General features: G+C 38.0%; 1 protein-coding gene across 1 annotated transcript; it reads right to left on the bottom strand.

Moving 5' to 3' along the window:
- Positions 1 to 11,914: 11,914 nt before the first annotated feature.
- On the bottom strand, positions 11,915 to 71,030 carry EFHC2 (EF-hand domain containing 2; the record flags this gene model as incomplete). Its single annotated transcript, XM_081326301.1, has 15 exons — positions 11,915 to 12,048; positions 14,320 to 14,425; positions 20,380 to 20,472; positions 21,557 to 21,754; positions 26,572 to 26,705; positions 28,649 to 28,845; positions 32,388 to 32,530; positions 33,924 to 34,089; positions 49,643 to 49,781; positions 50,042 to 50,152; positions 50,958 to 51,209; positions 59,167 to 59,390; positions 66,404 to 66,554; positions 69,452 to 69,640; positions 70,989 to 71,030. 15 exons carry the CDS (start codon positions 71,028 to 71,030, stop codon positions 11,953 to 11,955), a joined length of 2,241 nt encoding a protein of 746 aa, XP_081182427.1. The 3' UTR covers positions 11,915 to 11,952.
- Positions 71,031 to 72,089: the final 1,059 nt, after the last annotated feature.

The following is a 72,089-nucleotide window of genomic DNA, read 5'->3' as shown; positions in this document are numbered from 1 at the left end:
AGCGAGGACCAATCAGCGGTGTTTAATTTGGCGCCGCGTCAGGCAGGGACCAATCCGCGTCGTCTTCTGTTGACAGCTCCGGCTTCCGCGTGGCTTGGTGTTTTGACAGCCGCGAGCTGTCAGTGGTCGCGCCTGCGCTGTGCGGTGGACGCTTTGACAGCTCAGGCTTCCTCGTAGTCCGGAGTTTGACAGCCGCGAGCTGTCAGTGGTGGCGCCTGCGCTGTGCGGGGAACTTTGACAGCTGTCAAAGTTCCCGCGTGTTTTCCTGTCAGGAGGCTTTTAGTTTAACACTTTATACACTGCCGTATTATTTGACTGTTAACATATATACATATCTATTTAAGGATTGTTTACATATATAACACACTAGATGTTGCAAAATCTATAAAAATAAAAATATCAACATCTGGTGGAAGCAACAGTTAAGAAGTCCTCATAGATTCCTGGGGTCATAAAAATTTAGCAGCAAAGATGCCATGCTTCTTCACTGCCATTTTCACCCAAGAATATTTCATTGCTTGACTATTCATGGCAAAGAATGCTACAATTAGCTCACTCTTCAAGTTGATGAATTTGGGCCTGTTAATCTCTCTCACCCCAGCTTACATGACCGACTGGTTGTTGTGGGGAAAAAAATAAGAGGGAGCACTGTGTATATCACCTTAAGCTCTGTGAAAGACAGGATCAATCAGTCAATGGGATGTACAAATCCTTTCCTGTTTTCTTCATTATTCTACTTTTCTCAGTCAAGGAGGATTTATTTTATTTCCATATTAGATTTCTTAATGTACAAATATGTATAATTATTTCTGTAAATGCATCCCACATTTGGTTGCAGAATTTTGCATGGTGATATCAACCCCACTAGGTAGACCAGCCCATGAAATCAACTCCATTTGTTATAATTATAGAAACTTGCAAGTCTGATTTTGCTACATCTTCTCCTTCTTCCTGAAATTCAATGAGTTAGAGAGGCATCTGCCTGAGCTGCTTTTGAATGTTTGTTCATTGTTCTGCATGATATAATTTGCATATCTCATCAATATAACTCCATCTTCCTCACTCTCTACAAATATAAGTATTGTAATCATTTTTAATACATTTTCATTTCCTTTTATTCCCCTTAATATTTATCTTTTGGCACTTTTTTAATGCATTGCAGAAGTTGAAAAAGTATAACTTTCAAAGACAACCACATTTTGGTCTTGTAAAATTCTTGAAAGTGAGAAATTAAAATAATCTGAAGAAAATAAATGTTTCCCCTCATGCATAGCAAAAAGCACTTCCAGACATGAGCATTGTTCCAAAGACCAAGTCAGTTGTAATGTCTTGCAGATAAACTAATTATTACCCATCATGTTAGTCACTGCTGAGCAGTGCATGCCTATTCCATGAGCCATTATTCCAATCAAATCCATCCTTTTGATGTCCTCAGTATAAGCAAGAGGACCTTCAAAAAAAAAATACCACTATCTTCTCCAGAGAATTTGAGAACCAGACACCACCGTTTTCACTTTCAACTGCAGCTGTGGCAATAGTATTGGCAGCAGGGATTCTTTTTCTTTCTTTACTGTTCAGCTACTAATCATCTGTCTATAAGTTGGACATTAATTTTTGAAAGTGGGAATACAAATTTGGTAAAAATGAACAATGAAAGATTTTTCAATCTGTCAGACACTCAAATATGCCCAACTCAAATCTTCTAAAATTTACAATGTTCTAAATGAGTACTTTTCACCACAAGGGCAACATTAAAGTAACTAGACACCATACTGAATTTTTTTAGATATGCATCTAGTGAAGTCGGCAAGATGTTAATGTATTATCGATGGGGCTACATTCTGCACAAAGGCAGAGATCTTTGGGAGGAGTGTTTTCTTAAAGTTTGTTAAACTTAATTTTATGAAGGAGAATATTTGTAGCTCAGGGTTGAAATTAACTCTTAACTTCTTAATTAATTAATTAAGAGTTATCTATTAACTCTTTAGGAGGACTCAGCAAATGAAGCTTACAATTTCAGTTTCCTACCATGCCAAGGTAGCAAATACACCAACGTTGTAGTGTAAACATAACATTAAGTGAGGGGTCCTTGGTGCTCTCTGAGCTTGCTTGTTTTCTTGCAGATGTTTCATTACCCTAACTAGGTAACATGATGTTACCTTATGCTTCATTTGCTGAGTCCTCCTAAAGAATTAATAGATAATTGATGCTGGGGCCAACTTTTCTTTTGCAATTTGCCATTTAATTATCATGCCAGTGCAGAGTTCTGATAATACTTACAGTATACAGTCTTGAATAGAGAGATTTCTTCAGGTTGTACAATATGAATAGAGTTCATGTTTGTAAGGATCCCTTCAAAGAATTCAGTGGTTTCCACAAGAAATTAGATCGAGATGAAATGAAAGCCATTATGCATATTTTCTAAGGAATAAATCCAACTGAAAACTGTAGGACATAGGACTCAGTTACATGCTTAGAATTGAGCTTTATGGATATTAGGAAATCCTGTTTGCCAGGAAGGAGGTTTATTTTTTTCTCCGATAGAAGCCAGCTTTAATAAAGCAAGTCTATTCTCTCCCTAGAGACAAGCAAATAGCTGAGAAATGCCATAAATTTCATAAATCCAACTTAAGGGCACAAAACATGATCTGCATTATAACAAGGTTTCTGTCATGTGCTTCCTTTGGAAAAAAAAGTGCTTAATGGGAGTGAAATAAAACTTTTATCTCTGACTAAATAAAGTGTATGGGGAAACGTTTGAATAAATGTTTTCAGCTGGTTTTAATTTGCCCAGAAGGGAAAAGTGCATATTTCCCAACATAAACATGATTCGAAAAAAAAAGTAGTTGAGAAAGAACATACTAATTACTGTTTTATTTTGACTTATTCTTTACACATAAGTAAGGAAGGGTTTCTCCTACTTTTTTCTCCTCTCAATATTTTCCTCTAGGTTGGAAAAAGTTTTGCTTCAAGTAAAATTCTAAACTCTGGAGGTGGGGAAGCCTTAAAATTAGCTACTTTTATGCCTGTTCACAAAACCTCTTGCCAACATAAGTGCCGATCGGTTTAGAAAGATTCTTTGGAAGTGGAACATTTCCAGAATCAAGTTTTTCCTCAAGAAATCAGATGATCAAACATTCTTGTTCCAGCACTGGCAAAATTAATTGGAGACGAATCCACCAATTCATTTGATATTTGAGTGCATATCATCTTATCATGGATTTGCTAACTGCATAGAATTTATTTATGTATGTATGTATTTCAGCCTGAAAAATACCCAGAACAGCTTAAGGATGGGAAAAAAGGCATGCAAAATATGTGCAAAAAGGTGTGCAAAATATTTCAGATTGGTAACTTGCCAGTTCTAAAATACATTATTCCAAGATTACTGGAACAAGGACTGTTTTAACAATGAAAGGGAGATCGGATGAAAAATTTGGTTAGCCTGAAACAGCCTCAGAAACACTTTCAGGATGTTCTATGGAAAGTAAATTTCAACCATGAAAAGTTTTGTACTATGGTTATTCTTAATATTTTATGGAAAAATATTTTATATATTTACATAATCCTAGGGGGACTGATAGTAATGTAGCAAAGCGTGGTATTGAGATGAAGGGTCTTATAATGTAAAGATGAGTAAGGATCTCAAAAGTAATATACTAAAGACCAAAGTAGGTGTTTTTCAAAGGGAAACTGGAATGAATAAGTTCTGTAGAGGTGGGGAAACATTGGAACAAGTAGAGGGATTGGTCTACTCTGGTAGTAACTTTCTTAGATGAGCAAATACAGGTAGAAAGGTAGCAGGCAATATATGTGATAGATTGTGATCAACATTTGTCTAAAGGAAATGAGTGTGTATAAGATGGCACTTCCACTTAATTTCCTATATGAAAGTAAGAGTTGGATGTCAAAGAAATATAAAAATAAGATGCATGCAGTAGAAATGGAGTACCACAGAGTTTTGTCCTGGATTGGTATTCTTCAGTATTTCAATTACTTTAATGATGTGGATGGCATTTTATCAAATTTGCAGATGATACAAACTGGATTAAATAGCTATTATTAGAATAAAGTAACAAAATTTATCTTCTAGCTAGAAAAATCAGCTGAAGATAAAAGAACAACTTTTAAGGACAGAAAAGTGAAAGAAATCAAATGTGTAGTTCCACTATATTCTGATCTGCTCAGATCCGACTTCAAATATAGGGCTCAGTTCTGAACTTAGGATGGATTTAGACAATTAAAACAGGCAGAGGAAAAGAAAATGAGGATCGGGAGGGGACAAAGCTTATAATAAAGACTGAGTGAACCAAGCATTTTAGCCTGCACAAAGATAATTTTACATAAGGGCATTCATAAAGAAGGTGTCATAGAAAGAAGGTGTCTTCATTTATGCAGAAAGAGCTGAAAAATGATTACTGCATTTCACCACAAGCCTTGCAAATACACGTGCTTTGTATTGCCTCACTAATTAAGGGGTTAGTCCAAAAGATAAAGGATCTGTCTGTTCTGTCACCCCTGTAATTCTGAAAGCATCAGTTAGTAATCTTTGATACTGGTTACCTTTCTCCCGATGTCTCCACCTAACCTGTAGGTCTGTCAGAGAGGGCCTGTTCTGGATCCCATTCTTGTAACAATTCATGTAAAGGGTTCCAGGGAGCATGCCTTATTCATAGTGGCACCTACTTTCTGGGAAGTTTTTTCTCCCCATCCCTTAAGTTCGCATTGCTCTGTTAAGCAAACTTTTCATCCAGCTCGTTGAGATGAGGTACTGTTTTTGTGTGTGTGTGTTGCACAATCAAGTTTCATTCTTTTTGGTTTCCATTATTTTTATTCTGGTTTGATCATCTCACTGCATGTTGACTTGTTAACTGGATTTATTTATTTATTTTAAATTGTGCTCAGTCTGTCAAAAAGATATCAGAAAATCGCTCAATGCAGGATTTCCTTCCTTTAAATGAAATATATAGATCAGGGGCCTTCAAACTTGGCCCTTTTATGACTTGTGGACTTCAACTCCCAGAATTCCTCAGCCAACATGCCTGGCTGAAGAATTCTGGGAGTTGAAGTCCACAAGTCATAAAAGGGCCAAGTTTGAAGACCCCTGATATAGATTAATTCATGATGATTTGTCAATGTGCTCACTAACAGTTGAAAATAACTTGATGCATGTAATCACGAAATCAATTTAAACTAATATTTTCCTATAAGGGCATTTGTCAATCTATGCCTCAGTCAAGGGATTAGCTGCATATTTTATTGCCATTGCTAAATATTTGCAGAGTTCTAAGGGAAAAGATCACCTCAATTGTCCTTTGCTATGCTTTGTGTTTATAACGCACACATTAATTCCTTACATACTGTATCATTAGGGAAAGAAGGAGGAATAAGATGCTTTTTTAAAATATCAAACATAAAGGATGCTTTAACACCTTTTTCAAGGTTGTTTTCCTTTAGTGAAGGATGAAGGATGAAACAATAGCTCCTAGCTGTGATTCCCTTCCTTCTCCTGGTACCCAGAAAATTGCTTCCAGCCTCTTTACCAAATCAACACACCATTCAGCAGGATAGAAAGGTCAAAAGAAGAATATTAATAGGTAGAAAGATGTGTCAAATCTGTATGAGAAGCTCAGTGGGTAGTTATCACACTGAGAGCGTAACATAGCAGGGACGGTTGTGGTTTTGTTTTTACTGGAATTATTTTTTCTTCTATCATCCGGAAACACTTCTTTCTTGGGCTTATGAATTTACTCTAGGTAGTTCTAGTCAATAGTAACAATTCATTAAACACCAGACTTCCAACTTCCATTGCATGAGTCAAACTCCCAGCCTTTGCAAATACAGTGTAGTCCATTCCAACAGCAACTGGTATTATAAAAAAAGATCCCAGGCAGGTAGATAAAATTATGATTTTATTAATATACTTAGATTGATATTACACCATTTCCATTCAAACATAATAAAAGTTTAATTAACAGTCAGCTGTCTATGTCAGGTTGAAAGAGACCCCTAAAGAGGCCAAAACAATTAACAACTCCAACACAAAGAAAGGTCCCCAACTCAGAAGCAACTCCAGACCTATCAAATTTCACAATACTTGCATGTTATATTCTTGATGCCTATCAGTTGTCGTAGGACAGTTGTGGCATTTGAGTGGGCTGCTGTTCACCTCCAAAGCCCAATTTGGGACATCATCTAAGAATATGATGATGTCATGGAAAGTGGCAGGGCTGAACATTTTCAGTCCATTTTGGTAGGAAGGGAATTTAAGATTGGAAGTGCAAATTCTTATTACTATTTCCACCCCTTGAATTCTATAAAATGCATCTTTTTCACTGTTCCTTGGCCCTTCTGGCCAAAAGGACTTGCAGAGACCTTTGGCTTTCATTCTTATCATTGAAAAATAATTATCACAGATCTCAAAAAAGTGGAGTTGACAAATATGATGCTGGGTTGCCCATCTGAATTTAGAATGTGTCTTGTCCACTCATCAGCATAGCAATATGTATCCATAGTTGTAACTATTGGGAAAAGTATCGAATGTTATACTAATAGGCCATCATTCCATCTTCATAGTTTGTAACACTCTTTTAAAGGCAACAAGTAATAACATTTTTGCAGCTAAGACATTTGTCCTTGTAGTACATGCTTGGACTATACTGAAATGTTGATGGGGATGCTTCCAATTTATTTTGCTCCCTTTAATATTGATTGGGTTTAGAGGATTTTTTTCGTGCTCAAAAATCTATGACAAGATTTAAAGGGGAGGGGAAGAGGGGAACAAGATGTTGTTCAAGTTAGGTGTTTTGTGCTCTCCAAGTGATAGTGATAGAAAGCCCTGATTGTTTTTTTTTAATTGAAAAGTTTTACAGTACATTTTATCTTTAACAATCCCCCCCTCCCCCCACCCCTACCTAACCCTCCCTATCCCTCCCCCCCATTCCCCCTCCCCCCCCACTTCCCAGAGCTAAGTACAAGGTATAAAAACAAAGAACAATCATAAACATCCATATGCTAAAAACAATAAACTATTAATTCTATCGCCCTCTAGCTCATATAAAATGACTACAAGCAATACTAATGTTACATATAAAAAGAGGGGGAAAAAAGAAAAAAGAAAAGGAAACTTATTCAAATGCTAAGTGAAACTTTTTAGTCCCATATTTGTTCTGGATATAATCAATCCACTTTTTCCACTCCATAATATAACGTTCTTGCGAATGATCTTTCAAGTAAGCCGAAATCTTTGCCATTTCCGCCAGGTCAGAAACCTTTAGAGTCCATTCTTCTATAGTCGGCAGTTCCTCCTTTTTCCAATATTGACCTATTAAGAGTCTTGCTGCTGTAATTAAATTCAACATCAACTTAATGTCCACAACAGTAGCATCTGTTATTATGCCCAGCAAAAACAATTGCGGACAAAACTTTATCCTTTGCTTAAAGATCTTCTGCATATTCCACCAAATTTTTATCCAAAAAGCCTTAACCTTTTTGCAGGTCCACCATATATGAAAATACGTTGCATCTTCGCCACCACACCTCCAACATTTAGGTTGATAATTCGGATACATACTTGCAAGCTTTTTAGGATCTAAATGCCATCTATAAAACATTTTATAAAAGTTCTCTCTTAAGTTTTGGGCTTGCGTGAATTTTACGTTCCTCACCCAGATCTTTTCCCAAGTATCCATTGTAATAACTTCTTGGATATTCTGGGCCCATTTTATCATACAGTCTTTAACAAGTTCTGTTTCTGAGTCAATATCTATCAATGCAAGATAAATCCGTTTAATATGTGCTGGACCCTGATTTCTAATTTGCTTTATCAAATTTTCATCAGTCATTGAGAAACCAATTTTCTGATCTTCTTTCCACCTGGCACGTAATTGAGTATATTGGAACCAAGTTTGAACAATCTTCTCATCTCGCAAAAGATTGTACGGCTTCAAACACCAGACGTTCCTTTCCAAACTTAAGATCTCCTTATATGTAGTCACATCATGTTTGAAGCCTACATTTATGTTTTCTATTGCATGTTTCGGGATTGCCCACAATGGCATCTTGCAGTCTAACTTATGTCTATACTTCTTCCAAACTCTCAACAATGCCTGTCTTAAAATATGCACTTTAAATACATTATCTACCTTCTTATCATACAACAAATATGCATGCCAGCCAAATAACAAGTCGTGGCCCTCAAGATTTAATAATCTCCTTTGTGTCAAATTAATCCAATCACTTATTCCTGACAACGCAGCAGCTTCATAATATAATTTAAGATTAGGCATTTTAAGACCACCTCTTTCACGAGTATCCTGCATAATCTTAAATTTAATTCGTGGCCTTTTCCCTGCCCACACAAATTTATTGATACCCTGTTGCCATTCTTCCAAATTAGAATCTTTTTTAAGAATCGGTATCATTTGGAATAAAAATAAAAATTTAGGCAGGACATTCATTTTCACTGCTGCAATTCTTCCCAGTAAAGACAATTGCAATTTTTCCCAACTCTCCAATTCTTTTTGAATTTTTCCCCATAACTTTTCATAATTATTTTTATATAACTTTGCATTTGAGGGTGACAGATACACCCCCAAATATTTAACCCTTTTAACAATCTCAATTCCAGTTAATCCTTCTAAAAGGGCCTTTTGCGATGCTGTTATATTTTTGGCTAAAATTTTTGTTTTTTGTACATTAACCTTAAATCCAGAAACCTTCCCATATTGCATTATTATCTCCATCAGGTCCACAACAGAGTTTTCTGGCTGGGTCACCGTAAAGCCCTGATTGTTATGATGTTCCCTGCAATTTCAAATCTGCAGAAATGAGGTCGACTACAAGCTGGTTTTGGACTGCTTATTCAAGGATTTGTGGAGGAGAAACAGTGGATTGTAGAAATGCCTGAAGACTACAATAATGATTTTCAGCTTGGAACAGAAAAAGTTAAAATAATTTATGTAAGAATATATAGTTACACCCAGTATAGAAAATATGGAAAATATGCTGCAGGTTCTGTACTAGTTTAGCTGGTGGGACCCAGATGGTATGTCTTTACTGCTGCAGCCCTCCCCCACCCCCATTTTCTGCAATATCATTCTCCCTGAGTTGGACCCACCCATCCAGTTTCTGGAAGACTTTTAAGACTTCATTTTTCCATCAGCCTTGGGGTCATCAGCCATGGTGAACCTGCAAGATGGTTATGTGATGCTAAATGATTGTGTTGTCTCACTTTCTTTGTTTTTTATCCTTTATTTACGTTGTTCATATCATGATTTTAATTGTGCATATGTTGTATGCTGCCCAGATGGGTAGCTATATTAATTTATCAAATCAAATCATTATACTACCAATTGCTATCAATTTTGATTGCTCTTTACTACACTTTACACTCATTGACAGCATCATCTAAGGAAAATCAATGATGAAAGAAGACTATTATCTTTTTATCTGTGTTGATTCCCCAAATGTATCTAATTGTTCACTGTGTGATACAGAATGCTGGAGCAGATGGACTGTTGGTCTGATGAAACAGCATTTTCTCCCCCACCTACATTCTAATGTTCCATTCTTGCCAATAAAGGACGGCCACAGATTCTAGTGAATCAGAGAAAATACAATTTTTGTAATAAACAAATAATTATGACCCCCATGTAGCAAGAATTTTGGTCAGATAAGCCTTCCTCCAGGAGTTACATTCCCATTCAACACAGTCTGCATAACCTTTGCCCTGTTGAGTCACCAAACATCCAAAGACAGCACAAACCCACAAATAACATATTGCTGAATAAAGCAATAAACCTGAATCTGCCATTTTAACAGTAAGAATCATTATTCACTATTGACTGGAAATATTCACTTTTAATCATACCAATTTTTGTGGCATTTCCTAGTGTCACATAAGAGACAGTACTCATTGTTAAGTGGACCAGGAGTTGGTTACTGGTGTACTGAAAGGAAATGCAATCTTAAGTCAATGCATTTATTTCACTATTTTCAGGCTGGCACCTCCCAAAAGGTTTGCAAAGTAAGTTAGAAGACTTAAAACAACATCTGCTGGTATTTAAAGCATTCAGATCCATTTGCATCATTTCCGGGGAATACGTATTCTGTTCTCAGAATACAAAAACCTGAAAGAGTTTGAACTGGAACAGAATTAAATAAAAATGTACTTCAACTTTATACTTTAAATCACACATCCAAGTAGTGAAGACTTGAAAAGATGCCCCATTTGCCACAAAGAAGCAAAATAGGGTCAACCTATTTTCCAAAGCACCCGAAGGCAGGACAAGAAGCAATGGATGGAAACTAATCAAGGAGAGAATCAACCTAGAACTAAGGAGGAATTTCCTGAGAGTTGGAACAATTAATCAGTGGATGGCTTGCCTTCACAAGATGTAGGTGCTCCATCACTGGAGGTTTTTAAGAAAAGATTGGACAGCCATTAGTTCAGAATGGTATAGGGTCGCCTGCTCAAGCAGGGGGTTGGACTAGAAGACCTCCAAGGTCCCTTCCAACTCTGTTTTCTATTATTCTGTTCTGTTATAAATGTATTTCTATATGAGAATTTCTTGGCACATTGCTGTTTGGAACAATGAAGTCATGAACTATTATAAAATGTATTGATGTTTCTGAACTGTGATGTATTTTTTTTTAAAAAAATCTCTTTTCAGTTATTTCACCAATCACTTCCCCTTTTCCAAACAAAAAGAAAATATCTTGTAATAAAGACTTTTTGTTCAGATTGCTGACGATGTCCATATTTAAGGCAGAGACATTCGTCACTAATAAATCTATTCAAATTCTTTTCCAACAAGGGAGAATTATTTGGTATTTAATAGGCTACAAAGAAATGGGGAAAGGGAATATGAATGTTTCACTATTACCAGATCTTCTGTGTTATAACAAAGATAGGAAAGTTCCAGATAAATTGATAAATATGGTATTAATTATATCACTCATGTAAATGTTTTTCCTGAGATAGTATTTAAGTATATCAAAACAAAATCGGTCCCCCAAAGAAAATGTGGCTAAATAGAACTGTACCACACTTGTAAGAGGACTGCCCACACTATTAAACACATCCATCTCTATCACTATCTCTATACCCATATCTATTATCTATATCTCTCATATAAATACATACATACACCTATATTTAAGAGAGGCATAAGGCTATATTAACAAAACAGGATGAAGAATGAGTTACTTTCGTCATGAGACAGCCGAGAACAAAACATGTTTTATTATTAAACTTAACTCCACGAGCAATCCATATCTGCACAAAGCACATCCCTGTGACCTGCTATCAATAGATTTTTATTCCTGAAATTCTTGCACTTTCCTTTGGTTGTTTTTAACTATCAATTGGGAATTTTGGGGGAAAAATATTTTATTATAATCATAGATCAAGCCTGGAGGTAATCTGGACTCATTCAAATTATTATTTAGCTCTGACATGCAAATATACATTCCCATTCCTTTTCATGTGGAAATTGAATTGCAGTTACTCATTAGCAAGACTTATAATGCTAGGGTGGAAGATTCTGGTCAATTTTTCTCTTCTGTGCAACTCTTAAAGGGCCAGGCTTTAATCCCAAAGTTTGCAAGGACTTTCTTGAAAAAACAAAGGGTAACAGCTTGATTGTTCAAGTGGAAAGGAGCAAAATTCTAAGTTACATAGCATCCATTCCATATGTAAGAACTGAAAATATACATTTAAATTATTTAAATTATTATACTGAATATAATAATATAGTATAAGCATTTCAAAGAATTACAAAGTATATGAATTATATTTCTACAATAAAATAAAAAATAAAACTTACATCCCCCCCAAAAAAATCTGTAGCTGTGATTCTTTTATTTTGTTTAAATAAAAATATGCAGTAACTGTCCAGAAAGAGAAAGTTGCAATGTTTATCCATAAGAAGTATGATGTATGGACTAAGGCTAATCTCTGATGCCAAAGACATCTTCTATTAATGGTAGGTATTTTATTTTTTTCACTGGAAGTGCTGGCGGCTCCCCACTCCATCCATCTTCATACTGAAAACATAAGAAAAGTGTAAGAAGGTTTAGAATTATAAAGTGAAATGGAAAGTAACTAGAAATGATGTTGAATATCAGCAAGCATTGCAGTCTTTGTTTCTATCAAAATAGTACACTGTATATTTGCATTATAATTTATATGCATTATAGAAAATGTAGTCAATAGGAGTCTTAATTTGACTTGAAGGAGACTTATCTTTCATGAAAAGAGAGAAGTGATCCTTGTACTGTGGATGAATAAAGAAATTACTTGGCTTGTATTTCAATATGAATCAACTTAATTTATACTTTCCAAGTATTTTATAAGAGAAAAATGTTACTAATAAAACTATAATTAGCACAGTGTTTTTCAACCACTGTTCCGTGGCACACTAGTGTGCCGCGAGATGTTGCCTGGTGTGCCGTGGGAAAAATTGAAAAGTAATTATAAAATACTTTCTTTGTGTTTATTTGATTCCTATTCAAGAGAATTACTTTATATATAGTCAATATAGGCACAGAGTTAAATTTTTTAACATTTTCTAATGGTGGAGTGCCTCGTGATTTTTTTCATGAAACAAGTGTGCCTTTGCCCAAAAAAGATTGAAAAACACTGAATTAGCACTTTGTTTCATACTTTTTCAAATTTGGGAACATATTTCTTTAATTAAAAAAAGAGGCAACATCATGAGAAAGTTAAAATTAATGGGAGAATGCTTGTGTACAAAAATGCACATTACATTTTACATGCAAAAATATGTATGAAAATTTGTATGGAAGTTCATACTTTAAAAATAAATTAATGTATGAACTGAGTTTGAGATTGAAAAAATATATTGTTATGCAAATTAGGGTTTCCTAATCTATAATAATAATAACAACAACAATAATAATAAAGTTGGAAGGGATCTTGGAGGTCATCTAGTCCAACCACCTGCTCAGGCAGGAAACCCTATAGGCCTATACCATTTCAGACAAATGGCTGTCCAGTCTCTTCTTAAAAATTTCCAGTGTTGGAGCATTCACCGCTTCTGGAGGCAGGATGTTCCACTGGTTAATTGTTCTAACTGTCAGAAAATCTCTCCATAGTTCTAGGTTGCTTCTCTCTTTGATAAGTTTCCATCTGTTGCTTCTTGTCCTGCCTTCAGGTGCTTTGGAGAATAGCTTGACTCCCTCTTCTTTGTGGCAACCTTGAGATATTGGAACACTGCTATCATGTCACCCTTAGTCCTTCTCTCCATTAAACTAGGCATACCCAATTCCAGCAACCATTCTTTACATGTTTTAGCCTCCAGTCCCCTAATCATCTTTGTTGCTCTTCTCTGTACTCTTTCTAGAGTCTCAACATCTTTTTTACATCATGGTGACCAAACCTGGATGCAGTATTCCAAGTGTGGCCTTACCAAGGCATTGTAAAGTGGTATTAACACTTCATGTGATCTTGATTCTATCCCTCTGTTAATGCAGCCTAGCACTGTGTTGGCTTTTTTGGCAGCTGCAGCACACCGCTGGCTCATATTTAAGTGATAGTCCACTAGGACTCTGAGATCCCTCTCACAGGTACTACTATTGAGCAAGGTACCACCAATATTATACCTGTGCATTTGGTTTTTCTTGTCTAAATGTGGAACCTTCCTTTTTTTCACCATTGAATTTCATTTTGTTAGATAGCGCCCAATATTCAAGTCTGTCAAGATCCTTTTGTATCTTAAACCTATCTTCTGAAGTGTTGGCTATTCCTGCCAGCTTAGTGTCTGCAAATTTGATGAGTTCCCCATCTATCCCCTCATCCAAATCATTGAAGATGTTGAAGAGCACTGGGCCCAGAACAGAGCCCTGGGACACCCCACTACACACTTCCCTCCATGTAGATGCAGTTCCACATGCTGAGTACGGCTGGTCAGCCAGCTATGGATCCATCTGATGGTGATGCTGTCTAACCCACATTTTTCTATCTTATCAAATCTGCAGTTATCAGTTTCCTATTTTTTGTTAATCTAGGCCATTTAGTTTCTGCTTAAATCTGATACTCATTAATATCTCTTGTCAGGTAGAAGGTGATTGTTAATATCTGAAGGATTATTTATTTATATCTTTCTGTAATGCACCGCCCCAGGATAGTATGGTAGCAGATATAAGAAATTTTAAATAAATATCTGATAGGCACTTCTCTAAATAGTAGCAATGTTTTGGCAGTAAACACAAACCATTCTGTACTGTTGGTTTGAGAACCTGAGCTATTATAATTTATATTTTTGGAAACTTTTAAGGATAAACATTTTACTTTACCTGTAATGGCATCAAGATGGTTTGGAAAGCTGGAATTGGATGCTCTCTCCAGTTCAGCCCATCAACCAACTTCTTATAATTTACCTGTTCTTTGCAATCTTCACACCTAAATACAAATTGTGTGCATATATTCATTATTGGGCTCTCGCTCTCTCTGTTGTTTGGCTTAACCTATTATTTATTTTGATATAATGAATAATGAAAATATCTTTGGAGTATAGCTGGAACTCATGAAACAGAAGGAGAGAAAGAAATCCATGGTTTTAACCTGTGTTCACTCATGTCTTATAAGCAAACAAATCTTCATTATATATGTACACAAATTGTGGAAGCAGCTCCCTATTTTAAGACAGGCTTGATACAGAGCCCTCTTGTTTTTCTTTTATTATTTCTTGGATGACTTTTTATTCCTGATTTATCTGGCAAAGCACCATTGTTGGCATGGACCTGGACTGGTCTGTCAGTGAGGCAACTAATACTTAAGAGGGTTTTTTTTTTTAGAATTCAGAAACTAAATTGCAAGAGTCAGAGTATTTTATGTAAATGCTTAAAGGCTCCTTCTTTGTGGCAGAGTTTACTTTGCAGGTGCACATTCATGGAGTGTTTCTTTGAGTCATTCGACCACAAAGAGCAAACAGAAATGTATTTTTATGGTAGAATTCTCCTTTTACTGAAGAAAGACTGAAAGCTATGTATTACAAGAATAGATAATGAAAAACCAACAAAATCAAAAAGAAGTAAAATATGGTAGTGGCCTTTGAACTAAAACAGATTAACTCAAGTAATATTCCTGATTTTGTTTGCTGATGAGAAATCTGGTCAACTGCCATGAATATGTTTTACATTATTACATTTATTCTTCCCATTTGGGAAAAACAATCACTTATCACACAGAAATACTGAGCTAATAAATGGCCATATTTTAAAAGATTAAATCTGAAATGACAATATTTCCCAAACCCTTATGTTTAAATAGCAAATACACTCCATAAAAATCAACTGGTATTAAACCAGTTTTACATGTGTGCCTTGAAATAGCACGTATTCTTTTTTTTTCTTTTTCTTTTTAGCTTGTTTAGCATTTTGCATTTGCAGTATTTGTTTAGCTCAGGAAAAAAAAAACAAAGGAGAAAAAGTAAGAGTACGAAGCCTAAAGCTAAAGAAAGAAATGTTGTTATAGTGTTAGCTAATAATAACAACTACGGAACACAGAGATGGACTTTCTCTGTTAAAAAAAACTTGTCTTTTACACTCAACATCTGAACAAACAGTGCATATTCATTCCACTGCTGTAAAAGTACTATTGTATAATTCAGGAAATAACTGGGAACACACTCCAATTTTCAAGTTGTTGGATCAAATTTTTAAAAAAATATTCCAATAAACATGCTATAAGATTGTGGGAAACTCTCTAGGCCCTCTTTCTTAATTGCTATCAAATAACCATGGCAATTCAATTAATGGTTTTGTTTCAGATGTAATACATTCCTGTGGCCCATTTTATATTTCACAATATGAAATCTTGTAGATTCTTTTCAGGTTAACACAAGTATAAGACTTAATTCAGAGAAAGTTTAACTTTCATATAACAAATTAAACATGGGTGATCGAATTTGTCACATTGTGGAATTAGATAGATAGATAGATAGATAGATAGATAGATAGATAGATAGATAGATAGATATGATATGATATGATATGATATGATATGATATGATATAGATATGTTGTATTCCTCCGTATTATCTATATAAAGACCTCATATTAAATATGCAATGCATTTATCATAATTCTCTTTGGGTAGAATTCTTTTATTACTGGTTAGAGAACAGAGAGGATTTTTCATTCCTGGATTTTAGCCGTTCTGACTTTCTAACCATTCAGTAGGGAGTCTAAAATGGTTTACTTTCCTCTTTTTAATGCTCATGACCAGGTATTGTAAATGATGAATATGCAGCAAATTGCAACAACTATCCATTTGCCCTTATGGTGAGGTCCTTGAAATGATTTTATTTTATGAAGGAACCAATTTTTTTCACTAGCATTTTACTACTCATTAGGCATTTCAGATAAAGATTATTTAAAGTCTATGAGAAGACTTTAAAGCCTCAATAAATCTTTATATTCAAAGTGTCATCCTATACTCAAGTGCTGAGATATTGAGTCTTATCTTTCACGGAACAGAATCCCATGTTTGGAACAACGATAAGAACGTGGAGTAACTAGAATTCGTAAGAACTCCCTTGATGTATGTTTGTTTATTTATTTATTTATTTATTTATTTATTTATTATTTATTTATTTATTTATTTATTTATTTATTTATTTATTTTATTGAATTTGTATACCGCCCTACTCTCGTAGGACTCAGGGCGGTTTACAGGGCAGTTAAAACCATGAAATACAAAAATTAAAATCAATTAAAACAATTAAATTAAATTCAAGCCTCAAGAGTAAATCTAAAGCCCAGTTAAATTAACAACCCCACAGTCTGGACCAAACAGATCAAAGAGCCAAGTTTTCAGGTCCCGGCGAAATGAGCGAAGGTCGGGGGCAGTCCTAAGTTCCGTGGGTAGTTGGTTCCATAGGGCAGGCGCACCCACAGAGAACGCCCTTCCCCTGGGAATAACCCGCTGGCATTCATTAACCGGCGGTACCCTGAGAAGGCCCTCCCTGTGGGGGCGCACAAGACGATGGGAAGATGATGCCGGCAGCAGGTGTTCCCTTAGATAGTCCGGACCCAAGACATTTAGGGCTTTATAGGTCATTACCAGCACCTTGAATCTCACCCGGAGGGCAACCGGAAGCCAATGCAATTCGCAGAGCAGAGGTGTTACATGGGAGTATCGGGAAGCTCCCATCAAAACTCGCGCGGCTGAATTCTGCACCAGTTGAAGCCTTCGGGTGGTCCTCAAGGGCAGCCCCATGTAGAGGGCATTGCAGTAGTCTAACCGGGAGGTCACGAGCGCATGAGTGACTGTAAATAGAGCATCTCGGTCCAGATAGGGACACAACTGGCGCACCAGGCAACTCTGGGCAAAAGCCCCCCTGGTCACGACTCCTATATGATCTTCAAAACTGAGCCGTGAATCCAGGAGGACGCCCAAGTTGCGAGCCCTATCAACGGGGGGTAATACCTCATCCCCTATTGTTAACGATGGAGAAGACTGGTCAGCCCGAGATGCTGGTATGAACAGCCACTCAGTCTTGTCAGGATTGAGACGAAGCCTGTTTCTCCCCATCCAAACCCGGACCGCCTCCAGGCAACAGGATATCACAGCGAGGGCATCACTGGGTTGATTCGGGGTGGAAAGAAAAAGTTGGGTATCATCAGCGTACTGGTGATACCCCACCCCGAAACCACGAATGAGCTCACCCAGCGGCTTCATGTAGATGTTGAACAGGAGTTAAAAGTACTTCTGCACATAAATCCCCTAGCTTCCCTCTGTGAAGGTTCCTATAGTCTTTCCAATTAAAGTACTGGTTAAAATTAACCTTTAGAGAAGCATTTCATATCTAGTGAAGGTCGAGTCCTAGCTAAAAGCTTTCTTCTTCTGGAAGAAATCTATGGCTTCAGATTTGAATTATTATGGCTTCTCACATAATTCTTGATGATGCTATGATTTGAGAGCCACTTTAGAAATAAAGCTGCAATTTCCCAACTTGGATTTACATATAGTAGGACTCCTCACTGTTCTAACTGATAGCCACTTTGGTAGTCCTTTAACCAATCTACTATACTAAGAGATAGTAAAAAGACTACTACAGCTATTTTATTATTTTCTCTCCATCTTGCATAAGAAAGCATTCTCTTGGGCTAAACTTAGTGTTCTGTCATCCGTGGTTCTAGAAGGGAGGCTTCTGAAATGAAACAAGCCAACAGTTATCTCATGTATCGCTGTGTTGCCCTCTGATGTTCTGAATGAATAATACCCAAATTGGGAATCGTAACCCAAATTGGGTTGCCTTGAAGAGTTGAATATCTTCCACTGCACTTTTGCAAACAGTATCTCAAAATAGTAGGTAATGACAGATATATAGTAGCTTTAATACTTGCACTGCTTAATTTCAGCCTAAACAACCCAAGTTCAATAATGTGGCCTCTTTTTCATTCAGGCTGTTTCTATAATGTGTATTTTCTTCTGAAGCAGCTGTGTTAACAGCACATTTTCTAAACAATATTCTCATTTGTTTCAACATCACTAACATATTAAAGTGCAATGTACACACATGACTCATCTGAATTATAAAAAATATTAAGCAGAGATATAACAAGGCTGTAGTCAAAATGAAAATAGCATGAATATGCAAAAGAATCCCTGGGGAGAAACATTAGAATATAAACAATACAAAGTGCAGAATTGCTTGCAGATTGCCATTTCATCCAAGCTGAATAGGTTTAATCATTTTTCTCAGAATTAAAAGGGTTTTTAATTAAAGGGAGGACATGATCAGTAATTCCATTCCCACTTAAGGAAAAAATAATTTGTATATTTTGCTACTATTTCATAAATTGGCTGTGGCTATCTCCCAGATTTGGAAATAAATCTGCATCACTTAAAATCATCTCTAGATGTGTAGCAGATTTTTCCTCTTCTCTATCAATCTCTGATTTAAAAGACTGAATAGAACCCTGCAAGTATACAAAGGAATCTCCCACAGATCTGGGACTGAAGGAGATATAAATGGTAGCCTCACAATTTTGTCCTAAATATTGATTGTCTTGCTAGTTTCTATAAAATATAAATATAAGTTCCTGAAAATCATGGGATCAGCTTTTATGTGTATACTTGGAAATCCTTTTCAAACAAGAATAGAATAGAATAGAATAGAATAGAATAGAATAGAATAGAATAGAATAGAATAGAATAGAATAGAATAGAATAGAATAGAATAGAATAGAATAGAATAGAATAGAATAGAATAGAATAGAATAACAGACTTGGAAGAGACCTTGGAGGTCTTCTAGTCCAACCCCCTGCTCAGGCAGGAAACCCTATACCATTTCAGACAAACGGCTGTCCAGTCTCTTCTTAAAAACTTCCAGTGTTGGAGCATTTACAGCTTCTGGAGGTAGGTTGTTCCACTGATTAATTGTTCTAACTGTCAGGAAATTCCTCCTTAGTTCTAGGTTGCTTCTCTCCTTGATTAGTTTCCATCCGTTGCTTCTTGTCCTGCCTTCGGGCGCTTTGGAAAATAGCTTGACTCCCTCTTCTCTGTGGCAGCCCCTGAGATATTGGAACACTGCTATCATGTCACCCCTAGTCCTTCTCTTCATTAAACTAGAGATACCCAATTCCAGCAACTGTTCCTTATATGTTTTAGCCTCCAGTCCCCTAATCATCTTTGCTCTTCTCTGTACTCTTTCTAGAGTCTCAACATCTTTTTTGCATCGTGGTGACCACACATAATCCTCTATTGTTGTTTAGAGGCTGAACATTTGGATATATATTTTAGCAAGAAAATGAAGTTTCTTCTTAAAATGTCTTCAAGGCAAAAAGATATTTCCATTCCAGCTATTTTCACATGTTAAAACTATTTTTTTTCCTTAGAGTGGCGCTGAAATGACTCATCTTTGACAAGAAGGTTTAGATGTCTCCTGTTGAACAGATTAAGGCAATGTAGGATTCTCATAACTGGGGATAGGAGCAGGAACCCTAGAAAACCTATATCTTGCTAGCACAGTCATTCCTCTTTTCAAATTCCATCTCTCATTGAAATTACTTCCAAATAATGATTACTGGCTTACAATGGAATTACTTCAGCATCACATCTCAGACATGTTGCCTGAAGCATTTATATTAAGGTCAATCAAATGTTATGTGGTTCTTGGCCTTTTTTGTGTTGAAAAAAACCTTCTCCAATCAAATAGTTTAGCCCTGTGTCCTGATCGCAATTTGCAACAGAGAGAGGAAGAAAGGGTTGATGGACAGATAGAAGGAAAAGAGGTGGCCCTGAAATAGCCTCTGGTACATTATAAGAAAAGGAATGTGGCTCTCAAAAGAAAAAAAAATACCTAACCCTTATTCATACTAATTATTACATTGGAATTATGACTTACGCAGCCAGTAAAGCACGTAGAAGATCATCTGCTAATGGTAGCCTGAAGGATTTGCAAACAGTCCTGCACTTGTCACTGGCCAGCAGTCCGCATCTGCGCAAACAAAAGTAATGACTTTCTATTTATTTTAAAATTGGAATTAAGAACAATCATGATGCACGGTTTAAAAGAATGTTTAGATATGTTCTAGAAAGGTATGTAAAAGGATGGAAAGTGAAAAGAAAAACTGATTCAAATGTGCCCGGCTATTTCTTTTGGTCCTCTGTCTTTAAAGAAAGTTCTGAGCCCTAGAGAAAACCAATGTTCCTGAATCACCAAGCAGCCACTTGGCTTCCCCACCAACCACCTCCTGCCAATGCTCCTCTCATCTTCCCATCCCCAATTCTGGCATTAACTAACCAGTTTTGTGATGTATTTGTTGAAGGGGGGGTACCTTCAATTCACAGCTAAGCAGCCACCTTCCTCACCCTTTCTCCTTGCTAAAGAATTCCGCCTCTAAGACACTAACACCCATGTAATTTATATTTATCTTCTCTTTCAAATCTATAGCTTTATATTGATTGATCTGTTTTGGTCTATGATTTGTTAACAGTATTAAGAGCCAGACCATAATCATGCAGCTGTAGGATATTTAGAAAAACAAAAATCTGGAAACATACTAGAAAAGTAAGAAAGTTATAATTGATAACAGTACCATTCTGGTGCTCATCTCCGTTTCAAAGCCGAAGAGCCAGCACTTGTCTGAGGACGTCTCCGTGGTCATATGGCCGGCATGATTAGACGCCAAAGGCGCACGGAACGCTGTTACCTTCCCACCGTAGTGGTCCCTATTTTTCTACTTGCATTTTTACATGCTTTCGAACTGCTAGGTTGCCAGAAGGTGGGACGAGTAACAGGTGCTCACTCTGTTACGCGGCATTCAGGATTCGACCCATCAAACTGCCGACCTTCTGATTGGCAAGCTCAGCGTCCTAACCCACTGAGCCACCGCGTCCCATTCTCCTATGTCAGGAAGGCTGACATAGAGAAAAGCTATTTCCAGTGAGATATAGATATAGGCTTAAACTTTCCACCACATACAATGATTTGAAGTGAGGGGAAAGAAAGCTCCTATTTTATTGGATTTGGGTTAATAAGAAGTAAACTATGCAGATTTGATAATAGAAGAATTTCTTACTTTTCCCGATCTCTGTAGGCCAAGGCTGCCAACAGCTGGCCAAAATTCTCAAAGTTATTTTTCTTGAGATGTTCCTGGGACACTGCCAGAAGATAAGTGGCATCCATTTCATTCTCCTCTCTTACACTGTAATATCGCCCAATAGTCATAATTTCATGTTCTGCTAATTTTCCATCTGAGATATTCAATAACACATTTCTAAAAAAGAAAGGGAAATTAAAACATTAATCCATCCTTCCATCCACCAGCATTTCTAGATTAGTATATGTATAGTGTGCAGAATGTTTTGTGTGTCATCCAGCATTAAAATACAGCTCTTTCTAATGCCAGCAGAAACGAAAGAATATCTAAATAAAGAATGGAACAAACAATGCCTATATTACGTGTTTCACAAACTCACTTAAAATGTATTCTATGACTAGTAATTTGGGTCTGCAAATATTTTCTAAAGTATCATGTTTGGTTTTTCTACAAAGAAGGAAGCACTTAGCAACACAAAAAAAATATTTATTTGTGGCATCTTAGTTGTTCTAAGAGCTTTGTTGTTTGCTTGCAGACATTTCATTACCTGACTAGGTAACATCTTCAGTGTGTGTGGGGGGGGCTTGCTCCCTATATATGTAAAGCATAATATTTGCCCTGCCGGTGTTGATGGAGATAAGTTTTCACCATGATAGTTTTATTATTAGGGTATTGTTTACTGCTTAATTGCTTGTCTGGTGTTAATCCTTTTTATTTGGGTATTGGCTGTTGAATGGATATGCTGTGGTCTTTTGGCTTCTTAGTTTTTTTTTACTGTCTTTATGAATGTTATGTAAACGTGGATTGATGGCTGATGTACACAAAGTTTCAACAGTAACCTACATCTATTCTCATTTATTTATTAATTTACTTACTTATTATATATTCATTTACTTTAGCTCTTAGAACTGAATTTTCCAAAGACAAATCGGATTACAATTGGTCATTTAAAAAACTGCTTTTATCTTAAAATGCTCTATGAGGGAACACTCGGTATTGTTTAAAACATGATAACATTCATTACTAATATATTATTGGACTAAATTTTTCACAATGGCTTTTCATTCAGATACAGAGCACACTGATTAATTTTCTCTGAGAAAACATTCAGACCTCAAAGCACAGAGAGCAATTATGCTTTAAAAGCTGTGATAAGCAGCCACTGATGGTGACATCTGTATAACTAAAGGAAAGAAACTATTGGATAAGGCTTATTTTACTGCTACCCCTCTCAACTCTATTGATTTCAATAAACATGGGTTCTGAAGGTAAACAAATAACACAAGCAAGATTTTTGTGTGGACTTTTAACTAACCTCAATCCAATAATTTCAGGGCTTTGAAGAAAGTACTAGTATTTTAATAGTGCCTTGAAATGTACTGTCGACTGATGCATCTGATCCTGAATTAGTGTAATACAATCTGATTGTTTAGCCTCAACCAAAATCTCTAAGTTTTGTATAAACTGAACTTTTTGAATAAAAAAATATGCTTACAGGCTACATTACTGAGATGAGTTCCATTTCTCTTAACTGGAAGTATAAGCCTTAACTGATGGATGTTCCAAGATGTTTTACCCCATCCAATAATAATTGAATCCCTCTATCCAATTAATAATTCCTTATATGAAACACTTCTTTGTCCCAATTAAACTTTAGCCTGTTCAACCATATCTTTCCCCTAACTACCACCAATATTTCAGTTTCCCAAGAATTTATAAATTAAAAAAGAGGGGCACAGCCATATGAAATCTTCATATTAAATAAATATTAGTAGCACTGCAGCAAAAACTTTATAGGTCATTTCTAGTGGTTTAACACAGCCATTAACTAGAACAGAAGATAAGTACTGTGCAACTAAAGATCATAGGGCACAGGAAAAAATCTCAGTACAATACTTTTTGAGGTAGATCTTCCAGATAGGATTCAAGGAGCCATAATACTCCATTCCTAAAGTCAACCCAACTGAAATGAAATCATCCAAAAGAACAGGGCTTTTTTTCTCATAGAACGCTCAGAACGGAGTTCCGGCACCTTTTTTGGATGGAACCTTACAGGGTAGGCAAGGCAGGTTGTATAACATGTGTGAGTTCCGGCACCTTTTTCTTTTGCAAAAAAAGCACTGCAAAAGAATATTATAATCCATAAACTGACGTCCTGCTTGTAAGCCGCGGCAGGATATAAATGGAATTAAAATAAATAAAAATAAATAAAAATATTCTAGAAAGTTTTGACTTTCAAATGAGACATTAATCTGGTTTAAAATTACCTAAAATGAAATACTGCTGAATTGAGTATTGACTATCTTTTGCTGCACATTATATTGTTTGTTTTTCACAATGAGTTACATAGAATGAGATGGAAAAAATATCATGGCAATATTTCTGAACTTTTACCTACTCAATTTAGGATTGCTTTTAAGAATATTGATAAGAATTATGGAATTATAATATGGAAATAAAGATGCAAGTTTAATAAACCAGGAATGATGCTTCAAACTTGCACAATCCATCTAAGTTAAATTTAGAATCTAAATTATATGTTATTGACTGATGTCTAGATTGTGCACATCTGGGGATAGGAACATTTTTTTTATCTTTTATTTTCTCTGGGCAACTCCAAACGATTTGTTTTTGGATTATAAATAATAAAACTGGGTGTATCAGGGTGGTTGAGAGATCAGTATTATTTTCAAAATTATTCTGTCAACCTAAGGAAAAAGGATGAAGTAAATTTTTAGTTTTCTTAAAACTTTGCAGTGGTCAGGAATGATAAACCAAATGGTCAGCTTCAACAACTGAAGCTGTATTCCTACATTAGAAGTTGTATTCTAATAGTGATAAAAAATTGCACTGTGTCTTGCTTAAAGGCACTGATTTGTAAATAAGATTGTTTTAAGTCTTAACAGGAGAACAGCATAACTTTCCAAGAAGAAGGAACTCTCACAGTTACAGTAATGTGCACACATGACTTTCAGATTTTCTTTCACTACAGCAGCATAATCTAGATAGATTCATCAAATATCTTCTGATAAGGTACATCTCTGAATCCCCTGGAATACAATTCTATACAGATAGTCCTCGACTTACAACCATTCATTAAGTGACCATTTGAAGTTACAATGGCACTGAAAAAGTGATTTACGATTGGTTGCCACACTTACAATTGTTGCACTGTCCCCATAGTCATGGTATTAAAATTCAGGCACTGTGCAACTGGCATGTATTTATGACAAGGTCATGTGATCACCATTTGTAACCTTCCCAGCCAACTTCCAACAAGCAAAGTCAACGGAGAAAGCCGGATTAGCTTAATGACTGCGCAATTCACTTAACAACTGCATCATTTCAAATATCTGTTGACAAAAAACTTCATAAAATGAGGTGCAACTCACTTAACAGCTGCCTTATTTAGTGGTATAAATTTTGGGCTCAATTATGGTTGCATGTCGAGGATTACTCGTACAGGGTGACCCTGAAGGAACGGCCTTATTCATGAACTTTCTTCAGGTTCCTGATAGGGCTCCTTGTTAAAGGACTCTTCAGCCTTAATCCATGTAAAGCATAGCATTAAAAAATGGCATGTTGAATTCAACCACCAGGTTCGCCTGGTGCGTCAGTTGCGGCCCTATCTTAGCCGGGACGATTTATGCACGGTCACTCATGCGCTCGTGTCCTCTCGTCTGGACTACTGCAACGCTCTCTACATGGGGCTGCCCTTGAGGACTACTCGGAAGCTCCAACTGGTACAGAATGCAGCCGCGAGAGTGGTGTTGGGAGCCTCCCGATACTCCCACGTTACGCCTCTGCTCCGTGAGCTGCATTGGTTGCCAGTTGTCTTCCGGGTGAGATTCAAGGTACTGGTAACGGTATTTAAAGCACTCCATGGCATGGGGCCGGAGTACCTCAGGGAACATCTGCTGCCGGCATCAAGCTCCCTGCGCCCTGTGCGTTCCCACAGAGAGGGCCTCCTCAGGGTGCCACCGATCAGAGAATGCCGATTGGTGGCCCCCAGGGGGAGATCCTTCTCTGTGGGCGCTCCGGAGCTGTGGAATCAGCTACCGGTTGAGCTCCGGATGGCGCCCGATCTTCGCTCCTTTCGTCGCGATCTCAAGACATTTCTGTTTGTACAAGCCGGCCTAGCCTGAGGGGGAGTGTTGGGGTTATTTTATTTTTCGTTTTTTAACTTTTCTGGGGGTTTTTAGTGTTGTATTTATATTGTTTTTAACTAGGGCAATTTGTTTAATCTTATTTTAATGTTTGTATTCGCTATTTTATTCTGCCCTGTGAACCGCCCTGAGTCCTCAGGGAGAAGGGCGGTATATAAATGTTATTAAATTAAATTAAATTAAATATTGTCTATAGTTCTGAACATAACATTTTCTTCTATATATAGATTGACCAAGGTTTAATTGCCTTTTCTGCTCTGGGAAAAATCTTTCATAATAGGGTTATTTAAAACAAAACATGCTAAATGGATGAATAGTTAAGAGCATATCAGCTCATGTGTTAGAAAGTTCCTTTTAACAATATTCTACATAAAAATTAATACGTGGTCCCTGTGGTACTACAAAATACTTTGCACTAGTTTTTGTGGTCCATGCAACAGAGAACATCTATAGCTAAGTAAATTCTCTCCCTCTCTTTATAAACAAGAGAATATCACAGAATTAATACAACAAAAAAGAGCTACTTTGCTCTAGTAGTTAAGACACCCAGCTAGAAACCGGCAGACCATGAGTTTGAGTCCTGCCTCAGTCATGAAAGCCAGCGAGGTGACTTTGGGTCAATCGGTCTCTCAGCCCAATTCACATCACAGGGCTGTTGTGGGGAAAAGAAGAGGAGGAAAGTATGTTGTATATATTTGCTGCCCTGTGTTATTTGTAAAAATAATAGAGGTGAGATACAAATATACAAACAAATAAATAAAACATAATACGCCCTATTAAGTTTTAAATGAATTAAATTGCTGTTTGTTTGGATGCTCAGGATCTTACCTGAACTCATCATAATCAATCATGTAAGTGCTCTGAGGATCAGCGGCTGCAAAAATCTGTTTAATTTCTCTTGACCGAGGTTCTCCTATAACTTTCAATTTGTTCAGTATTTCATTGATGTTGGCCATAGCATACTAGAAAAAAAAAGATGAGGGAGGTTCAAGGTTGATCTTGCTGTACCATTTAACCTAGTGTAGTGCAAGGGTTAATTCTAATGACACCAAATTATTTCTTTCCTTATGACATATACTTATTGAACATTAAAAAAAGCTAAAACTAAATTCCAAATTACCAATTATTAAGAATGCCAGAGAGCCATGTGCCAATAGACTGTCAAGACTGCACATGCACTTTCCTAGTTTTCTTATATGGAAAGCAAGCAGTTTCAGCTTGTATCACCACTGCTCTTTCCTGAGTCTTAACATGGATAACAGCATAAGTGGAGAGCCAATTTAGTGTAGAGGTTAAGGCATCAGGATAGAAACTGGAAAAGTATTGGTTCTAATCTTTAGGCATGAAACCAGCTGGGTAATTTTGGGCCAGCCACTCTTGTCAACACTAGAAAGAAGACAATGGCAAATCGTTTTAAAAAAAGTCTTCCCAAGAAAATTGCAAAGACTAGTCTACGAATCAAAAACATCTCGAAGCCCCACACCCCCACACCCCAAAGTATTAGGAAGGAGGTATTTTGAAAACTTAGTATTTTTGTAACTCTTGGCTTGTTCTGTGAGGAATTAAGACAGCAAAACATATCCAGGGGATACTATTGTGAAAGCAAGACAATTTGTCAGATTGTTAATAAGAACATTTCATTGCTAGAATGCAGAAAACAAAACCCAGAAGTTAAAGAACTGGAGAGAACAAACAACTTGCACAGGACTTGGACTGATCCAATGCCAGTTCTGAACTTTAAAATTTAAATTTAAAAAATTAGACTAATACCTGTAAGACTTGTAGTTGACTACTCTGCTCTCCTAGTCATATGCAATATTTTCCTACTGAAAATACCAATATTTTGAATTTGAATTTGAATTTTATTGAATTTATATACCGCCCTTTCTCATAGGACTCAGGGCGGTTTACAGGGTATATAAAATCAATACAAAAATTAAGAACAATTAAAAAAGATTAAATTAAATCCCTGAAAAAATATAAAACCCCAAATTAAAACTCAGCCTGTTCCAGTGAGAAATTCTAAAAACATTCATTGTGCACTAATAACTGGCAAAAACAAATGGTAATGATTTTAAAGAGTGAGATACCATTTTGTCCTGCATCTAATTTGCATTCAAGACAAAAGCTAAGTCACATCAGATTTATGGGTTAGGCAACTATTGTAGCATGATCTCCAGTATGTTTGAAATGGATCTGAATTTTAGCATTGCTTATTTTCACTTGTATATATTTGCACAATGGCATTGTAAATTCTTTTTAACTTGAGAAAATGTTATCACAATATATGGCCTTTTAAAAATATGCCTATTTCAACAGAATACATTAAGCAGCTATAAGCATCAAATAGAAGTGATATATAATACTGTTTAGTTTCTGGATTAAAATAAAAAAAGTAAAAAAGAAATCCTACAATTCTGCCAAACTTTCATCAGGCTAGTTTTATCTTTTCATTGTTTAGCTGTTCTTTATCCAATAGGCTTTGCATGAATGCTATAGCAAACAAGCAGTCATAACAATAATCAAATATTCTTAGGGATTTTGTTTGATTAGCTTTAGCCTCTTTGTATTTGGTATGGGGAAATAAACTGATACAACACAGGCCTTATCAGTAGCTCCCTTTTTGTTACTACTATTCTTTCTTCCTTACAACAAAGGTAGGATTAGAACATTATGAAAAATCAGTCTGTAAACTTCAGGCACAAAATAAACTCCATGGCATTTACCAAACTCATAGTGTAGCATGTATTACTCATAGAGCATATTATTTTTTTACAAAATAAAACAATGATGGCTCTTTTGATCCTCAGCATATAAACAAAGGTCTTCAGAGCCGACCTTATTTAGGCAAGATAATAAAGCCACATAGGCCTTCAAAGAATAAGGATTAGCAAACATAGCTTGCCTCATTTGCATGCTTCTCCATGTAGTTGAAAGCATATTCATCAGCATCCACCAAAAGAAGGACGTGGCCATGGAAACACACTTTGGCTCCAACAAACAGGTCCTTAGCTGTGTAGTATTCAGACGGCTCACTTGTATAAAGCTCTTGCCCAGGCTTTTTAATGCGGCTTCTTTCCAAGAATTTCCCACCAATAACTCCTATAATGAGAAAACCATGAGCACACTACTCTTTCGATCTAACAATTATTAACGTTCATTTCCTCCCTGCCCCAGGTTTCCTGCTATATTCACAATGTTAACATAACCAAATGACATTCTTCTTTTACTTCACCACAATGATCAAACTCACCATTTTTAGAAATTTTCATGAACCACTGAGAATCATACTATCACTTTGGGAGAAACTAGAAGGATTACAGCAGGCTGGTTAGGAAAATATTGACTAAAATGATTTGAATTTTATTTTTATAATTGTATTGCAATGTAAGAAAATAGAACTCAATACAGATATCCAATAAATGTATTTTCCAATGTTCCAATATCACAGGGGTTGCTACAAAGAGGGAGTCAAGTTATTCTCCAAAGCACCTGAAGGCAGGACAAGAAGCAAAGGATGGAAACTAATCAAGGAGACAAGCAACCTAGAACTAAGGAGAAATTTCCTGACAGAACAATTAATCAGTGGAACAACCTGCCTCCAGAAGTTGTGAATGTTCTAATACTGGAAGTTTTTAAGAAGAGACTGGACAGCCATTTGTCTGAAATGGTATAGGGTTTCCTGCCTGAGCAGGGGGTTGGACTAGATGACGTCCAAGGTCCCTTCCAACATTCTTATTCTTATTCTTAGAATAAGAATAGACTAGAATAAGACTAGAAGACCTGCATGGTCTGGTCCCTTCTAATTCTATTATTATTATTGTTGTTGTTGTTGTTGATGATGATCATCGCACAGTCACCCAGATGTTCAGACTGGATTTGGCATTTTTGTCTACCTATTGAGTCCTTACCAAGGACCTGGGATAGGCAGATGTGGATGTTTGAAGGTATTACAGTTATCGTTGCAGGATGGAAGCAGTTCCTAGTAAGGCCGCCTTTTACAGTTGACTAATGGCTAATTTGTCAATGCCAATGATGTTCAAGTGGTGCTCCAGTTGTTTTGGGATTGCACCAAGGCACCTATTACTATTGGTACTACCCTTGCTTGCCTTTGCCTCAGACTTTCTATTTCTATTTGTAGGTCTTTGTATTTTGTTATCTTCTCCAGTTCTTTCTCATCTATTCTGCTGTCTCCAGGCATTATTATTATTATTATTTAAACAAAAATAAAATAAAAAGAATTTAATGTGTCAGATTAAACATACTGTATATCTGTGTTTGTAAGGTATTATGAAATATGTGCCAATGAAATGCATTGAATCATTTTTTAGTTAATAGAAAAAACAGCCTTTTCAAAAATTAATGTTACAGATCTCTTGAATCCAACCTTTGATATCTGGGATAATACAATTTTAGTCATTGAATATAATTTTTGTGATTATTCCCCATGCCTAATATAACCATTCTTCTGCCGCCACCCCTAGTCAGATTCCATGATTTTGAAATAAATGGTGTAATATAACTTTGACGTCTTTAACATGAAAACATTTACCGGTATATTTACATGCTTACATATGACATCGCCAAACCGCTAAAACAGATATGACCAAATCATAAGCGCTCACGAACCACCAAAGGAGCCTGATTATCCAAGGAATAGGCCAATATTATAATTGTAGAGACCACTTAATAAGTCCCAAGTAAAGAGATCTAGCTTGTGTGGAAATAGATGGCAAAAAGTGTACAAACCGCCATCAAAATTTCAAATTTCTGAGATGTAAAAACAAAAATCAGACCAAGATAAATCACTTCCAATTTTTTTCCACCAGTAATATAATCTGTAGGCAGTTGAAAAACAAACTGAAATTTTTTAGAGAGGAAAAATAAAAATACTTACAAAAACATGATTGCATACATTTGCACACCCTTAAACTAATACTTTGTTGAAACAGCTTTTGATTTTATGACAGCATTGTCTGTTCAGGTAGGAGCTTATCAGCATGGCACATCTTGTCTTGAGAATCTTTGTCCTCTCTCCCTTGCACAAGCACAAATATGTCAGATTGCGAAGGCATTTTCTGCGCATGGCCCACTTCAGGTCACCCCACAGATTTTCAATTGGATTCTGGTTCGGGCTCTGCATGGGCCATTCCAAAACTTTGATTTTCTTCTGGTGAAGCCACTGTTCTGTTGATTTGGAGGTATGTTTTGGGACATTGTCATGTTGAAAAGTGACATTCCTCTTCATCTTCAGCATTTTAGTTGAAGGTTTTGTGCCAAAATTGACTTATGTTTAGAACTGTTCATAATTCCCTCCACCTTGAACCCAGTTGCAGCTGAAGACAATTAATCCTAAATCAAAATGCTGCCACCACCATTCTTCACTGTGTGTGTATGGTGTACTTTTGATGATGCCCAGTGTTGTTTTTGCACCAAATATAGTTTTTGGAATATGGCCAAAATATTCTACCTTTGTCTCATCAGACCATAACATTTTCCCACACGCTTTCTTAGACTTGATGTAGATTTTTGCAAAATGTTGCCGGGCTTGAATGTTTTGCTTTGTAAGAAAAAGCTTGTATTGCCACACCCTGCCCCATCCCCCAGGCATATGAAGAACACGGGAGATTTCTGTCACATGGCGTACACAACCAGTACGTCAGAAATTCCTGCAGCTTCTTTAATGTTTCTGTAGGCCTCTTGGCAGGCTCTCAGAGCAGTTTTCTTCTTGTTTTCTCATCAATTTTGGAGAGATATCCACCATTAGGTAATGTCACTGTTGTCCCATATTTTCTCCTCTTGATGATTGTCTTCACTGTGATCCATGATATATCCAATGTCTTGGAAATGTTTTTGTATCATTCTCCTGTCTGTTACCTTTCAACAATGAGATCCCTTTGATGCTTTTTAAACTCTTTGTAGACCATGGCTTTTGCTCTAAGAGGCAACTGGGTAAATGTCAGAAAAATCCTATTAAAATGGCTGAACTTTATATGGGCTTAATCAGACACTTTAACTGATGTTAGGTGTGTACTGATTACTATTTACAATCAGTTTGAATGTGATTGGTTAATTCTGAACACAGCAACATTCCTATTTATAAGAGGCTGAGCACACTTACGCAACCATGTTATTGAAAGATTTTTATTTTTATTTTATTTTTCTCCACTAAAAGATTTGAGTTTACTTTTCAATTAAATTATAAGGCTTACATGTTATATTAAAGGTGGGAAAAAATCTGAAGTGATTTATCTTGGTCTGATAATTTTTTACATCTCAAAAACTGCCATTTTAACAGGGATGTGTAGACTTTCTATATCCATTCTAACACCTGTGGGATTCAGTTAACAAAGCCAGCAAGGGTTGCTTTTGCTAAGCAATGCACTAATGCCTTATGACTGCATCGCTTAATGACAACAATTCAGTCCCAATCACAGTTATAAGTAAAAGACAATCTCTATCCCAGAGGTCTTCAAACCTGGCCCTTTTGTGACTTATGGACGTCAACTCCCAGAATTCCTCAGCCAGCAGGCCTGGCTGAGGAATTCTGGGAGTTGAAGTCCACAAGTCATAAAAGGGCAAGTTTGAAGACTCCTGCTCTATCCTCTTCATCAGTGATGCTTGCAACAGAATTGCTCTCTTACCTGTATTTCTTTGGGGAGGTTCAAACACTGAAATAGTGTCATCACTTAGAAAATAAGAAATAATGAACTTCCGATCTTTAGCGATGGGATCAGAAGTAATATGTTGTGCAAGGAACCGCAAAATATTACTTTCAAGGCCTTGTCTGAAAAAGCAGAAGAAAATTTTTTCAAAACTGTGTGTTTCATTTTCTCTTTACCTGGAGAAACAGATAATTTCATTTTGTAAAATAACATCCCATCATCAGGATTTATGTTAATTCAATTTTGGCCCTCCAAAACTGCTGTGGGAAGTGCATTGCAGCATGCTAAAATTAGTGCCCTTTGGAGTTTGGGGACAGTTACACAATGTAAATATCTTGCTGCTTTGAAAAGAGGCTCAAAGAAACATTCTTAGGAACAGCACAGGGATTTTGCTGGGCTTCTAGTCCTTGATGCCTTGGTGGAGCAGTGGGCTAATGCCTCCTTAAGTAACACCAGCTGCCTGCAATTAGTGCAGGTTCGCATCCCACCAGGCTCCAGGTTGACTCAGCCTTCCATCCTTCCGAGGTAGGTAAAATGAGGACCCAGATTGTTGGGGGCAATTAAGCTGACTTTGTAATAATGCCGCTTGGGGGGGGGCAAAAGCCCTAATAAGCAGGCATATACATAGAATGAAGGCTACTGCTAAGCTTGTAAGCCGCCCTGAGTCTTCGGAGAAGGGCGGGATATAAATGGAATTAAAATAAAAAAATAAAAATATGTTGTTTAAATGCACTAAGTGCACTCTAATACCCAATTATTATTATTTATTTTTTTTATTGAAAAGTTTTACAATACATTTTTGAATACAAAAAAACCCCCTCCTTCCCCTCCCCTCTCCCCAACCCCTCCCTCCCCTCCCCTCCCCCCTCCCCGACTTCCCAGAGCTGAATACAGGGTATAAAACTACAAACAAACATAATCTAAAATATCCTAACAACAATAAAACATTAAATTCTATCGCACTTTAACTCGCCATTGTCAAAATTAATACCCAATTATTAAGAACACTTCCCTGAAGAAGCCAAGATACTGAAGTTTTAGGGAGATGGTCATGAAGCATACTGATCTGTAACTGTACTCTATAAGGAAAAACTCAAATATGTGGGGAAATCCCTAGCTGTAAGATATTCCTTAGCAAGGCTTTCTCCATTAATTCATAAAATTTACCCATGCAGTATACAATGATCTAGATATCCTAATTCCAAAAATTGCTTTGTAAATCCCATTGGAAAATAGAGCATGATAGAGGATATATAAATGATTATACAGTGGAGGCCAGAAGAGATAAATGGACTATAATGGTTCTTAGAATTTTCTTATAAATATTTAAGATTAATGACAATATATTAGGAGATTAATATTAGGAGATCATAACCTTTGTTAATAGGATTTGTTTTCTACCTGACTGCTACAATTACCCATTTGTACTGACATTATGAAAAAAAATGGGGATCTCTTCCTGTCTCTTACTCAAATGGAGAGAAAAGGTGCTGAGTATCACTTTTATTCAGATACCTGTCTTTTTCCATGAATTTCTTGAAGTCCTTTTGGGGAGGTTTAGGAAGTAAGCTAAGGCAAGAGCAAAGAGAGTCTTCTTCAGATCCAAAACCATTGTATGGAGGAATTATTCTTTCTATTTTCAGAGGAGGTGCTATCTTGTATGGAACTGGAATGAAATCCTCTGTGAAACACAAGTAGCAAATCAACATATTAGTTCTTTAATATCAGCCCTTACATTTATATATCCCATATATCTATTAAAATAAAATAATTTTTGGACTTCCGGTGGCGACGCGACGCTGAAAGACAGCCGTTTTCGGGCTGCCCGCTCCGCAGCTGTGTTTTTCCATCGTAAACAGCGCCGATCAGCTGTTTAGATGGATTTGAAGCCCCCTCCTCGGGAGAAGAGGAGGGGGTGAGGCCCCAGGTAGGGGTTGAGCTCTCCGGGGCCGCCTGAGCTGAGAGCTTGGGCAGCTGAAGGATGAGCCCCCCCGAAGCCTGGGTTGCTCCGAGCTGCGCAGCGCCTCTGCTCTGGGATTTTTGGAGCAGAGCCAGGCGTTAGCAACCACCCCTGCCAAAAGGAAATACTTTTGATTATCAAGATGCAGGCAGAGCGGTACAGGAGGTCAAGGTGAAGTGGACTCTTTATTTTTACTCTCTAGCTCAATGGATTTTATAGCTTTAAAGTGAAAGTGCGTAATAAGTGAAAGTGGGGGAAGATGGCGGCTAAAACTTCTAAAGCTCTTCGGAATGCGGGGTCTTCCCTGGTGCAAGAGACCTCATTGCAAGCTTTGCTTCCTCCTGCATCTCCCCCGGTATTGACGCTTAAGGATTTACAAGACGCTCTTGGAAAGCAGGCACAATTGATGTCTGATATGATGGATGAAAAGTTGAAAAAGCTGGAGGAGAAAATGGAGGAGAAAATGGAGAAATTGGAGAAGACGATGGAAGAGAAGCTGAGAGCAATGAGGGTGGACATCTTGTCTATGGTTGAATCCGTAGCTGAATGTGTGCTACAGCTGGATATAAAAGTGGAGGATCTCAGTCAAAAGAACTCTATATTAGAAGCAAAGGTATTAGAAAATGAAAATATAAGGGATAAAATGGACGAAGAATTGAGCCTTGTTCAGTATAATCAGATGCAGTATGCTATTAGAATTAGGGGTTTAAAGGAGAATGGTAAAGAAGACTTAAAGCAGCTGATTTCTGAGGCCCTGGAAGGGGTACTGGGCCAGTCAGCATCTGAAATTGAGGGAAATATGGACAAAGTTTTTCGTGTAAATTCATGGATTGCAAGACAGAGGAAGTTACCCAGAGATGTGGTGGTCTATTTTACAAAGAGAGTAATTAGAGATGAAGTCATTCAAGCTGCTTATGATACTAATTTGGTAGTGGCTGAGCAAGAAGTTTTGGTTTTAAAAGAGATCCCTCCGAAGATCCTAAGGAGAAGGAAAGATTTTGCATTTCTAGTACAGGAACTTAAGAAACGTGATATTACGTTTAGATGGGAGATTCCAGTTGGATTGGTGGCGACGCACGAAGGTAAAAGACATCGTTTGGTTACTGTGGCTCAGGCACGTGATTTTTATAGTAATGTGTTAAAAGCAACCCCCCTATCATTTTTGGAAGCTGCAAAAGGATACGGTGTGGGAAAGCTTCAAGATGTTGCAGATAGACAGACAGAGGACAATGGTGTTGGAGGGGATCAAGTCACAGTCTCATCGGTTGCTGCAGGAGGCCAGAAGATGACACGTGCCGCCCTAAGAAGAGCGAGACGAGAGCAAGAGCAAGACCAGCAGAAAGTTATGGAATCTTCAAAGTGTGCTTACAGTGAAGATGTGGGAGGAGAGCGGTCTAAAGAAGTTTTGGGGGTCATGACAGAGGTGCTCCAAAAGTTTTGGGGCGTTAAGATTGCTGATTAAATTTTTAGATTAGAATGTCAATGGAGTAAAATTATTATAGAGGAGAAAGAAAGTTTTTTTTAAATATTTTACACAATTTAAGATTGACGTTATTTGCTTGCTAGAAAAGTATATTAGGGTTATGGACTTAAAGTATGTGTTGAACTAAGAATGGGTATGTAAGCTCCTAATTAACAACAAGTTGTCTTAGAGATTGCCTAAATCTTTTTTTATATACTCTTTTTATTTGAACTTTTATTTGAACTTAAGGATGATTTGGAACTGCGAGACATTTGGCGTGATACATGCAAGAACTATTTTTGATCATAGTTTAGTTTGGTCAGAGATTATTAAGATTAACAGAGATAGGCGCTTTTGGCGCGTAACTGAGAATTTGTTTGGAAATTAGAGAAAGGTGGGAGAATGCAAATAGCAGGTGAAAGTTTTTTTTTCTTTTCGTTTTTTTTTGAAATTAATATGAATAAGGACTGGGATTAAGAAAATTTATTTTGAGTAAAGCTCTTTTTCTGTTTTCCTCTTTTTCTTTTCTACTTTATTTGTAATATTAATATTGTTTGTACCGTATATACTTGAGTATAAGCCGAATTTTTCAGCCCACTTTTTGGGCTGAAAAATTCCACTTCGGCTTATACTCCAGTCAACAAAAAAAACTTACCGAGGACTTGTGCGCGGCCGAGGCTTTGGTGCTTCCGGGATCGCCCGCACCTCTCCCAAGCCACCGCCGTCCGAGACCTGCCGAAGTTTGGGGAGGTTTGGGGAGGTGCGCGCGCACCTCCCCAAACTCCGCGCCTTGCCTGCCTGCTTCTTTCCGCAGCGGAAAGAAGCAGGCAGGCAGGGCGCGGAGGAACGGAGACTTGCCGACGTTTGGGGAGGTTTGGGCGCCTCCCCAAACCTCGGCAGGTCTCCGTTCCTCCGCGCAGACCTGCCGACGTTTGGGGAGGTTTGGGCGCCTCCCCAAACCTCCCCAAACCTCGGCAGGTCTCCGTTCCTCCTGCCGACCTTTGGGGAGGTTTGGGCGCCTCCCCAAACCTCGGCAGGTCTCCGTTCCTCCTGCCGACCTTTGGGGAGGTTTGGGCGCCTCCCCAAACCTCGGCAGGTCTCCGTTCCTCCTGCCGACCTTTGGGGAGGTTTGGGCGCCTCCCCAAACCTCCCCAGGTCTCCGTTCCTCCTGCCGACCTTTGGGGAGGTTTGGGCGCCTCCCCAAACCTCGGCAGGTCTCCGTTCCTCCTGCCGACCTTTGGGGAGGTTTGGGCGCCTCCCCAAACCTCCCCAAACCTCGGCAGGTCTCCGTTCCTCCGCGCAGACCTGCCGACCTTTGGGGAGGTTTGGGCGCCTCCCCAAACGTCCCCAAACCTCGGCAGGTCTCCGTTCCTGTTTGGGGAGGTTTGGGCGCCTCCCCAAACCTCCCCAAACCTCGGCAGGTCTCCGTTCCTCCGCGCAGACCTGCCGACGTTTGGGGAGGTTTGGGCGCCTCCCCAAACCTCCCCAAACCTCGGCAGGTCTCCGTTCCTGTTTGGGGAGGTTTGGGCGCCTCCCCAAACCTCCCCAAACCTCGGCAGGTCTCCGTTCCTCCGCGCAGACCTGCCGACCTTTGGGGAGGTTTGGGCGCCTCCCCAAACGTCCCCAAACCTCGGCAGGTCTCCGTTCCTGTTTGGGGAGGTTTGGGCGCCTCCCCAAACCTCGGCAGGTCTCCGTTCCTCCGCGCAGACCTGCCGACCTTTGGGGAGGTTTGGGCGCCTCCCCAAACGTCCCCAAACCTCGGCAGGTCTCCGTTCCTGTTTGGGGAGGTTTGGGCGCCTCCCCAAACCTCGGCAGGTCTCCGTTCCTCCGCGCAGACCTGCCGACCTTTGGGGAGGTTTGGGCGCCTCCCCAAACGTCCCCAAACCTCGGCAGGTCTCCGTTCCTGTTTGGGGAGGTTTGGGCGCCTCCCCAAACCTCCCCAAACCTCGGCAGGTCTCCGTTCCTCCGCGCAGACCTGCCGACGTTTGGGGAGGTTTGGGCGCCTCCCCAAACCTCCCCAAACCTCGGCAGGTCTCCGTTCCTGTTTGGGGAGGTTTGGGCGCCTCCCCAAACCTCCCCAAACCTCGGCAGGTCTCCGTTCCTCCGCGCAGACCTGCCGACCTTTGGGGAGGTTTGGGCGCCTCCCCAAACCTCCCCAAACCTCGGCAGGTCTCCGTTCTTCCTGCCGACCTTTGGGGAGGTTTGGGCGCCTCCCCAAACCTCCCCAAACGTCGGCAGGTCTGCGCGGAGGAACGGAGACCTGCCGAGGTTTGGGGAGGTTTGGGGAGGCGCCCAAACCTCCCCAAACAGGAACGGAGACCTGCCGAGGTTTGGGGAGGTTTGGGGAGGCGCCCAAACCTCCCCAAAGGTCGGCAGGAAGAACGGAGACCTGCCGAGGTTTGGGGAGGTTTGGGCGCCTCCCCAAACCTCCCCAAACGTCGGCAGGTCTGCGCGGAGGAACGGAGACCTGCCGAGGTTTGGGGAGGTTTGGGGAGGCGCCCAAACCTCCCCAAACAGGAACGGAGACCTGCCGAGGTTTGGGGAGGTTTGGGGAGGCGCCCAAACCTCCCCAAAGGTCGGCAGGTCTGCGCGGAGGAACGGAGACCTGCCGAGGTTTGGGGAGGTTTGGGGAGGCGCCCAAACCTCCCCAAACAGGAACGGAGACCTGCCGAGGTTTGGGGACGTTTGGGGAGGCGCCCAAACCTCCCCAAAGGTCGGCAGGTCTGCGCGGAGGAACGGAGACCTGCCGAGGTTTGGGGAGGTTTGGGGAGGCGCCCAAACCTCCCCAAACAGGAACGGAGACCTGCCGAGGTTTGGGGAGGTTTGGGGAGGCGCCCAAACCTCCCCAAACGTCGGCAGGTCTGCGCGGAGGAACGGAGACCTGCCGAGGTTTGGGGAGGTTTGGGGAGGCGCCCAAACCTCCCCAAACAGGAACGGAGACCTGCCGAGGTTTGGGGACGTTTGGGGAGGCGCCCAAACCTCCCCAAAGGTCGGCAGGTCTGCGCGGAGGAACGGAGACCTGCCGAGGTTTGGGGAGGTTTGGGGAGGCGCCCAAACCTCCCCAAACAGGAACGGAGACCTGCCGAGGTTTGGGGACGTTTGGGGAGGCGCCCAAACCTCCCCAAAGGTCGGCAGGTCTGCGCGGAGGAACGGAGACCTGCCGAGGTTTGGGGAGGCGCCCAAACCTCCCCAAACAGGAACGGAGACCTGCCGAGGTTTGGGGAGGTTTGGGGAGGCGCCCAAACCTCCCCAAAGGTCGGCAGGTCTGCGCGGAGGAACGGAGACCTGCCGAGGTTTGGGGACGTTTGGGGAGGCGCCCAAACCTCCCCAAAGGTCGGCAGGTCTGCGCGGAGGAACGGAGACCTGCCGAGGTTTGGGGAGGCGCCCAAACCTCCCCAAAGGTCGGCAGGAGGAACGGAGACCTGCCGAGGTTTGGGGAGGTTTGGGGAGGCGCCCAAACCTCCCCAAAGGTCGGCAGGAGGAACGGAGACCTGCCGAGGTTTGGGGAGGCGCCCAAACCTCCCCAAAGGTCGGCAGGAGGAACGGAGACCTGCCGAGGTTTGGGGAGGTTTGGGGAGGTGCCCAAACCTCCCCAAAGGTCGGCAGGAGGAACGGAGACCTGCCGAGGTTTGGGGAGGCGCCCAAACCTCCCCAAAGGTCGGCAGGTCTGCGCGGAGGAACGGAGACCTGCAGAGGTTTGGGGAGGCGCCCAAACCTCCCCAAAGGTCGGCAGGAGGAACGGAGACCTGCCGAGGTTTGGGGAGGCGCCCAAACCTCCCCAAAGGTCGGCAGGAGGAACGGAGACCTGCCGAGGTTTGGGGAGGTTTGGGGAGGCGCCCAAACCTCCCCAAAGGTCGGCAGGAGGAACGGAGACCTGCCGAGGTTTGGGGAGGTTTGGGGAGGCGCCCAAACCTCCCCAAAGGTCGGCAGGAGGAACGGAGACCTGCCGACGTTTGGGGAGGTTTGGGGAGGCGCCCAAACCTCCCCAAAGGTCGGCAGGAGGAACGGAGACCTGCCGACGAGCCGCGGCCACACAGGGTATTCCTGTGTATTCAGGCTTGCAGAACGGCGGATCGGCTTATACTCGAGTCAATAACTTTTTCCAGTTTTTGGGGGTGAAATTGGGGGTCTCGGCTTATACTCGAGTCGGCTTATACTCAAGTATATACGGTACTCATTTTATATGAGCTAGAGAGAGATAGAATTTATAGTTTATTGTTGATAACATAGGGGTGTTTATGTTTGTTTTTCGATTTTATGCCCTGTATTTAGCTCTGGAAAGTCGGGGGGGGAGGAGGGAGTGGGGGAGAGGGATAGGGAGGGTTGGATAGGGGTGGGGGAGGGGGGATTAAAGTCAAAATGTATTGTAAAACTTTTTAAATAAAATAAAATAAAATAATTTTCCATTTTTTTGAAAAAACGTCATAGGTCCTATGACATAGGATAAGTATGTGATTTAAGAATAAGACATTTCTCTAAACAGGAATTTCTGTAAAGATTTCTCCCTGTGTATCACCATTGATATTTCCCTTTGCTTCCTGTATGTTTTTTATAGATAGGAAAAACTTATACATTATTAAAAATACATTATTCTAAAATAGTGATCTTTATTCACATCATTATGGTTTTTAGATCGCTTCAGTCATTTTAAATATAAATATGGCTTACTCAAGTTTACCTATCATAATTTCATAAATATATGTCACAACATTTTTTTACTCCAGCCAGCTATGTATATCTTATATGTAACCACCCTGCCTTTTCTAACATTAAATTGTGTGGGTAAACCAATGTATTCTCACTGAGCAAAACTAAATTACAACTAATAAAAGAGAATATTTATAGCTTGGGATTGAAATGAGGGGTCCTTGTTGCTCTCTGAGCTTGATTGTTTTCTTGCAGACATTTCATTCCCAAAACTAAGTAACATCATCCTACTAGCACTGATGATGTTACCTAGTTTGGGTAATGAAACATTTGCAAGAAAACAACCAAGCTCAGAAAGCACCAAGGACCTCTTCATTATAGCTATATATTTGTGAACAGTTGCTGGGAGTCAGGCAGTATTGTACTAACAGTACTACTATCACTACTTATAATAATTATCTCTGTATTATATGAAATACCAGAACCAACCTCTGAATTGACCCCACCCCAGAGAAGGATTAAAAGAGAAAATTATAACATATGCCGAATTATCAGTAGAAAGACAAAACTTTTCCAATGAAAGTAATGCCCACAAAAGATCTGCCACCTATAATGAAGGATGTGAATAAGGCCCCTCCAAGGATTAAAATAACATGTATCAAAAAGGCCAATCAGGTTGCCTACAGTACAGCAGTAGTGATTACAGAAAAACTAAATATAAAACTAAGAAATCCAAAATCAAAATCAAATGCAATTCCAAAGTGGAAGATCAGACTGGAGATCAAAATAAAAAAAAATAAGATCAGATGTGAATAATTTACAGAAAATGAAAGAGCAAAACCTGAAGAATGTAAAGTACAAGATAAGCCTAATAAATAAAATTGTCTTAGCACAAGAAAAATGGAAGAAATCATTTTTTAGAAATCTTAAAGGAGCAAATAACAGCAAAAGTGTGGAACACTGACAGATCATCCAATTTAAATAAAATCACCTATTTCAATCAGACCAGAAGCAATTCTACCGAAGTATAAATGGCAACAGAAATTCTGAAAATGGAAAACCAAATAAAAAGGAAACAATCGTTTTGGAAAGACATATGGGAAACTCAAAAAGAATGCAAGGTGGATAAAAGAATTTGAAAATTAATTTAGTAAAAATCAAATGGAAGAGCCAATAACATCAGCAGAAATGGTTAAAAATCAAGTGGAAATGAATAAATAGGATAATGCCTGGAAATTATTAACTGCATAGCTTTTGGCTCAAATAGTTTACAGCTAAACAGCCTAATGAACTATTGAAATAATTGACAGATCTTAATTTGATTCATAACAAACCAGTGAAAGGGACAACACCAGGAAACTACAGGCCAATAACACGCTTACCAACAATGTTTAAATTACTCACCAGCATGATGGCAGGCAAAACGCAAGATTATTTAGAAGAAAATTACCTTGTTCCAATAGAAGAAAAAGGAAATAAAAGGAAAAGCAGAGATACAAAAGATCAAATTTTGAGTGATAAATTGGTTTTGAAGAATTGCAAAAGGCCAAAAGCAAATTTTCATATGGTTTGATTATAAAAGGCATTTGATTCATTACTATATAGTGGGTTATCAAATGTTTGCAGACAACTGGTGTCATTAGAAACATTAGAATGTCTGTAAGAAAAATAATGAAGCAGTGGAAGGCAGAACTGGTGACTGGAAATGAAAAATATGGATTTGTCAGCATTAGGAGAGGCATCTTCTAGGGCAGTGATGGCGAACCTTTTAGAGACCGAGTGCCCAAACTGCAACACAAAACCTACTTGTGTATCATCGGGTGCTGGGTGGGCGTGGCCCATTGGGTGGGTGTGGCCCATTGGGTGGGTGTGGCCATTGGGTGGGTGTGGCCAATTGGGTAGTCCTGGCCCATTGGGTGGGCGTGGCTGCGGTGGTAACAGCAAACTAGGTGGAACTAAAAAGTTCAATCAATCAATTCCAACTTTGCGAGATCTTTTTTTTCCCTGCGAGAAGCTGAAATTGGATTGATTGAACCTTTTTTTTTTGCACATTTTTTTTCCCGACGGAGGCCTAAAGCGAAATGGTTTTAAAAAATCCAGCTGAAGGCCCAGGACTGGGGGGGGATGGCATGCGTGCCCACAGAGAGGGCTCTGCGTGCCACCTGTGGCACGTGTGCCATAGGTTCGCCACCACAGTTGTAGGGTGACTCATTATTACTCTTATTATTTGTCATAGCTGTGGAGCCACTTTCAGTGATTTTGAAAAAAAACACGAATCTTGGCTACAAATCAGCAAAAAGTTCTAATAAAATCTTGCATCTGCTTTAGATGGATGATCTGAAGTTTTATGGAAAATCAGAAATTAAAATCCAATCATTGACAAGTATTGGAAGAATATTTAGCGTAGATGATTTAGAGAAACGTGCTACACTAGCAATAAACCAAGGAAAAGTCACACATAGCAATGAAACTGAAATGCTGAATAGCCAAACCATCAGGAGCCATCAGGATGAAACCTACAAATATCTGGGCACGCTACAGTTGGGTAACATCAAGTTAAATTAAAAATGTGATCAGTAAAGATATCCAAAGAGTGAGAAAAGATTGAATATAAAAATCAGTACTCAGTACAAAAGAAGTACATTGCGTGGTTTGGTGAAGAGAATAAATAAAGATTAAATCACAAAACAAACATATTAAGGAAAAGTGAGTGGGTTGAGAGGAAGGAGTGGGCCAAGAAAATTGTGATTAAACAGAGCTGATGTAGACTGAAAGAGATTAGAAATCTGACAAACAAAAGACAATGCATGAATCAGTAAACGAACAAGAGTGAAAGAAAGAATAGCTTCTCAAGACTGAAAGCTGTGAAGTTATACTGAAGAGGACTGATATAAATTAAATTTACTTAAGAGCTCCTTTTTCTTTTTTTTTCTTATCTCTTGACTTCAATTTTTTTTTGCTTACTGCTTTTTATTTTCTCTGCATTATGTTGTTTATACCAAAAGGGAATAAGATAATAGCATACTCCAAACAATAAATGGGATATGTTCCTTGACACAAACTTTTCTAACTTTTCCTGAATCTGAATTTCAGGACTTGCATAACAAATTGATTGCTGATTAAGATCTTCCTTGCATTCCAACAGTGCCACCTAGTGCACTTTCTTGAAGATGGGATAACAGCAACTACATTGAAATGGCTCTTCCGACAAAACAATTGCAAAAAATTGGAAGTCAGCTCTTCTATTTCTCCCTCACCAAGCAACTCTAGATCACATCAAACTCAGCTTGAAACTGAAAGCTGAAAGCAATAAATTGTGTTAATGTCTCAAACGCGTTTATTTTATTCATTTGCTGGAGTGTTTTTGCTGCTCGAGTGTGCAGATTCTAATAAATAAGAAGCAACTGTTTCTGTTACTTTTCTCATTCTCTCAGAAGCATTGTTGCTGGGCAAGATGTGAAAATAAATCTTTCCCACAAACAACCACACATTGTTTTCAGCTGGAGAGTGCCCAGTAGAAATCATAAAATGCAGAGATGATCAGGCTCAAACAAATAGCTTACTCTTATAGTTAATAATTCTCAATGAAGCAGGCTATGTAAATTCACATTTAACTCTCCAAGAGAAGTCATTTCGATGTAAAGGACTTGAACTTAGGTTTTGCAATGGCTGTTGTCTCTCTAATAGAGTTTTTATTTTTATTTATTTTATTTTAATCCCATTTATATCCCGCCCTTCTCCGAAGACTCAGGGCGGCTTACAATCTAAGCACAAATCAAATGGGCTTAGCAATATGCCTGCTTATTAGGGCTTTCGCCCCCGCCCCCCCAAGCGGCATTATTACAAAGTCAGCTTATTGCCCCCAACAATCTGGGTCCTCATTTTACCTACCTCGGAAGGATGGAAGGCTGAGTCAACCTTGAGCCTGGTGGGATGTGAACCTGCACTAATTGCAGGCAGCTGGTGTTACTTAAGGAGGCATTAGCCCACTGATCCACCAAGGCTCTGTTCCCATGACCAGGTTTTATTACAATCTGATATAATCTGATATTCAGACACCAGTTTGTCTAGCATTGAATAAACAAAAAAGTGAATCAGTTAAAGAAGGCTGGTTAATTCTTATTTCATCTGAAGAGTAAAATAATAAAAGTCAAAATTCAAGTCCATGTTTGGAGCAGAACACCCATTACTTAAAATTGTTTTCTTCTTAGAAGCTGAATTTATGTACTTAATTTATTAAAAGACAGCCTGGTCATGATATTGGAGTGGGATGGACAAGGCTTTATTTTTGAACATATTTGCAAATTTCAGCATTAAATAGCTTGATATGTGTATTGCAAATCTTCAATCATAAAAGACATCAAAAACTTTGCCACAGTAAATCATTTCAATGGATTGCTCCTGAGGAGGTTTAGGGGCCACACAGAGCATAGATGATATTTACATATTTTTGTCCCAAGGACTTCTTAATAATAAGGGTTGCATGACAAGACTTAACCACTGTTGAACTAATTAGAGATTATTTTTAAATTTGACTTAAAGCAATATTCATTTAATTAAATCTGCTATATCTTAACCACAAGTAATAATTTAAATAACTGTTCCTTCTTTTCCAGATGTCTTGTATACCTCTACATTTATAATTATAATTAAAGTGTTATCCCAGTATTTTTCATACATTTGTTTTTTCCAGTGCCTTCGTAATTCCTATTACTCTCCTATGCATAAGTTATACTTCTGCAGTATATAAAAATCCTCTTTGAATTGTGATATCCACAATGAATACAATAGTGGTATAAGCATTACATCTTTAATTAGAACTCATTGTGGCTGTCAAAGATCATATAATTCCTACAATTAAAAAGAATTCAGCCATGCAATCTACAGGAAGAAAAACCTGGGTATTTTACTATCAGTGGATTGATGGTGAGGCAAACATTAGCCAGAAAAATATCCCTGACGGGCTAGACTCATATTACTTTTACTTTTCAAAACATACTTAAAGAACATGGTCATACAGTCATCTAAGAAGTGCCAGGGGGAAAAATACCACTTTTCAAAAAGAGCCCAGTGATAACTGTAAGCATTATATGTTTTTTTTAATATATGCCCCCAACTCTGAAATGTAAAGCACCAGAACCATTACTAAGCTTGGGAAGGCCAATTTATCTTATATTTAACTAAAAGTCCCTTAATTTAAGGAATATTCAACTGAAAACAAAAACAGAAACAAAGCTTCTATTAGCATATTTAAAAACAAAACAACCCTAACATAGCCATGAGATGTTAAGGTAAGATTTGAAAGAAAATCTAATCTTTCCAACTCTGAAGAGATCAATAAATTATTATGTCTTGGTTATAGTTTGTTAAACATTGTATAGACAATTGGCTCTAAACTCTCCTTCCAAACTTTTGAGTCTTTTATGAATAAAGTATGATCATTACTAAAATTTGGCCCAGTTTATTCATCAAAGAAAGGCATATGTTTGTTCTTTAATAAATTCATATTAGGCTGCTAGACTTTCAGGGGAAGATATCTATTAGGTTGTTTTTTTAAAAAAAAAGTAAGCACATTTTATAAATAATTTAACTGCTGCTATAATTATTTTGATTTTAAAAAAAGTTTGTAGTTTAGAACTAAGAAGTTTAGTACATAAGCATTACATTGTGTCTATATATCACACTGTGACCGTATGGTAAACATTATATTAAGTTAGTTCTGAAATATTGGATAAATAAGAAAGAAAGATAAAAAACAGAGACCATGAGTTCAAGTCCCGCCTTAACTATGAAAGCCAGCTATGAAAGCCAGCTGGGTGACTTTTCACTCTCACTCATCCCAGGGTTGTTATTATAGGGAAAACAAGAAGAGGAAATTGTGTTAGAACTGTTTGCTACCTTGAGTTATTTGTAAAAATAATAAAAGGTGGGATGTAAATAAACAAATTCAAATATTTTATTACCATGAATTAAGAGACCAAATCAAATTTATACTACATAAACAAATTATAAATTATCTGTGCTGTATAGAATTCAGTATATTTCCTTGAAAGCACAGGCAGTCCTCAACTTATAACAATTGGGGCCAAACTTTCAGCCTTTGAGCAAAATCAGTCGCGCTTATGACTGCTTTGCTCAATGACCACAATCCTGGCGCTCCCAGTTGTAGTTGTTAAGCAACTGTGCGGGTTGTTATCCAGAGGACAGGGTGCCTCAGAATATGGTAAAGGCCCTGTGAGGTCGAGCGCCCATTGGTGTATGGCAAGTGCCACAGGTTGGGAGGCTCCAGCCTTCGCCCCACCCACCACATCCAGGTTCCCCTTGCCTTTCTGTTCTTCTGCAGCACCTGACAGGCGTGCTCAGCTGATATAAGGCACAGCCTTCCTACTCGGGCCATCTCATGCCAACCTGCAAATCGGTCCCATTCTCAAACTGGTTCAGAGGACTCCTTCTTCCAGTCTCATGATTTGGAGAAGGGAGACTTCCAAACCATTGCAAGAATGAGAGCTTTCATGAACTTTATAGCATTCCTGACACAATCCTTCAAAAGGCTTCTGTAGCTTTTTACTTCTGAAGTCTAGTCATGTTGTCTAGCTTTTTATCCAGAAAGTTCCTATAATTTCAAACCCCTCTATTATTTCATCTCCGTTAATTCAGAAATAAGTTCAGTATAGCTGACCCTCTAGTTCCCTTCTCTACTTTTTGGATGCCAAAGTTTTCAGCTAGGCTTGTCAGGAACCTTTTTGATCTCCCATTAACTGCAGAGTTTATCTCCCAGTTGATGTCCCCATTACTACTGTGGTGTGTTTCCTGCACACCATAGTTAACTGGTTAGGAAAATATTAATCTATTTCCTCTGCTTGGTTGGGTGGCATGTAGTATACATCTATGGCAATTAATTTAATTAATTTAATTTATTAATATTTGTATACCGCCCTTCTCCCGAAGGACTCAGGGCGGTGTACAGGGCAAGAATAAAACACAAAGCTACAAAAATTAAAAAGTAATTAAATACATGCCCAACAATAAATACATTAATAAAACCCCAATAAAGTGATAGTAAAAACCCCACCAATCCCCCCTCAGGCCAGGCCGGCTTGTTCGAACAGGTATGTTTTCAGATCGCGGCGAAAGGAGCGAAGATCGGGCGCCGTCCGGAGCTCAACCGGTAACTGGTTCCATAGCTCCGGGGCGCCCACAGAGAAAGACCTCCCCCTGGGGGCCACCAATCTGCATTCCCTGACTGGTGGCACCCTGAGGAGGCCCTCTCTGTGGGAACGCAATGTCACTCCTTTTTTCTTTTATATTAACCCAAATGCATTCAAGAAGGCTTTCAAGTCAGAACGCTGACTTGAAAGCATAAAAAAGTAAAATCAGCAACATTTCACAAAGAAGAAAAAAAAATAAGAAATGAAATCAGCAAAGTCATATAGTTAGTATAATTGTAGTTTCCTTCACATTTTCCAATGTAGTTAAATTATCCCAGGCAAATGAGTAATCACAATGAATATAAGAAAGATTTGATAATATTTCAATCAATTTATGATCTTTTCTATGAATTAATGTTTTATAAAAAAAATTTGAAGGAGAAAACAGCTTTGAAGGATTAGTTAAAATATGTATCAGTGCTGGGCATTATCTCTTTAGATAATAAATGAATCTAATTTTGAGGCTCAAGTCATTTTTATCAAATAGATGTTATGCGTAATATTTACCAGAAACAAACTATATCCATTAAGTGTAAGAAATTTAAAAGTTATTCTAATTTAAAGTGCAAATGAAATTAGTATCATTTGTAATTTCTTCTCCGCATAGAAACTATGCAAAAGAGAAGCAGCTAAAAAGAAAGATCAGGTCTAACTGATCATCAGAGCAAGAAGCCGACTTATTCTTGTAAGATCATTAACTTCTTATTTCATCCTCTTACTTACCCAAGTAATATACTTTAAAATTCAACTAATTAATAGAAAATTATATATGCACCTTTGAGGTTTGTAGTTACACCAATGTTTCTTTTTTATGGACACTCAGCACGTGGAATTACCTAGACTCTAGTGAACACAAGGGAATCCAATCCCCATTCCTCTCCACAGACATCCATATTATATTGGCTTGTCCTCCAAATTTGCATTTCTCCTTGTAAAAACACGATTAGCAAGGTGGGCTCCGTTTATTGCAAGGGGGGACATCTCTTTCTACGCATACCCTTTGCAGAACTAAAGCTGGCCTAACTACTGAAAGTGCTATGGCAGCCAAAAATGGATAAATGTCATGTAAGCTACTCTTTCCTATGGCACAGGTGTACAAGCCAAAAGGTATACATTATCTTTTGGTACTGTGCTGGAGTCCATGGCCTAAGTTATTTCACTTTATTTATTTATTTATTTTATTTATTTATTTTTGGGACTTATATGCCGCCCTATCTCCCGAAGGACTCAGGGCGACTAACCACAATAAAAACAACGATATAAAAGTTAAAAGAAATTAAATAAACAGCCCCAATAAATAAGTTAAACTAAACAATTAAAATAAAAAACATTTTTAGAAACCCTGTCGTCAGTCCAGGTCAGCCTGATGAAAAAGGAAAGTTTTAAGGCCGCGGCGAAAGGACCGGAGATCCGGGGCCATCTGGAGCTCAAGGGGGAGTTGGTTCCACAGGGCTGGCGCTCCCACAGAGAAGGCCCTCCCCCTGGGGGTCACCAGCCGACATTGTCTAGCCGACGGCACCCTGAGGTGAGCGCACTGGGCAATGGGAAGTCGTTCCCGGCAGCAGACGGTCCTGCAAATATCCCGGGCCTAGGCCATGTAGGGCTTTAAAGGTAAGTACCAGCACCTTAAATCTTAAATTTAAATATGATTATTCTCCATTCACATTTTTAATATTTTTCCTTCTATCACATTACAAGCTTTAATTTGGTAGCAACTTTGACAATTTCTGGGGGATATAACCAGAGATGAAAGTACATGAAATCCAAGGGGCTCAGATATGGCAGTATCTTTGCCATACAAGGATATTAATAAAAGCATTCATATCCAATTGGTTAACTTCCTATATAGATGTTAATGCTGAAATATGCGCTACAATAATGAAGCTTCTCAATGGATTAAAAAGCTAACCTTGATAGATCCACAATTTAAAATTAAAATATTAGTAGTTTTACTTACTGACTCCATACTTTGTCTTATAATATTCTTTGGTAAATTCATCACAATCACAGATAATTATTTTCCGTCCCCAAACATTGATTGTTGCTCCTATTCTCAGGTCACAGTCTTTATAAAATTCCTGATGCACTGCTCCTGTCTAATAATTGGGGAGGAGGAAGAGGAGAAAGAGGAAAATTTATACACTAAAAAGTTATATCAGTTATTTTATTTTGAAAAAGGTCTTGAGAAACTTCGGTTTGAGAAATATCTTTTTGTATGAGATTATATTTTTGTATTATATTATATGTCTTCTCCCAATTCACATTTTCACCCAACCTGCTTACTCAAGTAACAGTCATATAAAGATAATTTAAATATAGTGAATTTTGTAAATTATAATTATCTATAATAGCTTACTTTACGATTATCCAGAATATAACGACCTTTATTCCCAACTAGGCCTCCAAACACATTCAAGACTGTCCGATCTGTAATTGTACCAGGCTGATATATTCCAACTGGAGCAAACTGGGGTTCAGGGGAAAAAGACACAGGCTATTAATATATGTAATTACCAGACTAACTAAAGAGAGCAGCCAGGATTATCTAGTAGAAATAGTGCTCAATTTATGACCATTCATTCAGCCACTGTTTGAAATTACACTGGTGCTAACTGAATGGAATTACGACCCATGCCTGAAGTTACAGCTGTTGCAGTGTCCTCATGACCATATGAGCAAAATTCAGGAGTTGGCATCTCAGCCACTCTTACAACTGCAGAGGCACTGAAACTCCCTCTAACCGCCTACATAGATCTATGCAAATATCTAAACATGCTTATGTGTGCTGATGGGCTCTGTCTGAGGCCAGCTAAGGCCTCCCAGGCCATGGCAGAATTGCATGTGCTGCAATACCCTATCTTATGCACAGCTTACATTGGGCGTCCAAGTGTTTTCCCCACCCCCTCTGAGGCAACCTGCACTATTTAGTTGGGAGTCCATTTGCTTAATGACCCATGAGATCATTTAACAATTACAACTGTGTCAGAATTGGAGTTGTTCAGCAAAGTGGTCATGTTATGTCTTGCTTAAAGACCACTTCACTCAACAATCAAGATTCCTGTCCCAATTTTAATAATAAGTTGAGGACTACCTGTATCTGAAATTTTACAAGGTATAATTTCTGTTTCATACAAAAGCTGCATTTTATGTCCACCTAACTACATATATGTTTTTATTTCATTGAAATGGACAGCAAATGAAACAAATGTACTGTATAAATGCATTCCAACCCTGCTAAAAATCAAATCAAAATTTCTCACATACACATTTACCTTAGGTAATTTCTGTCTATTGAGGAATAGAGGTACAGCATCCCGGCCAGAATTTACAGGTATCACTTCTTTTATTTCAATTGTATCATCAGCCAAAAAATAATGTAGCACCACTTCTCGAATGTCCCCAAACATTGTTTCAGTGTCATCCCAAACACCGTAAAAACGTAAAACATGTCCCTCATGTTCCAGAAACTGGCAAAGTGTATCAAAGCGTTCATAGGGACGTAACGGTGTCATACTATCTATCAACTGCAGATAAAAAAAGAATGTTTTTTTAAAAAAATACTATTGTTATGAACATAGAATGTGTCAGTAACTTTAAAAAATACCCCATAGGACCAGTCTTCATAGCTAGAACCATAATTTTTTTTCTAATACTTCTTGTTTCCAATATATTTTATTTTAGTATAACAGATACACATTTCAATTTTGTTATAGCAAAGAACTAGATGCCACATTTAGTAAATATCTGGGTACCATTTTCAAAAGTGAGCCCAGGTATCAAGATTTCAATTTTTTTTTTTCTTATGAAGAACGTTTACATCTAAAAACTGGAAATTCTTACTAACTTCCAATATCTCCATACATGATCTCATTTTTTGTATGCAAAAATGTGTCCCAGGCACATTTTTGTCCAATATATTTTCTTCATTTTGTAATCGTTCTTTTTCATATTCTGAATTGGTATTATAAACTCCTTTATCTAAGTAGGTATTGGTTCTTGTTCTCAAAATGAACCTTTTAGCATTATTTAATACTAGTAGCTTGCTACATTGTGCCTATAAAATAAAATAAATTAAAATGGTTCTGTTCTCAAAATACATCCATTAGTATTATTTCAATATTAATAACTTGCTACAATATGCGTATAAGAAGCTTCAGAGACAAAATAAATAATTGTATTGAAAACTTTACTAGGTGAATAATTAGAGTAATGAGACTATATAAAAGACAGTTTGTGAAAATAGAAACACATTTTGAATGGAAGAAAATGGTCTGAAGAAATGGCAGCAATGAGGAAAAGATAGTACAGATAAAAATTTGAAGAATAGAATAGAATAAAAACTTTATTGTCACTTTAAATGTAATTACAATACATTAAAATGAAATTTTGTTGCATTCAGCTCTCAAAAAAATATCATTATGCATATACCCACATACACACATATATATGACACAGAGAAACATCACAGTCTAGTTTGAATATATATGGGGGGGGAAGAATCCGGTGAATTTATAAGTATAAGGAACAAAGCTGTTATAGAATCTAGTAGTTCTGCTATAAATACTTTGAAACCTTCTCCCAGAGGGGATCAGCAGAAACAGACCATGAAGTGAGTGTGTGGGGTCTCTAACAATGCTTCGAGCTCTAAGCACATAGTGCTTATAAGTAGTATCCTGAATAACGGGAAGCAAGCTTCATATAATCTTCTCAGCTATCTTTATCACTCTTTCTATGGACCTTCTATCTGACACACTGCTACTACCAAACCAAACAGTGATGTAGTTTGTTAAAACACTCTCAATCATACCTTTGTAAAAAGCAGCCAGAACCGAAGAAGAAAGATGTGGTTTTGAAGTTTGTATGGCAAGGAAAGAAAGCTAGAATAAAGATGAAAACCTTGCAAGCTACTAAGGAAAATGGAGGCTTTGGTCTACCTGAGTGGGCGTTGTATTATCAAGCATCTGTATTAACATGGGTGAAAGAATGGATAATGCTTAGGAATAAAAGGTTGTTATATCTGGAGGGACATGACTTACAGCTGGGGTGGCATGTTTTTTTGTGGTATGGGAAAAACAAATTCCATGGATATTTTCAAAATCACTGTATTAGAAATGCTTTGATAACAGTATGGGGAAAAGTTAAAATGAAAATATATGTAAAAATTCCAGGGTGGTTATCAACAATTGAAGCTTTTTCACATACAAATTTGTTAGATTTTGAAAAAAACTTGGACATATAGAGATATTTTAAATACTGACGGGACATTAAAATCAAAACAAGAGCTGGAACATCAGGGCATCAACATGTCATGGTGGGTACGCTTACAAATACAAAATAGATATGAAAACGATATGAAAATGTATGGATTTTATAAAGAACAAAATGTGTTTAATAAGATATTATTAACTTCTGATGAGAAATTAATTAAGATATTGTATAATTTTTTGTTAACTTTAGAGATGGAAAGTGAACAAATGAAAGGGACAATGCTAAGGTGGGCGGAAAACTTTGGTTATAATATAGAATTAGAAAAATGGCAAAAATTGTGGGAGAGAAATCATACATTGACAATGTCAACTGCGTATAAAGAAAATTTGTATAAAATGTTTTATAGATGGCACTTACCTCCAGCTAGACTAGCAAAAATGTTTGAAAATGTATCAGGTAAATGTTGGAAATGTAAACATAACTTAGATACATATTATCATATCTGGTGGACATGTGACAAGGTAAAGGCTTATTGGGGAAAAAATACACGCTTGGCTAGAAAAAATAATAGGAGAACATGTGGTATTTAATCCTGATTTTTTTTAATTAAGTATAGTACCAGAAAAGATCAATAAGCAAAATTTATACTTGGTTTTACATATTGTAACTGCAGCAAGAATAAGCTATGCGCAATGTTGGAAAAATGAACGAATACCTTCAGTAGAAGAGGTAATAAAAAAAGATACTGGAATGCGCAGAGATGGACAGATTAACTATGAAACTGAAAGATAGAGGAGAAACAGAATATTAGCAAAGCTGGAATTTATTCTACAAATGGTTAGTAGAGAGAACCAAAGAATAGGACTTGATTATGTATTAGCGTTTTATGAATCCAGATCGCACGCTGTTTGAAAAACTAACATATGTATGTAGAGGTTAAAAAAAATAATAAAAAACTTTATAACAGAAAAAAAAGGAGAAAGATTTTGCTCTCCTCGCCGATGCAAGAAATGCAAACGCTGGTTTGCACGCTTCACTAAAGATAATGTATGAAGAAACCAAGTCAGATTGTTAGTTATCTGCACACCCAGGTACTTAATACTACTGACTACCTCCACAAGGTGCAGCCATGATACAAAGTGAGTATGAACATGCCAGCTCTTTCTAAAATCAACAATGAACTTTGAAAATTTGAAGAGACCAAATTGTTCATAGACAAAGGTAGAAAGCCAATACAAATGCCCTAGAAAAACTGTAAATGATGTTACCTTCAATTTGAAACCTGAATTTGACTTCAAAATCAATTTAATGAAATGTGAATGAAGGAAGCAAACAATAAGCACCTAAAGGAAACAGGATTAACATCCTTGTCTCTTCAGAACATTAACCTTGGATATTATGACATCACTGAAGCTAATAAAGAGGAAGAAGTGGGTGGGGGTGTGTGTGAAGCTGGAATCAAGGGGGAAAAAGGCAAAAAGGCAGATAGAAAGGCTTGAGCAAAAAGTGGCATAAAATATTATTAGCCTATTATCCTATAAGCCCCAATCAATGATTGAGCAACAATAGTATTCCAGACTTTAAAATATGAATAAAATGATCATAGGATATAAGGCTTGGAAGAACCTTAAGATCCTCTAGTCCAAGATCCTTTCCAACATGCGAATCCGCTATAAGAGCACTGTAGATTTATATATCAACCTAAACTACATTTTGTATAGCTATGGTTTATTACGTCATTATTCACCGCGTTCACATAAGACATAAAACACTATTTAAAGCCATGGTTAACTTTGGACGCTAATCCAAAACTAAACAAATTACATTATGGCTTAGCATGTTGTGTGAATCAGATCCAGATCAACTGAACTGTAGTGAAAGAAGCAAAGTTTCATTTTATTATGAAGCAACAAAGATGTGCACAATTGAATAGTAGAAGCTATGTGCTCTAGTAGGGCTACTGAATCAATGTTTTCGACAATTCAGTGTCTCTTAGTCTATACAACGGGACTGTTATAAAAATAAAGATATAAAATGCTAGTTAAACAAAAAAGTATATATGCTCTTTTAATCATGCAAAAATGATTTAAAAAATAAGGAACTGTGATGACAGCTGCATAAAAAAACTGTCATGGTGTTTGGGGGCAAGAAAGAGGGAGAAACTGTCAACAGCTATAGGCATTAATGTGGATTAGGAGCTATCAGTACACTGCTCACCTTAAATCATTCATAACACATCTACAGTAGCATCATTGTTATATCTTTTGCAAAACATGAGATGAAATGAATAAATGGGCAAAAAAGAGCAGATCAAAAAGATTGTGAGGAGAAAATGGTAAATTCTCCTTTCAGTAATAGATGTTGCATTTATCAATGAAATACACATAAATCTTACAATATACTATTAAAACAACTCTAAATTTGAGTCTCTAAATTTCCATGGATTAATATAATTATCTCCTGGAAAATAGATCAGTTAGTTTGCCAGATTTAGGTAGTTTAAGATATATATTGCCATTCAATTATTTTATATGCCAGCTAAAATACTAAGTATGTTAACATTAGCAATAGTAAATAAATGTATTCTGTAGGTTAGAGTATGTGCAGGTCAATTAAGAACAATTTCCATTTCAAATCTGCTATCTACTACTCACAGTCACTACATTGGAGAGATTTAAGCAACAATCCTACAACCATTTACTGTGGAGTAAACACCAAGAAACTAAGTGATAATTTGAGTAGCCACAATAGCATGGGTTTGCTCTGTAAATACGGCTGAGGGTACACAAAATATTTGTGCATAAGGGCTACTTAATCTAAATGGCCAGCTGTGGCAATTGCCATTTCCCTGCTTCTTAAAATGACATTTACGAGCTAACTTTTCTTTTGCATATATTAATATTTAATTGTGCTAAAAAATCTCTAGATTCTGTGTGTGTGTATGATATGCACATGCGCATGCATGCGTATGCAGAATCAAATAGATTCAGAAAAAAAAGGATGGTCAGCTGCCACTATTGAACTTTTTGTAATATCATGCATTGTCAATGAGCCAATTGAAAAGAGAAACCTAGTGCAGATAACAAAGTGAAAATATTACTAGTCAATCCAGTATGTATTTTTATCTGGCCCCTGTACATAAGCAGTTATGGACATCAATTTCCAGATACATCATTTGTGCCATTGATAAGATATGTATGAAACATCTTTGTACTTTGTTCTAAACATTTAGGGAAGCAGAGTTTCCACTCTTTGTTAACATTGAAATATAATTAAGAGAAAACAAGCAAGCATCACTGAAGTATAAATAAGTGTGTATGAAATCGAGTAAAGATGTGTGTGTGTATGTGCAAGCTCTCAGTAGAGCCAGAAGTTCAGCATAGCAGAGCCTTCCAATCAGCAACTACTGACCCTGCCCCAGACAAAAAAAGAAATAATGAAGTATAATTAAGATTTCTTGATTTAAGAAATCTTAGATTAAATCCACTGTCCCTATCCTTAACGATGGCTTTCAGAAATTAATTCATAATCTCTTGGCACTTACTATGATGACTGCAGAACTCTGTATGTTCAGCCACCACTGTTATATGGTTCCTTGTCTACAATTCTGTAACATAAAGGAGTGTCTGTGGAGATTCTCAGACATCCAGTCACGGTTGTCCCAAAGGTGCTTTTTAAGAGGCAACTGGACTTTCTTGTTTTTCTTTGAAGACAATCGAAGGATCCACCATCCACTCAGAGTTGAAGAAGCTTCTTGGATAAGAAACAAAATGCTTCAAAGAAAAACAAGAAAGTCCAGTTGTTTCTTGAAAAAGCACCTTTGGGAAAACATAAAGGAGTCCACTATTTTCCACCAGTTTTATTTCATTCTCTTGTCTTTTGTTCTATTGCAAATTACTTGTTGTGCAATATAGGAAAGGGCAAATGATAACAGAAACCGGTATTAAATTAATCTGACAGTTACCATGCTGCAGTTACATTTAAACTAGGAGAATCCTAATTAAAAATCTCTGTAAAAGGTTGGAGTGCTATTACATTCATTCAAACATGTATTACAAGATAAACTATAAACATTCTACACATTCATTCTAGTAATGTAAAGTACAGCTAGGTTTTTGATAAATGGCACTGAGGGTTTTCAGTAGATTAGGGTAGGCCAACAAATGTCTGTTCAGTTGATTTATTTCATGAAATCTCTCCTTAGGGCATCTATTATTTTATGTTTATTATTAAGTTCCAGGCTTTAAAACCAAGCAGTTTTGAATATATTACAATCCCTTTCAGAACAATAAAACAACTGCCAAAATATTTAAAGGGATCAGCAAGGTTAGAATTAAAATGAAATTGTCTCAAAGGGGGGATATATACAAGAACACAACATTTGGGCAGGTTCATATAATGGGGATTCTGCTGCACTGTGTTACATTTTACAAAGTGATCATAAACATTCAGCAGAATATCTTACCTATGCGAATTTCCTTCTACAATTTTTGTATCAACTTCCCTGAATCAACAGCTACTCGGTTTTAGACATTAGGCCTTACTGGAGAGAAGCCTTCAGCTTTTTCTTCCTTTTGAATCTAATTGATCTCCAGTGCCCATTTTCCTTCTTCTTCCCTTTAATATAAACTGGCCCACATTTCCCCCCTACAATAAATCTTGCAAAGAATCTGTCCCAGTTGTTGCTATTTGTCCTTAATCTAGTGTTGAAATCACCCCAAATGATGAATTTGTCACCGGCAGAGCTTATCTGAATAATCTGATTCAGGTCTTCATAGAAAGCTTCCTTGTCCTCAAATATACTGGTGAGAATTGGTAAATAGGTCCTGACAATGATTACATACCAGGACCTCCTGAGACGAAAGCGGAACTTCATAATGCATTCATTTATTCTAGTGGGTAGAGTAGAGATGTTCTTCAGCAGAACAGTTTTAACAGCAAAATCTACTCTGTGAATCCTGTTGTCAGTCTGTTTTCCTTTTCCAAAAAAACCCCCACAAAACCCAACAACCCTCACTTGCTACTTCCTGTAATGAACCCTCATCTGCCAGCCTGGTCTCACTGAGTGCAGCAATGTCAATGCTGTAATAGCAAAGTCTGGTTGCCATGAGCACTATTTGTCTTTCAGGCCATGGCACCATTGCCTCTATCCAACAAAGTATAGATGTTCCAGGCTCCAAAAATGAGTTTTCCTTTATTTCCCTCCCCCCCCCCCCTTGATTCTTGACTGTTAAGGGAATGATTTGCTAGCTCGTTAATTAGCCAGATGTTGTTGTGTGGCAGGCAATGTTTAGATACCTTTTCTAACCCCCTGCCTTATATGATGGTTAACAAGTGCTATTTTAGACGGTCTGCCCAGTTGCCTTTGATGTTGCCAGACATTTCTGCTGTCCTGAGGACGCAAATGAACCACCAGGGCACATATCATAATGGGATATGAAATACAAAATGGACAGAGTAACAGTATCTTAAAACAGGGTCAGCAGCCAGACATGAGGGTTAAACACTCTTGTCCCTGTTCAAGCTACATAGCTGACTGGAGTTAGCTGAAAATTCTCAAAGAAAATGTAGACTAGAAAGATTTAATCAGTGCCTTTTATCAGAGAAACAAAATAATTACGGCTGCAATTGAAGGGAGGCTTGCTATTATGCTTACTATGTTCTATGCTGATAGTTTATGTGTTGAAAAAACGTATTTGTGGGTCTTTCGGTCAAATAACATTTATAGTACATTGTAAGTTTCTTTTAAACAGGTTCCACTGTATGTAATCATTCTTACTCCCAAGATTGCAACATTTCAAAAGTATTAAAGGGACTTTATTATCTACAGTACTTTTAAACACTAACATCCTTGGCCTACTATTCAATATTCTATTTGCAAATGAGAGAAAACAAGAGATTTTACATGCTATCTAACACATCCTGGATATTGTTTGAAACTATGCACAAAGCATGGAGATACTGCCAATTTAATTGGATTTACTCATTGATACAAGCACCACATTTTATAGCACTATTTATAGTGATGGTAAACATAATATTCAAGCTATACTTCTGGTCATGTTCTCAGGGTTTAAGTATCTAACTAGGGATATATGCAAACCAATACAAGAAATATAATAAAATATGGATTATTAATGTAAGACCTCTTCTTAAGAAGGACTCTTTAAAATATTTCTCTCCCAACATGAAATTTTCTTTGTTTGTTATATACGAGTTGTTCTTAATTTTACCCTACAAACAATAGCTTTGTCAACCATTCCTTCAGCTAACCTTCTGGCGTCCTTTCGTATAGGGATCATCTGGACGTTCCAATGGGGGATTTACTTTGATTCCCATCTTTCTCAAGAAATTTTTAGTGAACTGATCACAGTCTATAATTTTATATCTTCGGCCATAAAATATGACATCAGTGTCAAGGTTGAAATAATCAAAAGTATAAAACTGATCTTCATTAGGAGGCGGGAGTGGAATCCGATGGCGCCTAAGAAGTGTTCCTATGTTGAAGGAAAACACAATTAATATAACTTACTCCAATGTACCTTTATATTAACCTTATTCACATGAAGTCTCAAAATAGTTAAACATGGTAAGAGAAATTTCACCTGAAATATTAAATTGGGTGAATACAAACATCAAAACTTCAATTATTGAAGCACCCTTTGGACGGTGCCACTTGAAACTCCGTATCTGAAGATTTTTCTCAGAAAATCATTGATAAAATCAGCATCTCAGGCAGATGGGTTTTGTTCCTTGATATATTATTTCTATATGCATACAGAATTCTGAATGCAACTTACAGAATTTCCTGCCTCTGATTCCAGTAGCTTACCAGGTAAAGATGTAACTTTTCAAACAATTATTTTAGCATTCCTTGTTTGAGATTGTTTCAACATTCATGATGAGCAGGTTACCCTCAACTTACAAAAGTTTGTTTAGTGACTTTGAAGTTACAATGTGACTTATTGCCATTTTTCACACTTACAACCGGTGCAGCATCCCAATGGCCACATGATCAAAATTCAGACACTTGGCAACTGACTCATATTTATGACAGCTGCAGTATCCCAGGGTCATGTGATCACTTTTGTGACCTTCTGATAAGCAAAGTCAAAGGGGAAGCCAGAGTCCCTTAATAACTGTGTTACTAACTTAACAACTGCAGTGATTCATTTAACAACTGTGTCAAGAAAGATTGTAATATGGGGCAAAACTCACTTAACAAATGTTTCGCCTAGTAACAGAAATTTTGGTCTCAATTGTGGTTGTAAGTTGTACTGTGTCACTCTAATACATTTTTGTTTGGTTTCTAATTAAATTGTATGATTTTTAATTATGTTTTTCAAATGCAGTCGGACCCCTCTTGAATCCCTTTATCAGACCGGAAAGAGGTACTATAATTCCTATCTGTCTAAGTCACAGCAAGTCATTATCCCGTCCTCTAAATTGTCCAAAGTATCATTTGGAGAACTGGTACTGTGCTATGGTTAATATCTGTAAGATTGAGGGAAGATATAGGGAACATTCATATTAAAATAAATATCCAATAGCACATTACTACTTATCATAACTATCTTTAAAGCACAACACTATGAAATCCAGATAAAGTAGCTACCAAATTTTGAAATGTCTTAAGGGAAAGGGTCAAAATTTCTGGAAAAGATTCATTATATAATAAAATAAGTAGCGAAAAAACTGTTTTTTAAAAAATTGATATCATGAGTATGCATATAACAACTTCTTAACTCTCTCCCCCTGAAGCCTAATTGTATTTATGAATGGGATTCATATATGTGCTGCATACTATATAAAACTATTATTCAGGACCTCGTTCTGAGCAAGAATTATCCCTATCTCTACTGAAATAATAGTTATAAGCCAAAACTTACCTTTCACGTTCCTTTCTTCACCTTTGTTTGTCATTTTAACACTCATGGAATATAGCCAATACCCATCCCCTTTTAATTCCATGAAATGCAGTTAGAGTAGATAAGTATGCATAAAATATATTATTGTGGTGGATTAATAATACATATATTTTTATAGAAAACAATTATCATAAAACTGGATTTTTAAGTATAAAATAGAAACGTATACCACTCTTCAATATTTCAGGAGTGATTTGTTTTAATTTCTGGTGTAATAGTAATTAACTGGAGATGAAATTTTAGCTATAATTCCACACATTATTTAATATGCTACTTTCCTATAGCACAGAGGGAAACCTGTTACTGGGAAAAAATGAGTAAAAGGATACTTTGGAGTATGTTTTAATCATTCTAATATGTTTTTAATGGTTATATAGCAGGGAAGAAAATGGAAATGATCCCTTTGTTCCTTTCCAGGCTTCAAAGGGGAGCAGATTTCCACACAGTCAGACGCAATTGTTACTAATGCCTCACTGCAAAGCTGAGCATCAGTAGTTTGGGATAAGCAATTCTGCTTCTTCAAACGACCACAAACCACAACAAAGCATAAGCCTTAACTCCTCTAGCTCTGGTTCAAACTCTCACTGGGTTTCTCTTCACTCTGGGCCCATAACCTGTCACAGCATGCACTGTTTTATTACGCTGAGGTAACTCAGGAGTAAATACAGTAAACAGTGGTTTATAATTAAATGGTGGTTTAAATTACACTATATCTACAAATATACACTAGAAATAAAATACATACATGTGATAAAACAGCAAACTCCAATACGCAACATTTACAGCACTCAAACGAATCAGAAAGACTCCAGCAAAAAGCTTCCCTTTTATACTCACACTCTTAAAGGGATACACACACCTGCTCCGTCATTCCTATTATTGCATCATCCACATTACATTACATCTTTAGCCTTTAAATCATCATCCTGACACTCCTACCATTTAAAACTAAACAGCTGTTAAACCAAATGCTTTTACATTTACATTTGCCTGCATTTAAAACCTAGTCCACATAGGTGCTTGAACAATTGAACAATTGAACATTTTTTCTTTCTATACATTCCTGCCTTATTTGTTGTTGTTAGCTGCGAAGTCGTGTCCGACCCATCGCGATCCCATGGACAACGTTCCTCCAGGCCTTCCTGTCCTCTACTATCTTCTGGAGTCCATTTAAGCTCACGCCTACTGCTTCAGTGACTCCATCCAGGCACCTCATTCTCTGTCATACCATTCTTCTCTTGCCCTCAATCTTTCCCAGCATTAGGCTCTTCTCCAGTGAGTCCTTCCTTCTCATTAGGTGGCCAAAGTATTTGAGTTTCATCCTGCCTTATACTGCAGTTCGTTATTGTGTCCTTCCATTTCTCCTTTTCTACTTTAAGCACCGATAGTATTTCTTGATAATCACGCCTTACATTATATGCTCTAACCCCACTTGCTGTGAATCGATCAGGAGGTACACCTTTATTACTACATTCAGACCTCCCTGGGATCACCTGTTCCTGAGTTTTTGTTACTTCTCTCTTTACCTCAGGTCTATCTTCTTCTATTTCTACTATTTCCGACCTGCTATCCTGTTCTTCCTTCACTGGGCTTTGTGTAACCTCTCCTTCCTGAGAACTAATACTACTTGTTGGCATGAACACCTCAGTGTTAGCATGCATCCTGTTCCAATTATTTTGCTCTGAGAAACTAGCAGACCTTGATATTACAACCTTCCTACTTCCATCTGAAAATCTATATCCCTTGGAATCTGTCTCACATCCCACAAACCTAAGTTTCCTGGCCTTTGTCTGTCCTTTCCTTCTGGTGCCTTTGGGGATATGCACCCAGGCATAACTGCCAAATGTCCTTAGGTGAGTCAATGAAGGTTTCTTTCCATACAACATGTAATATGGAGTTTCATTAACAGCAACACTCCATACCGTTCACTAAATAGTTGGCTGTTTTTATGGCTTTTCCCCAGTATGTGTTACTCATTCCTGCAAGTGCTAGCAGTGAGTCCTTTATGGTTTTCTCCTTTCAGCCACTCTGTTTTCTGCTGATGTGTAAGGGTTTCTACATCTATGTTTTATGCCTAAATTTCTCAGCCATCTTTGGGAATTATCAGACATGAACTGTGTTCCCCTGTCTGTTTGTAACTGGCATACCTTGTGACCATACCTTCTCTCTACAAAGTTCACCCATTACTTAAACCAGACAGGTCAAACACAAGGCCCCGGGGCCAGATCTGGCCTGCGAAGTGGTTTCATGTGGCCTGTGAACCCATCCTGGAAACAGTGAGGGAACGGCCCCCGCTGCCTTGGCCCTGGCCCAGGCCAGCCGGGAGGCAATGTACAATTTTGTGGTGGCCATCTATGCTGAAACGCATTCAGTCTTAGCTCCACAAGCCCATCCAGTCCTCTGCCATGTGCAGTCCAAAAAAAAAAAAAAGTGGGACTAAAAAAGTTCAACCAATCAATTCAAATATGCAGGGTAGGTGCATATCTCGCCTTGGCTCCACTCTTCAAACCCTGTTCTGCGCATGCGCGCATGTACGTGCATGTGCACACATTTTTTGCGGCTCCCAGTTTTTCCTTTTGTGAGGGAACCGGTTCCGAGGGGCTCTTTCACTGTTTCAGGTTGCTGACCCCTGCCCTAGGGGAACTAAGGCTGGGCTTAGTGCTATGGGTGCTTGAGGGTTGGGCTGGGCATTTGACCTCCGTGCCACCATCCAGCCCCCCCATGCATGGCCTGAGAGGAACAGTGAGGCTCCTCCAGTGGACCATGCCTTAGCACTTGCCCCAGTCCCATCTCCCTCTGCCAGAGACCCTCAGATCTGTCCCATTCCTCCCCAGGCCCCCATAGGCACCCTTGACGCAAAAGATGTAGAGCTGGCCATGTCCACCCAGGCCACATGCACTCTGGCCACGCCCACCCAGTAGGCCACGCCCACCCTGGCCACACCCACCCGGCCCCCAAGGGCAACTGCAATGCTGATGCGGCCCTCAATGAAATTGAGTTTGACACCCCTGGCTTAAACTGTTGCAGAACTTCAGTTTTGTTCTGTAAAAAGTAGCACAACCCAAACCTGGTTGTAGTCATCTACTAAGGCTAGTATGTACCTAGCTCCTCCAAGAGAGGGCACGATAGGACCAATTAAATCAGTGTACACTAACTGTAAAACCCTGTTAGTTTGCCTCATGCTTTCCTTACTTACAGGATACACCCTAGACTTCGACTCCTTGCAAATAGCACAATCCAAATATGTGTTGCATTGCTTAATTTTAAGTCCCTCAGCTAGATCTGGCATCCTTTGTAGCACTTTAAAATTCACATGTCCTAACCTCCTGTGTAATACATGTACACAGTTATCGTGCTTGGGAGTGTTTGTGGGTGTTTGTGCACAACCGTCCTGCTGCTTCCTTAATATATACAAATTATCCTGTTTAACACCTTGTACACAAATGCTCCCATCCTTCCTAATGGTGTATTGACCCTTTGCAAACATTACTTCATATCCCAGTTTATCCAAGCTCGAAATACTGAGTAAATTATGGTCTAACTCTGGTACATATAACACATTATCCCAAGTTTCCCCAATACCAGGTACATAAATTTTACCTTCCCCTTTTATAGCAGACTGTTGTCCATTAGCCAAGCTAACAAATGCTTGGTTAGCTGGTCTCAGGTTAGAAAATATTTGTGGGTCATTTGCAATTGCTGACTGGCCCCACTGTCCAACAACCACATATTTTTCTCCATTAATGCTGCTGCCAGGGAAAATGTTGGTTGTCTCACTGCTCCTCTATTTCTCCTCTCAGGGCAGCATCTCAGGAGGTGCTCTATAGAACCATAATTGAAGCAGAGTTTCACCATGCAAACATTCTCAGCAGCTCTGTCGGCACCCTGGGATATAGCAGTTCTAAGCTTGGGCTGTGCATTGTCATCACTCCCTCTGCATTGTCGTCACTCCCTTTCCAGATGTTTCTGTTCCTCCTCCAGCAACCAGCCAGTCAAATAACTCATGGTCAAGTCCTTCTCCTGCATGGACTCTAAACTGGTCACTAGGACGTCCCATGATTTGTCCAATGAACTGAGCACCACATACACCTTATGTGACTCAGTAAAAGTCATTCCTCTTTCCTCTAATTCTAGGATTGTCTTTCTCATGGACTGCAAATGCATAGACATGCTCTCTCCCAGCTTCAGCTGTGCTTTATATAGCTTTCTTGTCAGCATAACTTTGCTGCTCGCAGTCCCTCTCGCATGCACACTGTGCAAAGCTTCCCAGCACTCTTTAGCAGACTGGAGACCCCTCACGTGTATTAGTTGGCTATCCTCTAAACTCAGGATTATACTGGCCAATGCTTTCTCATTCTTTTTCTGGTCCCCATCATCCACGGCTGCAAGTGGATCAGTAACTATCATCCACAACTCCTCTCTTCTCAGATACATTTCCATTTTCAGACTCCAGGAGAGGTAGTTTGTCTCATTCAGCTGAGATACTGCAAAACCTCCTCCCATTACACTGATGGAAATCATGTTGCCTGCTTCTTCAAACGACCACAAACCACAACAAAGCATAAGCCTTAACTCCTCTAGCTCTGGTTCAAACTCTCACTGGGTTTCTCTTCACTCTGGGCCCATAACCTGTCACAGCATGCACAGTTTTATTGCGCTGAGGTAACCCAGAAGTAAATACAGTAAACAGTGGTTTATAATTAAATGGTGGTTTATATTACACTATATCTACAAATATACACTAGAAATAAAATACATATATATGATAAAACAGCAAACTCCAATATACAGCATTTACAGCAAACAGGCGAGAAAGACTCCAGCAAAAACTTTCCTTTTATACTCAAGACTCTTAAAGAGATACACACACCTGCTGAGTCATTCCTATTATTGCATCATCCACATTACATTACATCTTTACATAAGCTGTTTAGCCTTTAAAGAATCATCCTTATATGGTGTTTGTTATAGCTACGTTAAAACTCAGAAATATTACTATAAATCTTATTCAAAACACTGAAAAGCAAATAAACAAAAATGGTTTTCTTCATTATAACTGAATGAAAATAGGACTTCCTTTTTGGAAAAAAAACATATGCAACTTTCCCTTTTTATGTACATAAACATAAATCTGTTGCTATTAGATTTAGCATAATGCCACTTTTTTACTGATAATATGCCATAAACTTTAAACTGTTGACTCTCAAAGGTAAAGGAAATTTAAATTCTATCTTTTCAATTTCATATTCAAAATACTATAATTCATATGAAATATCATTTATATAACTCATGCATGGATCTAATCACAGGACCATCGCAAACTTATATTGGAAAATTATATACTGTATATTGCAACAAATAGTGGCCTATACCACTAAATTTTATATTGTGGCTGAAGCTTAACATAATTGATTATCAGAAAATTTATTAGGTAAGCAAAAGAAAAAACTCTCAGAACAGAAAAAAGAAAAGTATAAGGTCTCTTGCTTGAGCAGCGGATTGGACTAGAAGACTTCCCAAGGCCCCTTACAACTCTATTTATTTTTAAAAAAACATTTGTAATAAAAAAAGATATAAAATACCTTGTGGAATTCCACTATTTTTCACTTGGGGTTCAACAACCTGAATTGTGTCATCTTCAAGATAGAAATATATTTTACAATGTCTTATTCTATACAGCTCTTGATTTTTGTCAGGAACTTCTTCATCAAAATAAGCATTAAAAGACAATACCTACATAAAAGCACAGACAAAATCAATTATACTACTACACACACACACAAAGAGAGAGTATATGCATATGTATACAGTATGTACATAGACACAGATACACACACACACACACACACACACACACACACATAATGGAAAAGTTGGATTCTAAGAAAGAACTGTACCATTTTGTTTTTATTATGGAGATACTTTAATTAGTTGTATTGATCTTTTATAAGATCATAAACACTTGAACTGATTTGATTATACAATAGATTACTTATCCAGATTCTTACATTTAGATATGACACAAATAACATAGCTCAACAATCTAAGAATGACAATCAGTATTACATCTTCCTATTTTGGAAGGAAGGAAGGAAGGAAGGAAGGAAGGAAGGAAGGAAGGAAGGAAGGAAGGAAGGAAGGAAGGAAGGAAGGAAGGAAGGAAGGAAGGAAGGAAGGAAGGAAGGAAGGAAGGAAGGAAGGAAGGAAGGAAGGAGTAAAATCAACAGAAAATTCCCTTAGGTCAACAACTTTTTTAATTGCTAGGGACACAACAAGAGAAATAATAAAACTTTTTACAGGAACTCTATTGAATGTCACACTGTCTGATTGCACTGATACTACAAAGACACGGCTCTGCACATTTTCTGGTTTTGTAATATTCATTAGAAAATAAATTATTTAAAACCATCTTAATATGATGGCATTTATTTTTGTAGTGCATGCAATCAGGATGGCATACTGCAGGAAAGAAGAAATCCTTTAGCATGCTTTACTGAAAGAATACCAAAGCATGTTCTGCTACCAAGATAAAGGGAAAGCAGCTATGTAGGCAAGAAAAAGATTATGAAAGGTAGAATCTTGTCTGAACGTATCCTTAATGATAATTTAATCTCCTAATTAAATAGTCTGTACATAATTAAACACAGTGCAAATGGAAACAATCATAAGCCTCATCAAGAAAAATGTTCATATTAAGCAAGGAAACAAAGATTGCAGATGATACTTTCTAGTAATTCAAATCTTTTTGAAATATCCTTTTTTCTTGTAAGTATATTGCTTTGGAAACAATTTAACACCACCTGCCTGATTTCTGGCATGTATGTGCTGATGTTTATCCTCTCTCTTTCAATAAAATTAATAGAAATTCTGTATCAAGGAGAAAAATGATGGTGGGAGACAGAGAATGGAGATTAGCCAAATCCTGGGGGCACTCTGGAAACTGCATTATGTTTGGATTTCTTGGACAATATAATTTAATGAATATGTTTTACAAGGAACATTTTCAAGCATGAACTGTCCCATATGTGACTTAAATATTTAATATCCTAATCCGCAGTTCAGTTAAGTAATTTTATTTGGACTTATATGAATTCTGCCCCACAGGTTTTTTTTTCAGACTGGGAAATGATTTAACTTCAAAGCACTTTGGTTTAGAGCATGCTGCAAACATTACATTCCTGTGGCAAGCCTTTCACAAACAGAAAACTAAAATTATCATTTTATGTATTATTATAATGCATGAAATGCAAACCTTTCTCTAATCATCATAATTCTTCAATTTGTATACTTTTGAAAATATAAAATTAGGAGTAAAAAGAATAGTGTGTGAGCACTTCATATGATACAAACTCTTAAATGCTGGATTATATGTAAATGGAATACTTCTGTCTATATAAAAAATAAAAAGACCTACAGGATCTGGCTAAAGGCTTATCTTGTCCAGCATTCTGTGTAACACATGGTCAACCAAACACATTTTGGAAAGAAGCATGGACAGGAGGGTGATAGCCCTTTCCCACTGTTTTCTAGTAGTCTGTAATTAGAGTGTGTGATTGCAGCAAAATCTGAAAAGCAAGACGGTAAATTGGATTAAACTGGTTTGGCAATCCTGGATCAGAGGGCTTGTTAATCACAGGAAGCATAACAGTCTGTTTCCAATCATCCAGGGTAGAGTGAAGGTACAGAAATATGATTTGTGATAGGTCATTACCTAAGTAACTCCACAATGATCTTGCAATTTAGATCAATATTTCCTTAATTTTCTAGATGACGAATTAGAAGCTGACAGTGGGTTTCTAAGGTACTAAATGCATACATGGTACTGTGAGATTTTCTAAATTTATAATTTAGATTACTTTCTGTCAGAACTTTACAGTGAAAACCCCAAGCTAATATATCCTTAATATTTATTGCACAAAATGAGGTAACACTGGAGATACAACTAATATTGATAAAATACATAGATCTATAAAACAGCAAATGTATGCTAAGCCTACTTTCGCACATAAAGTATCCAGGATAAAAACAATTCTGATTTGTTTACAAATTCAGGAGAATAAATCAATAGCAGAGATGAAGCAATTAAGAAGAAAGAATCTCTGGTCATTTGCACTGGGCGTCTGAATAAATCATCTGAATAAATCTGTTAAATGTCATCTAACAGTTTGCAAGGTTGGAGTGTACATTTCTCCCTTGTGAACAACATACACCCACACAGACTAGAAGTTATTTATATATAATTCAAAACTGCTGAAGAGTTCTATAAGATTTGACTTTTAACTGTTCCTGCAGGCAGTTCTACATGTCGTCCAACCTCCAAAATGTTTTTGTGTATATACTCCAACAGCACAGAATTTGTCTAGCAGCCCAGGCAGATTTCAGTAACTCAATAGCAAAGACTTCCACCAATTCTGGACTATTCTCTTCCTCATTAGAAACTCCTTCACTTCATCCCATCTGATATGCAATGGCCAAACTCTGGCTCTCCTAAAAGTCTTTTTATGTGGTTCAGTAAACATTCTTCCTTCATTTTTTTCCAGTTAACTTATTTTAGGATCCAATTAATTACTGAAATGGTAACAAACAAAAAAACACAGCAGCAGATCAGTGTGAATAAACAAATCAGTTACCTGTTTATCAAATGCTACCCATGAAGGTGCATCACTTCCAACACCTCTAGGAAATACGCTATACTTTGGTTTTAGTTTCTGTCCAAGCAAAGGTTCGCCTCCTATTCCAGGTTTGTCTTCTCCCACCAACATAGAAACCTTATTGCAGTAACTCCAATGTTGAGACTTATGGAACTTTTCTTTTCCTAGCTGCAATCAGAATGAAATAAATAGAAGACAACTAATAAGGAAGAGACTGTTTTAAATATACAAAATAATTATACAATAATTGTTCAAATCCATAAAACTCTGAAGGAACCTAAGTAGTAAGTAGTCAGTTCTATTATCAGTGCTTAAATGTTGTATATTTTCAATCACATTTCTTAAATATAAGATAACCTTTATTGTCATTTTTTACTCTGGGCACACTGGCACACATTAAAAATGAAATTGTGTTGCCTGCTCTCAAAAGTATACACATACATAACACACATAAACATGCTATATACATACATATGTACATACCTACACTCTTACATATAAATACATATAAATATTAATCACTATCCATCTTGATTAAAGATAAAGGTGGGGCAAGACTGAATAATGTAAACAGTCCATCTTAATATTGTGCCTTAGTTTTACAAGAACTAATGACAAAATGTATTGCATAACAAAAAGTGCTACCTCTGTTAATAACAATGGGAAAAGACACACTCCATGAAAACATATAAATGCATTTTAATTCTCTCTCTCTCTCTCTCTCTCCCTCTCCCTCTCTTTCTCTCTCTCTCTCACAGAAATATGCAATAATAAGTAGTAAAATTATGGATTGCTGGTGATGTAAGAGGCAAAATCTGTCAATGTATTTCTGAAACATTTAATTGTAACCGTGGTTCTAAAAAAACAGAGGAAAAAGTGGACAGCTACACTTTGGGTAAATTCAAATATTAAACAAGGATACGACTATTGGAGAATATTTTAAGTATAAAATATTTGTACATCTGCATAGATGTGTAGCAAACCAAGGAATGATGTTGGCTGCATCTCTTATCCTGTACTGCCAATCAGCTGTAAAATCCTCAAAATAAGTCATGTCCTTTTTATCAGAAAGCGTTATACACTAAGAAAGGCAGGGCACGTATACATTATTTTGCCAATTTTAGCAGTGAAAGAAGAGTGGAATTTTTTTTAAAAAACGATTCATCCACCTTCTCTCTCCTCCCCTCGGTGCACAGCTCCTATTACGTCACCCACATTTCTAGAAAGGATTCCCAATAATCAAGTTTAGCCTTTTCTTTACCCAGATGGTAACAGGTCCAGGAAACAAGTGCTATTCGCATAGAAGAATCCTATAAATAATCTTGAGACCTGATCAAAGAGAGAGTCTGCCTTCTGAAGGAAAGAGATTCTTCCTCTGGACGGCAGTTATTGGGCATTCAGAATTAATTTCGCGAACGAAGTTTACACACGTGCACCGGCATCCCCGCAAAACATTCTGTAAACCTAAACTTAGGAAGCTCCCGGTGGCCCCTGGATCTTAATCAACACGACTTACATTCCTGTTGAAAGAGTTCCCGGGCAGGAGCGGTAGCGCCATAGTTGTGCCGGTCCTGCCTGCCGCGTCCCCCGCCGCCTCAGGGCTGGTGTTGCTGCCCGAACCCGGCTGGTCGCCCTCCGCGCTACCAAGGCCGAAGGAAGCGTAGCCGCCCTGTTTGGAGTCCAGTTGCCTGGAGACCCCCATTCGACGTCACATAGGATGGCGGGGAATGGTTGCGTTCGCTTCGCCCCTGCTCTATGCTGCCCCCTGCAGACACAACACTCTGCCGCGAAACCTGCGTGTATGTGTTGGGGGGTGGGGGGGATGAGGCTGTTGGATCGCGCTTTGCTGTTGAAGTACGCGAAGTTCCATCTACGAGACTGCTAGGAAAGGTCTTTCTTCCTTTTCATCGGGCCTTCCCAAGGGATTGTTGCCATCCCAGAATTAAATGGCCCTTTTTATTGACATAGGCCGGTTCTTAACAATGAACGTAACAATTTATATAGCGCCCTGAGTCCTTCGGGAGAAGGGCGGTATATAAATAAAATTATTAAATTAAAATTATTATTAAATTAAACAATAGGTGACCTTTTTTATATATTGCAGTTACGTTTGCAGTTGCTTTACGTGGGGTCTCACCGTCTTACAATATATTAGGTGGTATGTGAAAGAAACACAGCTGACTTCACTTCGGAAACTCTGATCCCTTCCATTTTTATTTTAGGAGGCATTTACCCTGTTGGGAAAGTCTTACTTTTTATTTATTTATTTATTTTAATCTGGAACTCCCGAGTCAAAAATTCTGTCAGCACTGATTTTGCTTTTTTTGTTTTCTGTTCACTCCATGTGTGGCGAGATAATGCCTCATCAATCAGTCCTGCAGGGAATGGTCATTGTTCTTTTGTGTACATTTAGGCTGAAATCTCTTTTAGCCTAAGGGATTTTTTAAAAAATAAATAGGATAATGTTAGCTAAACATTATAGGATGTTTTATTAAGCTGCAATATAATATCATTCACTAAATTCACTGTTAGGATATATTTGTCTACTCTATACTCACCTGTATCCTGACAAGTGAAGATAATCTGTTTCACTTTCACATTTGATGAAGTAGTAAAT

The sequence above is a fragment of the Vipera berus genome, assembly GCF_964194415.1.
Source record: "Vipera berus genome assembly, chromosome: 4".
NCBI lineage: Eukaryota > Metazoa > Chordata > Lepidosauria > Squamata > Viperidae > Vipera > Vipera berus.
Note: the sequence above shows the minus strand (reverse complement) of the source record. Positions and strands in the feature narration are given on the sequence as shown.